The sequence below is a fragment of the Emys orbicularis genome, chromosome 4, assembly GCF_028017835.1.
Source record: "Emys orbicularis isolate rEmyOrb1 chromosome 4, rEmyOrb1.hap1, whole genome shotgun sequence".
Taxonomy (NCBI): Eukaryota; Metazoa; Chordata; order Testudines; family Emydidae; genus Emys; species Emys orbicularis.
The window spans coordinates 15412843-15484931 of NC_088686.1; the positions used below are offsets into that span (position 1 = coordinate 15412843).

At 44.1% G+C, this 72089-nt stretch overlaps 1 protein-coding gene across 1 annotated transcript; it reads left to right on the forward strand.

The window, feature by feature from the left end:
* The first annotated feature begins 5795 nt into the window (after positions 1–5795).
* On the forward strand, positions 5796–52123 carry SYT16 (synaptotagmin 16). The gene is made up of 6 exons (XM_065403898.1): positions 5796–6360; positions 23899–24111; positions 34088–34344; positions 39430–39873; positions 41746–41935; positions 51810–52123. Exons 1-6 carry the CDS (start codon positions 5796–5798, stop codon positions 52121–52123), a joined length of 1983 nt encoding a protein of 660 aa, XP_065259970.1.
* Positions 52124–72089: the final 19966 nt, after the last annotated feature.

Consider the following 72089-nt stretch of genomic DNA (forward strand, 5'->3'; position numbering starts at 1 on the left):
GAGAACAGCAAAGCTGTGGAACATGTTCCCAGTTCATGTTAAAGAAATAAGCCTGGCGCTGAAAACTGTTAGATCATTTTACCGTAGATATTAAATGTATGTGAATTTTGCTAGTTGAATTTCTCCCAGTATTCTTTCTTCCTCCTGGGTCTCCTAGGAATGGAATGATGGTACGTCTGACAGTTACTGTCATGACTGGGATGTTGGGGGGTCAGGCCTAGTAGTTGAAGCGGGAGTCAGGCCTAGTGGTCAGAGCAGGAGTTGGAACCCAAGAGTTGAGCCAGGGATCAGAGTCAGGAGGAAGCAGGTCTGGAGCAGAGTGGAACAGGACAGGAGCAAGTCAGGGAACAAGGCAGGCACAGGAGCACTCGCAAGCTGCGCGCATAAGAATCGAGCCACCAGGGACCTGCTGCTGAGCTTAAAACAGGCCTGGTCTGCGGGCTCCCTTCAGCCAATCAGGTGGGCAGGTCAATCAGGTGGTCCTGCTGCAACCCGTCTGAGCTCATTGATCGGCCTGGAGGCTGGGCTGGCTAGTCCTCAAGATCAGCTGAAGGAGCTCACTCCTTACAGTTACCATCGCTCATAATAAGAAAACAGTGTATTGATTGTAGAGATTCCATAGTGATGGTTGTGGCGCTTTCTCTTCTAGGCCTAACATTGACCCTTCTACCCCTCTGATTTTCTAAAATAAAAGAAACAATTAATAACTAAACAGGCTATTTAGCCTGAAATTTCTCAGGAGAGGGAGAAAAGGTTGGGGATGTTTGAAGTGAATCTGATAAGCTGTATTTTTTTTTTTTGAGATACACACATTAAAAATAAGTGGTACTCTCTCCGACCAACATTTCACCTATTGTTCTCATCAATTTTTCTCCCTCCATAACTCAATTTTTTAAAATGTGAGTTGAGACTGGTGAAGTTATTTAAAAGGAAAATTCTTAGCGTTGGAAGGGCCTTGCTGTGACGCACGTTGTAAACATCAATTAAAGCAGCACCGTTGTTAATTAGGGTTTGGGCTTCTGGGAAATAGCCAGTCTCTAACTGATATAAACTCCCTTGGCTTCTCCAAACAGTTTCTAGAAACTGTCACCCTCCAGTGCCAGTTCACAACCTGCTAGAAGCTGAACAGTTTAGTTGGGCTTTATGGACATGGAGGCTTTCCTAGATTCTGAATAGGTAACCTCAACTTTGGGGCAGCCTAGTAGTGGCTACCAAAACTGGGTGTCATCCATGGTCCTGCAGATGGTGGTATTTTTGTTTTTTGTTTTTAATCACTGCTTACAAGTGCTCCTTAATCTAGACTTTCATTTAAAAAAAATCTCTTTAGTATTCTGGTTGTGAAGACAACCTCCAGAATGTGAACTGAATATACTGCAATGCAGTGAAGTTTGCCGGAGTCCGCAGACAGCTTGAACCAATAGCTTTAGGAGTTGTGCACGGCTCCATTAATCTCAGAAGGGTGTTATATCTGAAACCTAATAATGGCATCTGGATGCTTCCTGGGGTACCCAGGATTGTGAGGTACCTTGCTGCTCCCTGTCGTTAGCATGAGAGAACCTTGTCTGTGCCTGCCAGGGGTCAGCTCCCTGATAACCCTGGCCAAAGACAGCACAGGTACTCCCCTCTCAGCTTCCCTGCCCCCCCCAGACTATGCTGTGTCTCTGCAGGCAAGCAATAGGCACACACTAACCTGTGAGCCCTCCGGGCATCCCTCTGGAATGCCCAGCCCCTGATCCACTGAACACTCACAGGTTCACTACTACCAGAGGAATAGTAGACACCAGCTTACCAGTATTCTCTCAGGATCTCTACTTAACACAGCTCGGGGCAAAGCTGGAGTACCTCTCCAGGGTGCAAGCCTGGGCAGATGATTTGGAGGCCCTGAGTTGCCTGTGCATCAGGGCCCCCCTCTCGGCATCACTGGTAAAATCCAGAGGACCGGAAGAACCAATACATCTGTACTCGATCCACTGCAGGAGTTGCCGGCAAGATACTAAGATGGTAGTACCTGACCGCCTTTGGCGCTTCAGTCCAGATTTTCTGTCTGAGTTACTCTCATAGCCTTACATTCTCCCAAATTCACCCCAAGGCATGGGGGCTTTTCTGTCAGGGGCTGCTCCTTTAGCCTTATGTCCTCCCGGGCTACCCACAAGGCAGTGGGCTTGATGAGCCGCCGGTAGTACCATCTACTCTCATTACGGTAGCAGGCATAGCCTTGTCATAGAAATTTCTGTCCGTTCCAGCTGAGGAATAAGGAGAGACGGACACAGCTAGCCAAGCAAGGAACCCCAGGAGGGGCGATCCGTTTATTTCAATTGCAATTGGGTTCGAGCTCATAAGTCAGCAAGAACAAAGAAAACACTTACACCAAAGCATTATATGCAGTTGCTTATGATAATCTATCGCTCTATGATTGGCCAAAATTTGCTATCATTACCATACATAATTAGCAAGCTACATGTATCTGCCCCTCTTATGACCCCTTATTGTTCATCTATTTGCCCCCTCCTCCTTGCTTATTTTGCAAACTAAGCGGTTAGCTATCTACAGGACGCAGACACAGAAAGATCCATTGTCTCCAGGTTTGGAGTTTGGCTACATTTCCTCTTGAAGGAACTTCCTGACTACCTATAGCTGACCCTGCATTTTGTCCTTCTTCTTTCTCCCATGTGTACGTGACAAATTTGCCCCCTGGCAGTTAAGTAGAATAATTTTATATCAGCCTGACCTGACATCTAACTCTACTTAACACATGGCACTTAAATTTATTCATGTTTTCACTATAAATATATCTGTTATCACAGAACAGAGATTCAAATGATAGTAAGTGAGAATATTGGAAACAAATAGTTACATATAACCCGAAATCATAACATCCTTGCTACAGCCTAAACTTAACTCACAGGACATTAGTGTGTCTCCTACAGGATCGCTTACCCCGAGTCCTTTTCCCAGCATTTTCAACCAGAATGGCTGAGACCTTCCTTTCATAAAATCAAGCCCGCCGGCAACTTGGCTTCAGATTAAAGGATGACACCTAGTCCCCTTTCCACTTCTTTTTTAGTTACACAATATGGACCTTTGCCCCAGGAGGTTCTATCTTCAGAGATTGATCTTGGAGTTCCTTTGTCTTTGTAAATCTTCAGGCCAGCACCTGACCCAGGCAACAAACACAGCCTCTGTCACCAAGTATGCCCATTGTTTTTATGCTGATTGGGTTGGCCCGGAGGCATACAATACACAATGGCCTGCCAGAAATATAAATATTTACTACCTCTGTTCCTGCCTAGAATCTGTTTATCACCTTTTGGCGACCTGTCTTAACTTAGCTATTTTAAGAACATAATTTTCAGGATACATACAGAACTCCTTACACATTATCTGCGCATACATCTCACAACAATGATGATGCCAGTGTGACACATGCTTTCAGTAGAAAACTTACGTGACCCCTCTTGGTGAATGTAGGGGATCTTTGTAACCCTATGTACCCCTGTGCCCTCTGCCAGTGGGCCTTGGGTCACGGACATGAACTAGTAACCCCTCACAAAAATGCAGAAAGGTTTTGTTCTCTTTATTTTTAAAGCGACTGTTCCATTTTAGAAGCAATGTTTAGCTACTGTGCTTAGCAATCATCGCTGGATGTAGCAAACCCAAATCACTTCCTACCTAAAAATCCCCGAAAGGCCTAACTCTCTCCTTCCCAGCCGTCAATACTGCCAGCGTCCCCTACCAACGTCTACAGTGCAGTGACTCATCACTAGTAAAAACTGCAGCACGCTGAAAACATATCATTTGGAGACAGTGTAAAATGAATTGAATTCAGAGTCAAAACAAATAGATCATACGAGGAAGAGTGGTTGGATGGGAGCTTGGAGGACAGTGAAGGGAATGGGCGTGATTGATTGCATGGGAAATATAACCTTGGTTTAATGGGCCACTGAAATCAATGGCAAGATTCCAGTTGACTCCAAGTGGCATTGGGTCAGTGTCTGCACATGTACGGGAAGGCTTTGTGATGGCCATTAACTTTTAAACATGTATTGTCAAAGATTTAGTCACCCACGCTTTTATCACCGGGATAATGATGATCATTTTAAGTACGTTCTAATGACGACACATGTCTTGGAGATTTCTACAAAATGAACCATAGCCAATTAAAAGAACATCATTTGGCAAAATAATCAGTCATGGAAAGTGCAGATTGAAAAGATCGATTGAGTCATCCACGTCTAATTCAATGGAGGACTATTCCCTAAAAAAAGACTGGACAAAAGACTCTCTCTAGTTTTATATATCCCAGGAAATGGGGCTCCTGTCAGTTTCCTTTGGATACTATTCTGCAGCCTTATATGTATAATTTTGGAGAGGTTTTCTTGATGGTCCCCCTCTATTTTCCCTTTCTTAATGTAGTTGTGCCTATCTATATTGCCCTGTGGCACGCTATATAATTTTTCTCTCTTTTCGGGTGAAACCCTGGCCCCCTCGAAGTCAATGATATCAGTGAGGCCCAGATTTCACTCCTGGTGTTGTAAAAAATCCCCCCCACCCCCGTAGTTGTCACTCACCTAAGCAGTACAGGTGGTTCAATCTTTCCTCCTAAACCCATTAGCCTTCTGGTAATTTTTGTTCCTCTTCTCTGAACTCCCCCTGATTTTACCGATATCTTTCTGGTAATGTGGGGAAAGATTTTTCAAAGGCACATGAAGAGCAGATGTGCCAGAGGCATGCAGAGAAGGGCCCATTGCCTTTCTGCAATCCTTATGAAGATGAAAAAATGACACACATTCCTGTTTTGAGATTTTTAAACCTCTCTCCACACTCTACTTCCAAAAAATCAGAAACTGTCTTAGGTTCTGGTTCTGCAAGGTATGTAAACACATGCCTAACTTTAAGGCTCTGACTAGTCCCACTTAATTCAATGGGACTGCTGACAATGCAGAAAGTTAGACATGCTTAACTGTGTGGCTGAATCAGGGCCTGAGTGTAGAAAATGGTTATATTTCATTTAAACATCAAAAGAACATTGTAATTATTCTCAGCTTCCCCTTCCTTTGCCAACAATTGATGTCAAAATGTTCCTTTTAAACGTTCTCATAGAAATGAATACAGCCTATGGACTTGTTCCCCCCTGGGAAAAAACATTTGTGTAGTAAATGGCTAGAGCATAGTATTGGGAGTGGGGATTTCTGCTTCTGTCTGCTGTTGATTGACTGTGTGACCTTTGGGCAAGTCAATTAAAAAAACAAAACAAAAAAAGACTTTCTGTGCCTCAGTTTCCCCATCTTTAAGGTGGATATGATATGATACTTAACTCAAGGGGGTGTTAAGGGAATCAAGGTTTGTAAATGCTTTGAGAACCTTGGCTGAAATTTGCTATATAAGCACAGAGTATTTTTATATAGATCGTTCTGGTGCTAACAGTGTAATGTATGAGCACCACGAGAAGTGCTAGCGTTCAAGTGGTCTGTATTTAAGTTTTTGTCATAATGGCTTTCATCTAGCTGCTGTAAGATTATCTGGAGCTCTTTGTGTCTGCTACAAAATGCATGCCTTGCTGTGGAATCTTGGATTTCTGGTGGTGGCTTAGTGGCTGTATCTTTAAGCTGGTGGAAGGGTTCTTGCCTTTCCTTCTCTCTAGGCTGGATAGTTTTGATAGATAACACATAGACGTTGATGGACAAGTGATTTACGGTAATCTCTTATAATGCTTATTCTATAGCTCACAGAATTGTAAGTGTGGCATGCTGGCAAAACTGAACAACTGATCATCAGATACAGGTCATGGTATAAGCATGGCTTTTCAGAATGCTCAAAGTTTCCTCCAGCCACTCTCCTCCTGGATGTCCCGGATGTATGAAGCTGTCCAACAAGCGGGAGACTCCTTATCTTCTTCATTGGTCAACTTGAGCAGAGTGGACCACAAATTGGAGGAAGATGGAAACCAGGACTTAGAAGACAGTGACGGCAGTTATAAGGACTACTCTGAAGATTCAGAAGATGAAGGAAGCTTTAGCCAGAACATGAAAGGTGCTGAGCATGTGCATTCTGAAGACAGTCACTTTCCATCAACAAGTCATGATCTTGATTCCGAGGCACCTGCCCGTGGCTCTAACATGGATCTGCAATTGCAGAAAAGAGTGAGAAGCGGCACCAGCTCCTCAGAGCAACGTCCAGACGACACCAGCTCTCTGTCATCCCAGGGATTTTACCAAGAATATGATGACCACCAGCTGCTAGGTATGCTTCCTGCCATACCCGAGGAGGAAGGCTACCTCAACAGGCAGATAAGGGATCTTCAGCGTGACCTTGATGTGGCTGGCTCATTAGAAAATATTAATGGAAAAGCATGTGTGGAAGGTAAGATGGTGGTAACCACCCGACAGTATTATGCAAGAGGGCCGATTTCTCTCCTTTGACTTTGATTGATTTAGTTATTAATCTGCTCATTTTATTTTACATCATCTCTTGTAGATTTCTCACAGCTTCAAAATCCCCAAACCAACCATGCTAATGGCCCTGATTCTCCTCTGTCTTTCAGAATTAATTGCATTAAAGTGAGTGGAGTTCAACGGGTGTAAAGACACGGTAGGTTAGAGGAAAATCAGGCCCTGTTATCGTATTAAGAAATGCAGTTCATGTCCCACATTTATTCAATTCAGGCTCATGAGCTTGACATGTTAGTGTGCTGTGGATTTCAGCCAAAATGCTTCAGGTATCAGAACCCTTCAAAGGGAGCCTTTCGCCTTAAGCCTTCACTTTGAGAAGCATCTGCTTGTACATCATTGCTTAAAAAAAGAAAATCAAACCTTGCCAGGAATCTCAAGATGTTTCTGTGTGGTTTGCTTTGAAATGGTGTACGGAAAGCTAGATGTGTTTTGAGAGTTACAGGTGAAGTACTCCCAGATCACTTTTTCTCCTCACAACTTTTCAAATAAGATCTAAGAGGACCATAGGTGCTGACTTCTACTGGCACCGGTGAGTGCTCGACCCCCCCTCTGCCCCTGGCCCCGCCCCGATTCCACCCCTGCCCTGGCCCCTCCTACCCCCATTCCAACCCCTTCCCCAAAGTCCCCGCCCCAACTCCGCCCCCTCCCTGCCCCTATTCCGACTCCTTCCCTAAATCCCCGCCTCGGCCCCGCCTCTTCCCCCCCTCCTCCCCTGAGCGCGCCACATTCCCGCTCCTCCCCCCGCCTCCCAGAGCTTGCTATAGCTGTTTGGCGGCGGCAAGTGCTGGGAGGTAGGCTGAGGAGCGGGGACGCGGCTCGCTCAGGGGAGGAGGCGGAGGCAGAGGAGGAGGTGAAGTGGGGCAGGGAGCTTGGCTCCCGGTGGGTGCAGAGCACCCACTAATTTTTCCCCATGGGTGCTCCAGCCCTGGAGCATCCACGGAGTCGGCGCCTATGAAGAGGACACTAAGCAGGAAATTACAGGAAATGGATCAGAATTTGATTTAAAAAAAATAAATAAGTTAAATGAATCATTTCAGGGGTCTGAATCTCAGCTACCCAAAGGATGCATAGCAGATATCCCCCTAATAATGGCTTCAAGGCTGGGCTTGCTAAGTTTATGAAGGGAATGGTATGATGAGACTGCCTTCAATGGCATGTAGCTGATCTGTGACTGCTAGCAGCAAATATCTCCAACAGGTGGTGATTGGACACTAGGTCGGGAGGGCTCTTAGTTACTACAGAGAACTCTTTCCCAGGTATCTGGCTGGTGGGTCTTGCCCACATGCTCAGGGTCTCACTGATCGCCATATTTGGGGTCGGGAAGGAATTCGCCCCCAGGTCAGATTGGCAGAGGCCCTGCATTTTTTTTGTCTTCCTCTGCAACATGGGGCACAGGTCACTTGCAGGTTTAAACTAGTGTAAATGGTGGATTCTCTGTAACTTGAAGTCTTTAAACCATGATTTAAGGACTTCAGTAACTCAGCCAGAGGTTAGGGGTCTATTACTGGAGTGGGTGGGTGAGGTTCTGTGGCCTGTAATGTGCAGGAGGTCAGACTAGATGATTATGATGGTACCTTCTGGCCTTTGAGTCTATGAGTCTATAAGTTAAATGTATAGTTTCAAGGATCTGTATGTCAGCTACCCAAAGGATGCAGACTAGTTTTCCCCCGAATAATGGAGAGAGAGAGGGCTGCAGTAATCTTAAAACTTTGGCTGATGAGCAACTTTAAACACAGCACCCTTCGAGGTGGGTGGTGGTGGTCTGGAATTTCTGTGCTTCTGCACAATGTTGCATGTGACCTCATTGTGTGTATGTTCATGTGGAATTTCCTCTATCAATCCACTTTCCATGTGCGATCAGGGAGAGCTGGCAGAGGTGTAAAGCCTATGTGGACACTGCACGAAAACTAGCATCCCGACTACGTTGTATAGAGGTAATGATGTATTAAAGCCATTGTTTCAGGGAATTTATATTTTCTCTTGGCCTAGGGTAAAATTTTCAAAAGTGATTAAGACTTCCAAGTGCTTAACTCTTTTGAAAATGGCATTTAGACACTTCTGAAAATTTGAACCTGCTGTTGCAAAAGCTCTCTCCTGAGAGAGGCTAAACACCTTCGACTCCCACTGTTACCAGTGCGAGCTGTGGGTGCTCAGCCCCTCCGGTATGGTGCTTGATACTGCACAGGATCTGGCCCTTTGTTTCGATACTTGGTGGGGAGATCAGACATGGATGGTGTAAATCTTGGCAGTGGCCCTTCAAGAAAAATTTTAATCTGTCCTTTACTTTCTTCCCCCTGCACCATCATCCCCATTAAATAAGTAAATAATTAGAAAGGAAGGAATAACCAGCCAATGCTACTCTTTCACACCATCACCCCCTTCCCCCAAACTGCCCTGCCTGATGCCTTTGATATTGTATTTTAGAGCTGGATCAATGTGAATTCTCAGGTTAGAAATCCATGCCTCAGTAGTGGTGTCTGCTAGAAGGTGAAATTCACAAATGCTGCATGAAGCCAGAGTAATCAGGCATTTTTTATGTGGCTGTGCAATGGGATGAAATCCAGCCCTCCTTCCCCTTCCCCAAACTGAGGGCAGGATTTGACATTAAAGGACTGGAATAGTGACCACGTTCTCTCAGCGCCTGTTCTATGGGAGTTCCTGGCCACCGGATCCATGTTAGTTCTTATGGCCTGATTCCTACCACCCTCTCGCCACATTAGTCTATATGGAACCATCATGGGGCCCTGCTCTGCAGAGATCCCCAGCCCACTCAGCTGCTTTGCCCGAAGCCCCTTCCTTTTCACCTGTAAGCCCCAGCTTTCCACACTCCTAGTGCTTTTTCCTCCACTCTGCACTGCACTACGGACCATATTGTGCCCTCATGACTTGATGGCAGTGAAGTTGCAGGCATGGATCAAGGGCACGATATGGCATGAAGCCCTGACTTCTTTCATCTCAGATCTATCTAAAAAATATACATTGCAGCAGCTCGCTGTAAAGTGCGAAAGCACCAAACCGTGATTGAAAGTGTCTTGCTTGAGATTTTTTAAATTTCCCCTGTCTTGGATGTGATTGAACGTGTTCTGCTACCCAAAGTGTGGCATACCCCTTCCTAAACATACGTGCCCCTCCTTCATCTTTCCCATCGCTCTTTGGATCCGTTGATTGACACTGAGCATGTGAAATGATCTGATGATAATTGAGATGTGAGAAGATGGGATACCCTGACAACTTTAAATTTCAGGATTTACAACTGGATTGAAATGATCAAGGGAAATGTAAGAGGTATCCTTGTTTCTGTTAGCTTTCTTCCTAACCCTAAATGACAACATAAGTGAGCATATGGGCTGGCTGGCATTCAGTAAAGGAGAGTCATTCACTAGCATAAATATTAAACTTTTGAAAAATTTTCATCTTGCATTTGGCATTATTTGCCTTGGTCCTGTAAAATACATGTTTCCTGTTTATCCTTGGACTCTTTTCAGAACATTGCATCTTGATTTTATTTTACTTTAATGTACCATATTCCCCTCTACAACAGAAGATTTTTAAGCTAAATTGGCACAAAACAAGAGCGATGCTTGAATGCTTTTTGTTGCCATGGAAATATTTCTGGGCACTTACTGAAGACCTGGTTGCCAATAGTAATGTAACAGAGAAAATAGATACACTTCATTTAGCAGCCACAGATGATTAATAGACCCATTACAGGGTCATCCCAATATAGGCTTTGCTGGTTTTAAAAAAACAGCAGCAAAAGAAAAGCCTTTTGGTGGAAAAACATCACCTTTGCTAGACGAAGTAAAGATGACATTATTGCAGTTAAAAAATTGGGCAGAAAAGACCGATTTTACCAAATAAGTTTTTTAACAGATGGTTTTCAGCCACACTTTTTTTTTTTTTTTGCTTTTAAGAAACATGCTCCCTATTTTCTAAATTAGCCCTTCTGCTGGCCTCAGTGCATTCCAAGCGTAGATTATTGAAAGGCATCTCTAGGCTAAGGGGTCTAAGTGCTTGAGCATTGAAATCTTTGCGTTCTCAAATCACACTGCTGATAGTTAATGTGGCACATGCTGATTTGCTGTGGCATAGGTTCGGCTGCCACTGAATCCCTGCGTTGAGCCCCCAGTCTATAACTAAGAGATGCAAATGCTGTTGTGCCACAAATGCATTGAGAAGTTCTAGCACTGTTTCACTTGGGTCACTTTTGGTCCATTGTCAGAAAACTAGGTACATATGAGATCTGTATAAGGCGCACTGGAGACTGGATACCCCATCAGTATTTAACTGAAGCTCAGTTGCCTTACTCCATATTCTTCTGTCACACCAGTTTAGCATCAATGCGGAGGAAACCTTCTTCTTCTTCGGCTATCCCTCGATGTGAGGATAATGTCTGCCAAGGGGGTTCATTGATGACTTTTTAAGTGGCTGAGGAGCCCAATTCTTGCCCTGCAAATTTTCCCACAGAAGTGACAGTTGTAATCTTGGAGGAGATATAGTTGTTGGCTGGAATGCTGTGCCCTTTCTTTCCTCCTTTGTCACTTCTCTGTCTCATGAGCACCTCTGTTCTCCTCAAAGTGAGCTGTGGCTTGGTGTATGATGTGGCACCACCGTGTTCTGTTCTGCGCCAAGTCCTCCCAGGTTGTTGGGATGATGCCTCCCTTTTTAAGCTGTACTTTCAGTATGTCTTTGAAATGCTTTCGCTGCCCTCCGCGAGCCCTTCTTCCCTGACTTAACTGAGAGAAGAGTACTTGCTTCAGGAGGCAAGTGTCAGGCATACATACACAGTGGCCAGCCCAGCGGAGTTGGTGTTTCATGACCTGCGCTTCCATACTGCTGATGTTGGCTGCAGAGAGAACGCTGATGTCAGTGTGTAAGTCTTCCCAGCTGATCCTGAGAATCCTCCTGAGGCAGCGCTGCTGGAACCACTCCAGCCGGTTGAGATGTCGTCTGTAGGTTACCCAGGTCTCACACCCATAGAGAAGGGTGGGGATGACAACTGCCTTGTAAACCAAGATCTTGGTACCTGTTTGTAGGTCCCTATCATTGAAGACTCTAGTGGAAATAGCATAAGAACCAAGTCAGTCCTTATAAATCCCTCACAGAAAACAAGTGATGGGATGGTTTACTAGTGACTAAAAAGAGGGGGCCTGTTGGCTTAGGGAATTGGCAATGGGACTATGGGCCAGCGTCACAGGCTTGAATCTAGTTCAAATAAGTAATACCCCAAAATGCTATGATGGCTGTTAGGCACCTGTGTGAAATGAATATGGTGGTCAGAGCCTACTTTCCAATGGACTAATGTCCCACACAAACAGAAAACCACACTCTACTGAAACTGCCAACTAATATTCACGACAAGAGGCTGAATTTGGAATAGACATGGGGACTGAAATACCACTTGAGTTGAATCCTCTAGATCAGAACTGAAGCGCATTGGGGAAGCGTGTACTTCTAGTACCAGTTCTGCGAATGAAGAGTCTCCAGGGCTGTCAGTCTGACACTGTGCTCACAATGTTACAATATAAGTGAGCGAGCACTAAATTAGGAAATTCTCAGGAGGCAACCGTAACATTGCAAAATCAAGATTTTCATTTTTTTTCTGTAATAAGGCAAGATCCATGCCAGCTAAAGACTACATTCAGATCACACTGAAATGAGTTTATTAGACCTTAGTAAACTAGGAAATCTGAAGGTTTATCATTACCCAAGGAATCTGGTTTGGCATTAGGAATCAGGAAGACGAGCCAGATTATCCTTGGCAGTTGGCATTGTTTAGACTTGGTTTTTATCCAAGGACCTGGAGCTGAGCCAGATGTCATTCATCTGTAGGCAGGCTGTGGGCTGGGCCCTCTGTATGATCTGTGAATAACATTTAGAATTTAGAAATTGAAGATTACTTTTCCGTGTATGATCACACATGCACAAAAGGGCTTGTCCTCACTAGGAAAATACACTCAGGTTAGCGACCTCAATGTGCGTCATCCTAGATGTAGTCTTGAGCCTAACACAAGTTATTAGGCTCAATATGGGAGTAACTGGATGGAATTCTATGGTCTGTGTTTTGATAATATGATAGTCATATGATGATGTATGACTATATGAACCTCACCCAGCTATATTGAGGTAGAAGGAGTAGATTTGTATCTACACTAGGGAAAATGTTGAGGTGTACATCTAGAAGCGACATCATGATAGCTAGCTTTCATGTATTTTCTTAGGGTAGGCAGATACTTTAATTTCTGTGAGCCTTTTAGTATCATAGATTTTAAGGCTAGATGGGACCATTATGATTATCTAGTTTAACCTCCCGCATAACAAAGGCCATAGAATTTCAACTAATAATTATTTTTATGGAGGGAATTATTCTTCCCTTCAGAGTGAGCCCAATTTATTCATATTTGTAGAGGCGCAAGAGGCCCCAAACAGGGACTGGGTTCCCGTTGTGCACTTTACACATATAATGAGAAGAAGATCCCTGCCCCAGGTGCTTGCAGTCTACATCAAACTTGGTTTGAACTAAAGAATATCTTTTAGAAAGACAGCCAGTCTCAATGTAAAGATTCCAAGGGAGGTAGCAGCTTCATTGGTAAGAACTTGGTAAGAACTCTGGTTGGAATATGCACTCTGGAGCCTTTATCAGTCAGGAATGCCTTGCATTCAAAAAAGGAAGTGCTAAAAGGCCACACTGAATCAATAGGAACACTAGGAGTGAGTGAAGAGAATTAAAGGCAATGTACAGAAAATTTTTGCTACCAGAGTGGAGGAGAGCACAAGTAGAAGCTGGGATATATATCTGGTATCTCAGGAAGATTTTGCGGGAGTCTGAAGATTTCTGAAATGATGCAATAGAAATGAGCTGTGTCCACTGATTTTTTGAGCTAGGTGTTGAGTTTTTAAACGTATAGCAGCCACTCAGAATTAACGTGCGCGCACACATCTTTGTGTGTGTGGTAGCGGGATTCAGTTTTTTCATACGCTAAAGTTTTCCCTTTTACATAATTTCAATCTCTTCTGTTGGTTGAAAGTGTTAAGATTTGCAGAATAATAACGAACAACCCTTTGCAGTTATAAAGTACCCTCCAACCAGGATGTCAAAGCACTGTGCAAAGAGGAATGAAGCTCACAATAGGCCTGTGGGGAAGGTCAGTCGTGAGCCCATTTTACAGATGGGAAGACTGAGACACAGAGAGGCTGAAGACACAGTTTTCAAAGGTGACAAGTAATTTTGGGCACCTCCATTTTTGGGTGCCCACCTATGATTCTATGATTCAATGCCTTAGGCTTGATTTTCAGTGGTGCTAGCAGAATCAGTGACCATTGGGGGATGCACCTCACCTTTCGTAAACCAGGCCCAAAGTGACTCAGATTGGACACCAGAAGTGGAGGTGGCACTTCAGACCCTGTTGATGTCAGAGTTCCCTGAAGTCATAGTTCAGAAAATGGGTATTTGTGTGTTGCAGAATGAGAAGAAGAAAGAGGTAGAAATGGAAAAGCTGCCTATTCAGAGCACCTATCAGCAGGGGACTGGGTAGCTGTTGGTCATTGCTATCTAGCAGTAGCAGTGTTTCATGATTTTGCTGTGGGTCTCTTGCTTGGGATTTAAAGTGCATATTAAGGACCTTAACTTGTGAAATATGGAAAAAAGCTACAGATGGCCAATAGCACTCTGCAGCCAGTCACACAAGAACAGTTATCATAGGCTGATGGAATAAATCCCTTTGAGAGAAAAAGTTTCTGATTAATCAATAACAAGACTTATTCTTTGTATTATGATGGCACCTAGAGGGCCAACCAAAATGGGAGCCCATTGAAGTAGGCCCTGGAGTCTGTCCTTTCGAAGGCCAGGGGTCCTGGGCCAGCCAGCCCTGTTTGATTATTAGACCCATCTGGGAAGAGCTCAGGTGTTCCCTATAAAAGGGATGAGACGGCTTAGTTGAAGGTAGGGATGTAAATGTCATTTAAAAAGTTAACCGTTTAAACTATTAAAATTCTATCATTTAAACGATTAACTGATTAAAGGGAGAGGAGCTGGGGTTGCTCTGGCCGTCGAGGCTGGGGCCAGCCAGCCGGCCGTGGGGCTGGGGTTCGCTGGCCAGCCAGCGGGGCACAGCCTGGGCTGGGGTCCAGTGCTGCACGGCCGGGGGCCGGCTGGCGTGCATGGGGCTGGCGTGGCATGGGCAGGGTTGGGGGCCAGCACAGGCAGGGATCTGGCTGGCACGGCGCAGCCGGGGGTTAACAGTTAATGTCGGTTAACCGGTAAGCCTAATGCTTACCGGTTAACCAGTTAACATATTCATCCCTAGTTGAAGGGGATTGTGGGAGGAGTTTGGTTACTGTGAGTAGCCCTGGAGCAGAGAGGGGTGCAGACTGAAAGGCTTTGAGTCATGACAGCTTGCTTTGGTTGTGAATTTTTTGCCACTTTGTGGGGTCTTGTTTGAATTAATAAAACTGTGCCTTGCAGGAAGGGCTTGAAAGACCTGGGGTGTGGTGTAAGCCCTTTCTGGATTGGGGCACAGGCCAGCACACTTCCATGTGGTGGAGAATGTGGGTAGGTAACTGGTCTGTGGAACTGAGGGGAAACTGAGGCAGAAGCTAGCCCAAAGCCAGGCCAGATAGGTGGCTCTGGAACACACTGTACAAACACATAGTGAGAGTTCCTTCTCCAAAGAGTTTACAAAGGGGTGTGTATTGTAGGGTGTGTATTACAGAGGCATATGAAGTTGAAGTGACATTGCCCAAGGTCACACCAGGTCAATGACAGAGTCAAGGATAGAATCCAAATATCCTGAGTCCCAGTTCATGGCCCTTTATAGTAGACACACTGCCTCCTATCTACCTAAGAGGCATGAGAACAGAAGGTAACCAAGGTATACTTTGCAAGACGTCTGTCTTCTACGTTCACCGGTGAGTAGGTTGTATAAAGTTACACAAGCTAATCTATTATTGATAATCTATTCTAATTATTTATTAGCTAAGAGGAATTTATTGAAAAGGAAAACATGGGCGTTATGATTCACAACAGTTACAGAGCAAATTGTGTGTGTGTGTGTGTGTGTGTGTGTATTTGTGCATGTGTTTTCTGAGCCATTTTGCCAAGCAGCATCCTCTTCCCACTCCCCATATGGCAGCTGTGCCTCTCTCTTCCTTTGGGAAATTGTTTAGGACTTGAGACTTCATTTACCAATGAACAGCATCTTGGCAGCATCTGAGAAGTGTTGCATCTCTCATTGAAAAGCTGCCTCTTCACCTCTCATCTCCTTCTACTACTGCTCTATACAAGGTGGGAATCATCTCGCTGCGTTATGTGTCAAGTAACAAGCAGACTTGTACAATACTAACAATGTTGTCTGCAGAACTAGAACATTGTATTTTTCTGCAACGACTGAAACGTTTTTTTCCATTTGTAGTTTCAATACTTATTAATTTGGCCCCGTTTGTAGAAGGTCACTCCCATAAATTGTTGATTGCAAGCAAATGTTACAAAACAGAACATTCTCTGGGACTACTGGAAACTTGGGCCTTGATCCTCAGTGGCATTCGGGCCGTTTTGCACCATTCCAGTGGCATAAGCAGCTCTAAAGCCAGGCTATCCAGTCTCTGGAGGATCATCCCAGTGCATGGAGATCTGTTATACCACACAGCTGATATAACAGCCCCTACATCTCTCTAGTGTGGGGGTATGATTAATGCTATCTTGCACCCCATCAATTCCTGGCTGTTGTAATTGACCATTGGCAGCTGACATAATTTAGAATTGCCTTTAGATGTTGTTAGGGTGGTATGGGACTCTTGAGTCATTGTTGGAGATAAACTATGGGAAGAGATGGATGTTGAGAGGGATCTGAAGGAGGGGAGTAAGGTTGTATGATGTGCATGGACTTTTGGATGCTTATCCAAACCCTAAGTCACAACACTTAAACTGGTTCATTCAGCCACTTGATTCAAGGAGTCAGTTTTCATAGCATCTAGATTAGAACACAGACTGCAGGTTGTCTCAGCGTCTTATCTCTAATTCTGGTACCTCTGATTCTTAACTTTCCAAGATGTCCAGCTTGTTAGGGGAATGTATGAATATATGATACATGAGACAATATTCTGGCTCTGAGAACTCAACTGTGAAAATATTAAGACCTGTTCTAGTCAAAATCTGAACAACTGTTAGGATCATGCTATGAATCTCTGAGGACAACTAGGGACCAATGAGATCCGCAGATGAAGATTTGGTAACTCACTCCTCTGCTTTGATTAGTTGGGATTATATGTGGAAAAATGTGCAGTTGATGGTTGTAGGATGCCTACTAGCAAGTTGGTGTGATTGGGCTGTTTTACTGGAGGTGTTGTTCGTGTGATTCTGAGATGGTTCCCCCAGATTGAGCTAAGGAGATGATTACTAGCGTTTGTGTGTAGTTCAGTGGTGGACAAGTCTCAAGAGATTTGGGAGTTTTAGAAGTTCAGACCATGGTCCAATCTTACCCAAGGCCAGTGAGCACCTCTTCCTACTGTCTCGCAACAGGGCGATGGGACTCTCCTTCCCATTTCTATCCAGATCCATGGGACTATCTACCTTCTTCTCCTCTCCAGACATTGGGGGGTTAAGGAGAATTTGTGTTGGGTCCCTGTGCCTCTCATTTCTGGCTTACATGCAGTCTAGATCATATCAAGCCAAAAGTTCATGTGAATGGTGTGCAGAAGAGCAGGGCTCAGCAGAGACCACAGCTGTACTGTACAGAACTGTACATGTTTAAGGTACGGGCAGAGGGATGTGTGGCAGGGCAGTCCACTGACTTCAGTGAGCTTTGGATCAGGGCCCTGCTGAGAAGCCAGAGGCCAGCTGGTCAGATACAGGAAGCTGTGAGTATGGTGAAGGGAAGGTCTGATTGAAATGGGGTCGCCTTAAACAACCCAATCTCCAACCTGTAAAAACACCTACGGACTTAGTTCAGTTTGGCGAAAGGTCTGAGGTTTGTCCAAGCCCTGCATCCCAGCTAGTTTTGTGGTCTCAAGTTAGGGGCCTGCTCATATTACTAAAATACAGTAGTGTAGTTATATAAACACTGCTCACCACTGCCTTATTTGAATGTTTTTTTCCTTGGGAGTGCATCTCCATTGAAATCAATGGAGTTATGCTTGTATAGAACTTGGGTTAGGCTGTGATGAATCAGCTCCACTGTAACTAATCCAAAGCTTATATCGTTAAAAAAAATTATATTAAGTGGAAAAATAAATATCTGCTTTGTTGCAGTGCAATAGTAATCCTTAGCAGCCCTAAACAAATATCTTAGCTAGGGAATTTGTTCCCGCCCTGTTAATCAGCAAACAAAGAATGGTGGGTGTGCACCTGATGGTTAAGAGACTCCAAGTGTAATGAATTGTATTTAATCAGCACCAATACACAGGAGCCAGCTGATAATGAACTATGGTATAGTGAAGCGCTGTTTATGGTGAAGCAGAGTGAAAGTTCTGAGTTGTTTCAATGCATTTCAGTGTACCAGCTGGAGTTCTGCAAATAGTGAAAGAGTTCTGGGAAAAAACACATGACTCCATTTTAAGAAAGCTCCCTTCTACTTAATGGAAAAATCTGAGGTAAAGTCTGATCTTGTTGCTGGGTGATCTTTTGAAAAGCGAGTTTGCAAAATGATGCTTTTACATTAGAAGAGTAAACAGCATCTTTAAAAAAAAAAAAGGAGTGGGGGTGGTATATTCAAACCATTGTGCCATATAGCCCGCTAGAGAAAATATATGAGAAAGTTACATATATGAAGTATAAACAATTTTCTTTTCTATTATGAGGGAAGGATGTGTCATGAAAACTGGCCTTCCTACATATAGGCCCCATCTGTAGTGTTTTAATTGCTACTAATTCATGCTTAATGAAAACCATAACACACAGTAGAGATGGGCGAAATCAGGGGCAGTTTTGCTTTTGCAAAAACTTCTTGCTTGCCTTTTCATTTAGCTGATACAGAAGCCCAGGCAGGGGTTGGTTTGGATCTGAGCACAGTTGCCAACTTTCATGTGGTAAATAAGCACCCCAACTTTCACAATAAGCCAAAAATCAAGCTAATCCCATTTCAAAACAAGGCCAAAACAACCCAGTCCCTAAGAGCCCCAACACTCTATGTGACTAAACCCCTCTGGCATGCAGTCTGGGACTGTGGTGGGCCCGCTGTGCACCCCTGACTCTCTCCCCCCCTTACCCCTGCTTGCCGGGAGCCGATCAAAAAAGAGAAGCAACAAGCTACAAGCCAAAAACTAGCCCACAAGCAACTCACAAGCCAATTAAGCCAAAAACAAGTCCAATTTCTGCGTTTTTTTCGTGGGTTTGGCATGTCTGGATCTGAGTCCCATTTTTTTTTTTTTTAAATTTACATCCAGATGTGGGAATTGGAAGAAGGATACAGTTAAAATGGCCCAATACTCCAAATTATAGTAGGTGCTTCACGTTGTATATAGCTTGTACAAGGTCCCTGACTGGAAGAAACCTGACTCTTGACTAGAGCTGGCAAAAAATGTTCAGTATATAGTAAATTCACCAAAAAATACAGTTTTGGGGGCCACTGAAACTATTTGTGAATTTGGATCAAATTCTAGGAATAGTTTCAGCTAAATAAAAATGAGGGAAATGTTTCCGGATAGCTCAGTGGTTTGAGCATTGGCCTGCTAAACCCAGCATTGTGAGTTCAATCCTTGAGGGGGGCATTTAGGGATCTGGGGCAAAAATCTGTCTGGGGATTGGTCCTGCTTTGAGCAGGGGGTTGGACTAGATGACCTCCTGAGGTCCCTTCCAACCCTGGTATTCTAAAACAGTGAAATTTGTTTAAATGAACCATTTCAACGTTTTGTTTAAAAATGAACCGTTTCATTTTGGAAATGTTGTTTTGTTCAAACTGAACAAAATTTATTTGGTGGTTGTTTTGGCAAGAAAAAAAATCAGTTTGGTTCAGAATGAACCACTTCTTTTGTTTTGTTTAGGATTTTTCAGTTCGGCCACTAACCCAGAAAATCAGTTATTTGCTTAGCTCTACTCAGTCAAGGTAGTGGGCCGAGTGCAGCAATAAGATGTTACAGTCACTCACCTATCGGGTGCATGTAGCATGACTGAACAGTTGGCACTAATTTGCACTTTTGTTGACAGACTCACTAGAGAGCATACAAAATGAATGAGCTTGGACATGTCCAAGTCCTTCTAAGGGCTGAGTTACAGTGGTAGGGATGGAAGCTTCTATTGCCACTGCAGGTACATTACCTGAATCAGGCACTCTTCACAGTATTTAAATTCACAAAAAACACCATCCTGAAACGGTACAGCTTTAATATATTACAAAGAGGCCCAGTTTCTATATATTTGAAATACATTTTAGGCCTGACTTTTTTTAAACCAGGTCTCCTTTTTGACAGTCATTTTGGGTCCACAAGTAATTGTTAGCACAAACGAAGGCACATGGACACTTAACTACCTGATTGTAGCTATAGGTCAGGTAGTCAAATGTCTACATTCCCTCATTTGCACTCCCAATTAGTTGTACTAGCAGTTGGTTGAAGGTGTAAAAAGAGAGTCTGAGGCTTCCCTGGCGACAAAATAAGATCACCTCCAACGAGGGGTGGTAGCTTCGTCGCCTGGAGCGTGGCTCCGAATGATGAAGCTCTGTCCACACCAGTGCTTTTCATTGTTAAAATTTTTGTCGTTCAGGGGCGTGTTTTTTTACACCCCTGAGCGACAAAAGTTTTAACGACAAAAGTGCAAGTGTAGACAAAGTTGAGGCCCTTTGAAGATCAGGCCTATAATTATAGAGGGAACTGGTAGTGACATCTATGTTTAGGTTGCCTTACGTTTCCATTAGAAAACATTCCTTTAACCTTTGTTTTGACAAACTATAACACCTGCATTGTTTGCAGCTAGACTTTGAAATTTGGCAGGGGTAAAGCCCTTGAACTATCGCCCTATTGTCCTATGGAATTCAGATCAGTTTTTGCTGAGTTATAAACTATTGAAAATCACCATTTCTCTTCTGTCACTAGTGTTCCATTGGGGAATTGTGGCAACACAGGAAAATAATAATTGAGCATGAACATTCTACGGTCCGGCCCAGGTCTCTGCCACTGCTGCAGCAGACACTGTACTAAGAACATTTGTGATCTGCCAGGCGTCTGCATTATGCATATACATTACAACACAATCTTTAATTTCTTGGTCGCTTACTGTTTTTGCCACTGGACCCCTTGTTCATTCAGAGCATCATCCTGCTCCCATTGAAGTCAATAATGAAACTCCCATTGACTTCAGTGGAGCAGGATCAGTCTCTCAAAGCACAGGATGGGTACACACAAGAAAGAATTAAGGTTACCTGGGAAGGATATATGTGGCATTACCTATGTTCTAAGTGCTTGACCTCACAGCTTAAACAACCATCATTTAATAACATGCAAGTGGAGGGCGGTATGCAAAATACATACATTTTACACCATTCACAATATATTTTATCAGATATGTGAAATACATTCTTTTCTTTATAGGCTTTGAATAAAAAATATTTGATTCTTTATACTTGGTAACTATAAAGAAGTCTTGGACCATTTCTCTTGGGTGTTTTTAGCTGTGTAGTATTTGAATGTCTGTAACCTAGATATCATATTGAGCATGTATTTGAAATTCCTTGCAAAAAGTGTCTGTGGTAATTTGAAATGTACTGCCAACTCCCCTTTAGAAATGATCAGAGGTTTGATTTGTAAAATAGGCTGTGTGTATGAGTAAATGAGTTAAAATGAATGTACTGCGCAACATCTGCAAATCACAAGATGCGTTCATCATCTTTCACGAGTTTAGATGGTAATCATGGGCCCTTTATTTAAGTTTCCATGGTGATTCTGAAAATGCTTTCCCCCCTTTCTAATCAGAGCATTTGTAAATCTGAATGTTGAGTTTTTTCTTTCCCATGAGTAAACTTGGTTGTATTAATATAAAGATATTAGCATGACAACTTACGGAGCTGTCTCCTTCCAGGACAAAGATTCAGCAGCAGAAGTCATATCAGGCATTTGCTCTTGATCCTCTAGTTCTAGCATTTAATTAGCATATGTTTTTAAAAATGCGGCTAAGAAACAGCACCCCACATCATAACAAGTGCTGCAGTTAGACTTTGACTTCTGCTTGACAAATCCCCAAATTATATTGTGCGGTAGCACGGTCCACACAGAGACTTATATTGTTGACTCGCATTCAATTTGCGATCCACTGTAACCCCCATACTCTTTTCAGTGGTGGTACCAGCTAGCCAGTCGTTCTTTTCTAAGTGTAGTACTTTACACTTGTCTTTATTGAATTTTTGTTGATTTCAGAACAATTCTCTAATTGTCAAGGTCGTTTTGAATTCTAATCCTGTCCTGCAAAGTGCTTGCAAATCCTCCCAGTTTGGTGTCATCTGCAAATTTTATAAGCATATTCTTGACTCCATTTTCCAAGTTATTAATGAAAATACCGATGAAAACACTTTCTTGCTTTTTCATCTCAGCTTTAAATGCACAAGTCTGAATGAAGCAAATGTTCTCTCTGCACCTGCTAGCTAAACTGAAACCAAAAGTAATTAAGGCAAAAGCTTTCTGTGCAACAGAAACTGAGAGTACTTGACTTTTGGGGGGGAAAACGTAACTACTTGCATTCACCCCATTGGAAAAACTGGAAATAATACAGATACTTATTTAATGCAGTACATGATATTGTGGGAGATTTATAAAGCTTGAGTTGACCTCAACAGTTAGATGTCCTGTCCCTGCCCAATTCTGTAAAAAAATAAGAAAGCCCTTTTAACTTATTAAAATTTCTGGAGGGCTCATTGATACAGCATTGGTAACTGAGTGCCATTTACAAAACAACTATTACACAATTAAAATAGTGTATTTTCTCAAAGTAGGGGACATTTATTTCTCCCCACAGTAGTGAGATTTCCCCTGAGGCATAGGCAAATACCACTTACCTAACAGGAGACCAATTTCTGAGAGCAATACTGGTCTTATTGGCAATATTACTCAAAGCCAGACAACAGAGGCAAATCTGATAACAAAACCTCAACGTAATAAGATTCCGTTTCTGATAGATTCCTGGTGGAAGCAAATTTCACAGCCCCTGAGAGCTACCTTGTCCTGGTCCCCTAGGGACCAGGGATAGACGGCAGGCCTACTGCAACTGTCATGAAAGGAGGTAGGTTTGAGAAGCAGTGGGGGTAGTTCTAATTGGATTAGTATTGGACACACTTAATGGAGTCTGGATGTGTGGAAGCAGGGTCCTATTTCCCTAATCGTAGCCCTGTAGCTGTGTATGAGTGGGATATAGATGAAGCTAGATTTCACCTCAAAAATCAGCCATTGGCATGGAGAAATGGCCCCACCTTTTTGCACTTGCATGCATTGTTCGTTTGTTCAGTGGCTTGGATATGCAATGGGGATTATTGAAACAAGTCTTGGCAGCCACTGTTGTGTTCTTTATCCTCAAGAGTAAGTAACAAAATAGTAACACACTTGACAGCTGGTGTGTTCACATGCACACACAAACACACACACACTCCAGCTGTCCATTACACCCACAACTCCCTTGGCCCCACAAGTTCACAAATGAAAACTTCCTCCTATGCTGTCTCCCCTGATACAGATGGCTGGGGAACCTGCAATGTGGCATTGTACTTTCATCTCCATTTTCATTTGAAAAAGCAGGCCAAGTATGGGACATCAGATCCCTTCCCCCCCCCCCCCCCCCGGCCTCCCACAAAGGATATTCAAACACTAATGAGAACGCAGTGATCCCATATTCAAAGCCAGCATTGTCAGTAGGAGGGGGAAGGGTAGCTACAGCAAAATGTTCAGATGTGTATCTTCATCTTTAAAGGTTAGAATTTACATTGTTCTCAAAAGGTTTCTCTGCTGACTCTGACATGCAGAATTGGCGATGCCTATTAGCTAGATGCTGTAATTTCGTTTTTGTGGTGTAACCCAAGAGTAGATTAACCGTCTGTTTTCTTTCTTCTGCACTCGGTAGTATGTGTTTCAGAGGGCTGTGGAGGTATTATTGGAATGCTGAGAAGGTTTTAGAGCCCCGTGTTTACTACTTTGGCTCCGCACATGCTAATGGTTATATATGGATAATGGTTTTCCTTTTTTTGGTTTTGGGTGTGGGAGGAACAATCACATTTTTAAAAAGTTGGGGGATCTGCAGGATGGGAAGCCAGGAGTGACAATGTGTGATTCCTGCAGACACAGCGAGGCACCAGAAAGATTTCAAAAAGTCTGAGGGAACGTGCCCTCCTCATCAGCTCCCCCATGGTAGTTATATGTCTTATTGCTCTCCTTTTCCTTCCCCCCCAAAGTAAATATCTGAACTGAAAATGTCCCATGTTTGCCTACTTCTGTGTCAAGTCCTGTGAAATTGTCAAAAGCCTGTGTTGTGTTTTTCTCCCAGTGAACAGTTATGGGGAGGATGAAGAGCTAACCACATCTTCAGATAGCGACGACGAGGTGATTAAACAGTTTGCGATCTCTGTGTCGCGCTCGCAGAGTTTTCGGTCGGGGGTGTCTGAAAAGGCAACACAAGCAGGTTCAGAACGTAAACCTAAATTCAACCGCTTGCTGTCCAACCATGAGGAGTACAGTACCGAGGCATCTGAATGCGAAGGTATTGTCTGTCTCAAATGAGCATTAAAACACTTGCTTTGAATCCACAGCCACCTAACATGGAGAGAATTCTTTTATTTTGGGGAAGAGGCAGCCTTGGTTCTGATCTGCTCAGGCTAAAATCCATCTGCAGCTTATTCCTAAAGTACTGACTTAAAGCTGGATCCAAATCCTACTGAAGTCAATGGGAATCTTTCTATTAACTTTACATGGATTTTAGATTAGGCTCCTTAATCATTAGACAAAATTCCCATGGATTTCAGTGGGAGTTTTGTCTGAGTAAGGACTGCAGGACTTGGCCTGATGAAATCTGTTGAACTGCATTTCTTATCAATACGGTGTGTTTTAGCAAGTCTTTGAATAGAAATTGCATGTTTCTTTAATAGTAGCTTTGCAAATACCAGGTAAATAGCAAATGAATTATGTAGCATCATTCACCAGTGCATACACTACATGTCAGGCAATGACAGAAGGTAAACATTTAGAGTACCAAAGGGAACATTTTTTTGACCAATCATTGTCTATTATTGTAAGTGGCTTTTGTATATTCCAAACAAAGATGTATGGTTTTAGAACATTTACCCAAGCGCGAAATTGATCAGCACAATGACATTCTATAATTCAGGACATGTCTGGGAGAACCTTTCCTGGGAAAGTTTCAGGAAACTGCCAGTGTGGTTTTAGTTGCACAAAACAATTGTGATTCTGAAATATTTAGTTACCTGTTCATTATTATGCTCATTTTGATTTAGGCCCCTCTGTAGAACTGGTGTTGGATCATAATGTGGACTACAGTTACTTCCTGTGTTGTCTTTATAAACCAAAATTATTAGGATTAGTACTATTTTAATAATTATTATAAGTGTTAAAAAAACCTGTTAGGGCTCAGTCCCGCTTTCACTGAAGTTACTGGGAGTTCTGCTGTCTACTTTAATGGAAGCAGGATCAGGCCCTTTATTCCAAATCACACCCCCTTATTTATGTTTTAGATATTCTCAGATCCGCAGTCAAGTGTACTGATAGCCTGACTGCATGATGGAGGATTCCCTCAGCCTGGGGAATCCATGGCTGAGGTAGAGTCACCATTGCAGGTATATGCCACCCAACCCCCTAACTCCCGATGGGGAAGGGGGTGTGGCCATAGTCTCTACATTCTTGTTATTCCCAGTTGGTGAAATGGCCTCTTGAGGCCAAAGGGAGGTAGGTATAAATTAGAGAAGCCCTGAGGCTGCTATTGCTTATGCCAGTATCCAGCTTGGCCCCTGGCTGGCTCCAGGATGAGAGGAGTGTAGAGATGGTGGAAAGTCACCTTTGTCCCTCTCCCTCTTGAGCTGCACAGAATATATGGCACCCAGCTTCCCTGGATCAGATCCTCAGAAGCCTTCCAGTGAGTTATGCTTTGTTCCCTATCACGAGTATTAACACAATTGGGTGAGGAACTGCACAATCTCCTGTTGGAACATTCAGTAACCCAGGAAAGTGCCTTTTGTTAAATACTCTGTTGCCTTCATTCCTTTTGCTCCTTTTCTCTCTCTCTCATAGGGTGACCAGATGCTAAGTTGAAAATATCAGGCCCGCCAGAGGGGATGCGCCTTTTTAAGTGTTACACTCACCTGTCCGGGTCTTCGGTGGGATTTCGGTGGAGGGTCCTTCAATCGCTGACGGTCTTCGGTGGGATTTCAGCGGCGGGTAATGAACCTTCCCACCAAAGAGAGAAGCACCTGCCGAAGACCGTCAGCGACTGAAGGACCCTCCGCCAAATTGCCTCCAAAGACTCCGGACGGGTTCGTGTATAAAAAAAGCCAAAAACCCCGAAACAAAATATCGGGACAAATGGCATCCCGACCGTGCTTCGGTCGGGACGTAGGACAAACTCCTCAAAATCGGGACAGTCCCGATTTTATCGGGCCGTCTCGTTACCCTGCTCTCTCATCTTCTCTTTCAATGGAGATAGTTATATGGGGTTTATCTTTCCCGTCTCTCTAGCTACAGTTTACCCATGTCCTGATCCTCCAGTCCAGCCATGCAGCAAAAGTAGCTGCTGTCTAACTGTTTGCAGTGGTCCCAAAATGCTGGTGCATGGTGTATTCTGTCCACACTCCCTTCTTCCTGGTATGCCTCCTCCCTTGTGGGCTATAAAGAGTGTGCTGTAACTTACAAGACAGGGGAGTGGCCTGCTAGCCACAAAGCAGCAGCCTCGTAAGAGCTTAGCATCTGGCTCTCATCATTCGCAAGGCGCTGGATCCTCCGCAGTGTGTTAAGCCTCAGCAGGCAGCAGCGCTGGTTCCTCTCTTGGCCTCTCTGGCACATTTCCTGGGCACTGACTCAGTTACTTACCCCTTCTCAGAAATGGGGCTACTCAGCTCACCTGCCGTAGGCCCCAGGATCAGGGCTGAAACCCCCCCGCCCCCGCCCAAGATGCCCCAGTTACTTAAACCCACCCTCTCCCAGCACCCCACCCCAAAGATGCAAAGCTTCTGGTTTGCAGTTTAACTCTTTCAGGGGCACACGGCAGTTGTGAAGCTATCAACGCACATGTGTGCGCACACTTTGCCCAGTCTAACACTTTTATGCTCTTTTACACTTAATCACGTACGACACTGGAAAGGACAGATCATTCAAAACAATAAACATTGGAAACTGCAATGCCCCTCGCTTTTCCTTGTGAGTCCTGGGGGAACTATCTGGGTCCAGGCAGACAGTGTGTCCCCTGTCTCATGCAGACTGTTACATGGTAAGTGGTCTCTCTCTTATGGATTGAAGAAAATGGGCTCCAAGCCGATCAGCCTCCGCCGTTTTAAAATTTTCAGCCCCTCCCCTGCCCCCATGTCAGGTGACTGCCTTGCCAGCTTCACCATATGAGCACAAATCTGTTAGGTGACTTTGTTGCCAAGGTGACTTCCTCCTTGCTAAACCAGTTCTTCTGGGCAGGGATCAGTCTTGTGTCTAGAGTGAGCAGATATCCAACAATTGGGAGCATAGGAGTCAATTACCTTCTACTGTCCGTCATTTGCTGCCAGCCTTTGGAATTTTCAACTCAGCATGGAGGCAAACAGACCATAGAGAAGACAAAAGGCCGCACATTCAAAATGGAGTTTGCAACCTGACACAGACATGCAGGGTTCATAATGTCACACACATTCATAAATTGTATAGATATATTCCCAATTCATCACAGTTTCAAATGCTGGAGCATCCATCATTAACCTGGAGGGATTATTCCACGTTCTTATACATCTTGTTGGTAAGAAGATTTCCCTGATATTCAGCTGAAACTTTCTGCTGATTTAAATTCATCCTTGTATCACCCTAAAAAATGAATAGATTTTAAGACCAGAAGGGACAATTGTGATCATCTAGTCTGACATCTTACATGATACAAGCCTCAGAATTTCACCCAGTGATGACTCCATCCAGCCCAACAACTTGTAGTCACATTACAGTATGTCTTTTAGAAAGATATCCAGTCTTAAAGGTGCCAAGCGATGGAGAATTTTCCCACATCCCTTGGTAATTGGTTCCATTATCCGATGATCCCCAATGTTTCTCTTGCCCATTAGTTGTGTTGTGATGAGAGTAGTAGACTTTTGTGGTTATAATGGCCAGGATCAGGCCATTTGCTTTTTTGAGAACTGGAACCTCAGTACTTCCTTTCTCCATCCCTTCAATACCTCTTCATTTGTCCGTGATTTTTTTTTTCTCCCCAGAAATAATTGTCCATGGTACAGTGAGTTCATTCTTCGTAAGTTCTTCTCTGATCTGGCACAGATGTTTTTGCTAAACTTCTTACAATGTCAAAGTATGCCCTCCCATATACACGAGCAGTTATCACTGACAGGACTACCGTAAATTTAAAGAAATAACAAGACTGTTCCATAAAGTAGTCAATGGTGAATCACACTTTTCTTTTATTTCCCTTGAAACTTGCCTTGTATAACACATTTGCTTTCATAACACTTAGAGAAAGTTGTTTGTTATATTAATATATTTCTGGAATATTCCAATTATGAATAGTCTTTCAAGGCTTTCAAAATTTCTCTACTATTGATCTAGATATTATCCTGGCAGGAGTCAAAAACCACAAGACAATTGCCTGGGGATAATTTATGACTACAGTTATGTTTTATCTGAAAGTCTGCTGCGTGGTGTATGCTTTGATGGATGACCACCTGTTTAAAATGTGTCTAAGACACTGGCTTGCTAATTAAACACCTTAAGGAGAATCCATATTTGTACAGTCTCAGTAAATTTGTATACAGACATTTCTTTTATTTCTTCCTTGTTCTGCCTTCTCGCTTTTGCTTTTAATTTCTGTTTCTATATTTGCAGAAGAAATTGAGTAAAAATATAACAGTAAAAATCATGTTGCTTTCCACACAAATGGTGCAGTTCTTGGAAGGAACTAGAAAACAAATCCCTAAGATTAAAAAAAAAAAAAAAAAAAAAAAAGCTTTGGCGTACTGGTTATGTAAATACAGTGAACCTCATTCTGATTTCATCACTTTTACCAGCATTACGGTGGTGTAACTCATTTTATTCCAAGGAAGGAAAATGAGTTATACCACTGTAAAGCTTATTTATGTCTGGAACAAACCCTGCCTTTCGTTTCACAAGTATAAAATCAGAAGAGACCTGTTTTTCTGATTAAGCCACAAATGATTCTGATTAAACTATAAATGGAATCTGCCTAACCGAAGAGAGGATTTTCCTCCGGGTTCCACACTGTATCCTGCAGAACTCGTGCAGTTGCCAGTGCAGATTCTGTGTGGGGAGAGGAACAAGTGCTGTTTATAAAGAGATCTTCACTTTGGAGATAAGAAATTCACTGTTCGGACAAAGGAAGATAATTTTACCCTCAATAATTAACCTTCTTCTTCGAGTAGTATCCCTGTGGGTGCTCCACTTCAGGTGTGCATGTGCCTCTTGAGCCTGTGATCGAAGATTTCTAGCTAGGAGTGCCCGTTCGGCCTGCACATGAGCCTTATGCCACCTTGTGGCAGATATCGAGGCTATCTGGGGTGCACGGGTGAACCACCCTCAGTTCTTTCTCTATCACCTTGGCCTGAGACAGAAACCTAGCATGTCCACCTAGAGCATACTCAGCCCTCTGTTTTTTCTTGCAGTTAGGTAGTTTATGGTTGTAAGTTTGTGTTTAGTGTTTAATATAGTTAGTTTTAGGTGAGAGGATTGTTTTCCCTCTCTCTTCTCTCTGGGACACTTGTCTTCTCTGGGTGGGGAATGCCTGGCTCGCCAGGCTTCAAACACTGCCTCTCTTGCCCAAAGGCTATATCGGTAAGCGACGGGCACTCCAAGTATGTCTGTTGCCTAGGGGAGTGTTCCTTCTGTTTGGCCCTTAAGGCGCGGGTGAGGAAGAACAGAGAGATAAAGCTCAGACTGTTAGCCATGGAATGCTCCCTGTAACTTCCCTCTGGGACAGGTCAGGAGACTTCCCCTCCCCGCAATACATCTGTCTTCAGACTGTTCCAGTGGCAACCTTGAGGCATACTTCCCCTAAGAAAGGGAAGTCTTTGCAGCCTGCTGGGAAGACTCCCAGAAAGGGGACCATGGACTCTTACTCTAAGAAGTCAGCTGAAGAAAAGACCAGGTCCCTGTTGAGGTCCTCAGTCTCAGAGGGTACCGTTGGGGCCAAGAACTCTTCCTCCAGTACCAGCAGGCCTGTGAAGTCCCGGAGCTCCAAATACAAGAAGATAGAGCACCAGAACCCTCCACCAGTTAGGAGGGTGAGGACTGGGTACCATCGAGTTCACCCCTGTCATCAACTGCGAAGCATTTCACTCAGCCGTTGGTTCCATCATGTGCCTTAACCCAGCCACCAGTACTGATGCAAGCAGCTCAGCCAGGGCAAGTGGTATCATCTGTACCAAGCAAGTAATGGTGCCTGACATCTACAATGCCTGTTGAATGCCCATCATTGTTGATGCTGTCGGCTTCAGCTACAGCAACGACGACTACGGTGTCAGTACCAGGGTCGTTTCCGGTATCACAGGAATTCCAATACTCAAGGTACCTCTCGGGGTCAGATGAACCAGAGTCCTTGTTGACGGGTACTGAACGTTTCTTGGTACTGAGACCTTGGTCTCCAAGCGGCCATCTTGTGGTACAAGACTCTCCTGCATCCTCAATGGCTGCCCCATGGGAGGATGTGGAGGAAGACGACGAGGACTCCCAAGTGGTCTCCTCAATCTCAGTGAAGGGTTGTCCTACATACCCCTTTGGGAATCTGCCCTCACACAGGGAGGCCCTTGCAGGTCACCAAAGATGATGGAACCAGCTTTGCATGCCGCCCCCGCTTCCTTATGGACCCCTGCCGCGACCACATTGGGACCCATGGGCTGCCTATTGGCAGCAATTTAACAGATCACTGATACCGTCCTCCAGGGAGACCAGGGTTTCACATCCTTCCCCTCCCCATCTGCCACGACAAGAAGAGACGTTAGAAGAGCAGGAGGCTAGAGCAGATGAAGTTACCCCTGAGACTCCCATTTCATCATCGTTGCCGGATGAGTCAGTTATGCCTCCACCACTTTCCATGGCTGATGGCAGTTTCAGGATCTCATGAGAACGGTGGCAAACACTCTGTAGATCCCTCTGGAGGTGGTCAAGGATCTGTAAGACAAGCTGCTGGATATCTTGCAGTTGGCAACACCCGCCAGAGTGGCGCTACCTATTAATGAGGCTCTCCTGGTCCCCGCTAAGTGGCTAACACCTGACACTATTCTACCAGCGTGCAAAAGAGCAGATAACAAGTACTATATGTGCCCCTAAGGATTCTGACTTTTTATTTTCCCATCCACCACCAAACTCCCTCATGATGGATGAGGGGCATGAATGGGGTAGGCAGCACTTTTTGGGATCTACTCCCTATGATAAGGACCAAAAGCAGCTGGATCTCTTTGGACAAAAGTCTTACTTGTCCGCAGTTCCAGATCACAAACTACCAGGTGGTCATGGCCAAATACAACTTTACTAATTACAACAAGCTCACGGCTTTTATTGAGCAGCTGTCACATGACTGCAGGGAACAACTGTAGTTCACAGTTGCAAGGGGTCAGTCGTTGGCCAGAACAGCTCTCCAAATGTCTCTAGATGCTGCAGACACTGCTGCCAGATTAATCTCTACAGCGGCAGTTATGCTCAGGGCATCCTGGCGCCAAGTTTGGGGGTTTCCAAGAGAGGTTCATAACACAGTAGAGAAACCCCATCTTTGACCACACAATAAGGAACTGTCTTCAATTCTTGGGCCATATGATAGCTTGCACTTTTGTGACCAGTCACACAAGGCTTCACCTCCATTGCTTTAAAAGTTGGCTCAGAACAATCTACTCTCCAAGGAAGGACTCCTTAGACAGGCAGGTGACAGTCCCTTTGCAAATAAAGCAACTCTGTGTCTGTGTGGACATCCCTTTCTGTCGCCCAACTCCATCATTGACTCTAATAACTGACTCATCCCTGTTAGGATGAGGAGCCAACTTCGGCGCACTCATGGTTCAGAACAGATGGACCTTGGCTATATAGCAGGTGTTATTAAACAGTAGGAAAACACCAACCTGCATTGCTTACCTGCAAAAATCAAAGAGCTTCATCTATTGGTGCAGTTGTCGCTACCTCCAGCCTGAATTAGTTCCCTTTTCCATCATCCTAGATTTCAGATCCAGCAGGTAGACATCTGGGTTATCCATTAGCTTGGTCAAAGTACACCTGGCTGCCATATCAGCCTTTCATCCCCCGGTCAAGGGATTCTCCATATTTGGTCACCCGGTATTGTCTAGATTTATTAAGGACCTATGGAATCTCTTCCCTCACATTAGACACCCCACCCCATCTAGGGACCTTAACCTGGTTCTAAACAGCCTTACGAGACTTCCATTCAGAGGCAACCTGCTGCTTACTTCATTTATCTGTGAAGATGGCCTTCTAAGTTTCCATAACGTCGGCCCGTAGGGTCAGGGAGATTGGAACCCTTTACAATGTTCCTTACGTCCACATCCTCAGTTCCTACCAAAGGTTAGGTAGGAAAATCCTACCATCGGATTTTCATCTTACCCAGTCTATCCATCTTCCGGTATTATTTCCAAAACCCGATAGCTCTTAGCAGAAATTCTATTTCTATACCCTGGAAGTTAGAAAGGCCTTGGCCTTCTACCTGGATGGGAATAAGCAGGTTAGGAGATGACCTTGACCAGGGGTCAGCAACCTTTCAGAAGTGGTGTGCTGAGTCTTCATTTATTCACTCTAATTTAAGGTTTCGCGTGCCAGTAATACATTTTAACGTTTTTAGAAGGTCTCTTTCTATAAGTCTATAATATATAACTAAACTATTGTTGTATGTAAAGTAAATAAGGTTTTTTAAAATATTTAAGAAGCTTCATTTAAAATTAAATTAAAATGCAGAGCCCCCGGACCGGTGGCCAGGACCCGGGCAGGGTGAGTGCCACTGAAAATCAGCTCGCATGCCGCAGGTTGCCTACCTCTGACCTAGACTCTTCGTCTCCTGCGCAGATAGTTCTAAGGGGGCTCCTATCTCTGCTCAAACACTTTTCGAAATGGATATCGAGTTGTGTCTTTGCCTGTTATGAGTCTGCTGGTGTTCAGCCCTCTCAGGGGGTGAGAGCAAATTCAACCAGATCAAAAGCAACATCTACTGTATTTTTGAAGAATGTTCCAATATCTGAGATATGTAGAGCCACTACTTGGACTTCGGCATGTTTCTGAAGCATTACTGCCTGCTCCATGCCATCAGATCCGATGTGGTACTTGGGTCTGTAGCACCATCTTCAGTTCTGGACTCTGTTCTGAAGCTCCCTTCTCCTCCTGGGATACTGCTCAGAAGTCACCTGAAGTGGAGCACCCATTGGGACACTACTCGAAGAAGGAAAGATTACTCACTCGGTGCAGTAATTGGAGTTCTTCGAGATGTGTCCCATTGGGTGCTCCACTACCCATCCTCCTTCCCCTCTGCTTCAGTTGTTCCCTCGGGGACACCTGGATAGAGAAGGAACTGAGGGCGGTTTTCCTGCACCCCTGTAAATAGCCTTGGTGTTTGCTGAGGCATAGGGCGCATATGCAGGCCAAACGGACACTGCTAGAAATCTCCAGCCAAGGACCTGAGAGGCACATGCACACCTGAAGTAGAGCACCCAAAGGGACACACATGTCGAAGAGCTACAGTTACTGGTCAGGGTGAGTAACATTTCCATCTTCTAACATGTGGGATAGACATGTTGGGTCAGATGCATAAAAGCTGTTCTGGGGAGGCAGGAGAGTTGTAAGGTGCATCTCCCTGCACCAATGAGCATCCCTGTGTCCCAGGGAGGGTTTGACCCAAGCTCAGACTGGTCGAGTTAATGTTACCACCTTCCTCAGAGTTTCCATTTGGTTGGAGAGCAGCTTTAACCAAAGCTCTGCAGGTGAGAGATGCAGTGAGAGGGGAGGATTCTATCAAGCATCCCAAGCCATGCCCCTGTCCCTATCGGTACTGTCCTCCTATTGGGCTGTGCTGACCTCTGTGCTGCTTCCCACCACCTGAGAAGAGGAAATTGTGATGGTTTCCCTCCACCACACCCTTCTCTCAGGATCAGTCCCGTGCATTATGCTTTTCCATTTCATGCCTGATCTGTCTCTTGACTGGTGATGCCTTCATACGGTAGGCGTCCTGAGCACCGTATTCCCAAACGTCCCTCTGATTATCCTGTGTGACCGATGTCTTTCTTTGTGTGAGGCAGGTTGATTCCCTGCTCAAGATGCAGAGGGAGAGCAGCCGTTTTTATTCCTTGCAATGCTGATTTATGCGGGTTGTTGATTTTTGTGGGTTCAATGCCGGGGATCTCACTGTGTCGTAAGCAGAGCTGTTCCTGCCAGGCTCCTACTGTAGTGGAAGGAAAAAAAGGATAAATTAGGGGGGGGAAAGAACGTTATTTTAATCACTCTGAAATGATTTTCTTGCTGAATATTGTTAGAACTGGATGGGCTAAGCCAACTGAGTTTCCAAGACAACCTATCCTATCATGAAGATGACCACATATCTGTTGATTCAAGAACTACCTCTGAGAGTAGGGGTACCATGCAAGCCAAAGGCCCTGGAATGGAGGCTAGCATTGCCCATAGCCTTAGCCAACAAGCCACAGAAGGGAGCTTGCAAATGGAGACAGCGTTCAGCAACCAGGGATTTGAAGGAAATGACGCAACTGACAGCTCATCCGCTTGGAGCCCTGAGGTATGGTGAATTATTCTGTAATACACATAGTGTTTCTGTTCCCTGGAGATGTCTGGGCTTCTTGTCCGAAATGTTACGGAAGAAATGAAGTGAAAAATCAATTGGCACAACCCAGGATAGTAATCCCTAAGTGCATGCATGCACACACCTCGGTGTGTGTTTTCCCTTTTCCTGATACTTTGCCTGCTGGAATTTTGAATAGACTTCACTAGTATTCCTTCAGAGAGGCTGTTTTCTTGTCTGATTTCACACACGAATCGTATCACAACCATTTCCCGCATGACAGAAGTTACTACGAATTAGCTAACAATGTCTTGTCATGCTTTGAAGGAGGTAAGTGGATTTGTTACTGCCCGTGTATATGGTGTGTGTCTGTAGGGATACAGTATGTGATTACTGGGTCAGACCCTTGGTTCCCCTTCTGGCTGCTTTCCATTGCTCAGGCAGCATGAAGCACCTGGAAAGTTGCCTTAAAGGGACAGCTGGGGGCTTCCCTAGCTGTTTCTCACACTGCCCTCCATAGACACAGAGCACATTTCTACAGCAGGCTGGGGAGGTTTACAGCCCCCTTTCCTCTCCTGCACCCAGCCTATTCACCAAGCAGGTCTTGGCCAGACCTAAGGATTTGGCCCTTATTTCAAAGCTAATACCTGCCAGCAAATATTCCAGATTCTAAGAGAGCCCTTATTGGGTTAGCTCACTGCTTACCCTTCTCCTCTTTCTATGATTAAATATGGGTTGTTCCTTTATTATTAAAAAAAAATCAGGGGATTATTATTGACCAGCTGATTAATTTCTGCAAGAGTATTGAATAGCATCTGATATTAAAAAAAAAAAAAAAAAAAAAGCACAGAAGGTCACATCTCTGAGTCAAAAAAGAACATCCCTTAGCTGCACAAGGTAATCTCTTTGCCCTAGGAAAAACAGGGCTTGGCAGAAAATATTCCCGTCCTGTGAGCAAGCTGCTTCCACCCAAGTGAAGAGAGTGCATCTATGCCCTGATACACCAGAACCTCCTGCAATAAGAGTCTGGACCCTTTTTTCTACATTACTGTGAGCCATGATGTTTATCTGTCTGTGGATCCTGTGCCCATTTCTCTGTCTATTCCATGCTCATCACCATGGTGCACAAGTGCTGCGGAATCTCGAGTGTCCTCTTTTCATTTATATTTTGAATGTGCCTATCATTCTGCCCCAGGTGCATGTATATTAACAACATGAACAGCACATAGAGAATTACAGAGTTCAGATACACCTGGATCCTGATTTGTTTGCTGTGAGTAGCTTCTCGTCTGACCTCATTATGTGGCTTAATGGAAGATTTTTCTCTTTTGAGTGAACTAAATGTTCTGACATTCCAGAAATACCCAAACATTGCTGTGCTACTTTCAAACGGGCCTCTGTTTGGAGACAAAATCTGTAATGTTGTGCTTCTGCGGTGGATATTCAAAGGGCATTTCAAGGCTGCACCCATAATTACCTGCTTTGTGAGATTGATTTATTTTTCTGGCAGGAATGTGTATTTTACATATATACACACTCTGTCCGATATTGATGATCTGTTCAAAAAGACACACTATACTGAGAGGGGTATTTGTCTTAAACCTGTGTAGATTCGTACAGTTTAAGGAGTGAAGGGACCATGCGGTTATCTAGTCTGACCTGTCTATCAGGTCCTATAATTTCCCCCACTTACTCCTGTATTGATTCCAATACATCAGAACACCTTACTGGAAAAGAAAAACATTTATTTCATCTGTAAATACTTAACTCCACACAGCACTTGGATTTCAGTGCAATTACTCGTATTTACAGAATATTTATGGCCCACCCGTAACCCATGAAAGTTAATGGGAATTTTACCAGTGACTTCATTAGGAGTAGGAGTAAGCTTCTGCAAGCAACCTCTGCCATATAGGAAACTTGAACATGAGCAGGTTCCAGACATCAGAGAGTTCTTTGAAAGTGCCAGCTGCACCGCCAGCACAAATCATCACTGAAGGTAGTATAGCCAGCCATGGAAGGGTAACACCACTGGAGAAACATTTTCTGGTGCCAGAGGGTTGATGTAGCTTTTGCCACTTCTCCCACCTCCTTAGGGTCAGTGTGAGGGACATAGCCAAAACTAAGAGAGGTTGGTCGAGACATCCTGATATCCAACTCTTCAATGGCTACTGTATTAGTATTTGGTGGGGGGACTGGTAGTTGGCATGATTTAGAGCAGCCTGAAGGCTGCTCTAAGTTATGCCAAGAGGTTAGATTGGCACAGCCAGCCAGGGATGGCAGAAGTACAAAGGCCATCTTTGCATACTTTATCTTCCAGGGCCGTGCATCATCTACAAAACTGCTGCTTTCCAGCTCAAGTACAAGTGGAGGCAATGAGTAGGTGCACGTAAAGTTACATACTAAATGTAGTCCCCCGCACTGAATGTTAGCAAGCCACAAACCCATTGTGATCCGACTTCCTGAATGGCAAATGCACATGGTAAAAAATGGGAATGAACATGTTTGGGGAGAAACAGGCTTAAGTGCGATCTTTCTCATGCTTGCTCCTTAAGCCTTACTCCAGCAACCCGGTGGAAGCAGCTTGACAGCCACGCAGCATCATTCACATGATCAGGTTCTCCGGAACAACCTGTCCTGCATTGCACTTACGCATGCAAAGTCCTGTCTCTGTGGTGTGCTGGAACAAGCCATTTGTATGTGCTCATTGGGGGTCATTCTTCTTTGGCTAGCATTAGCAACAATTCTGCATGGACAGAGGGGGCCAGTTTTTTACTGCATTCCTCTCTCTCTGTAACTTGTATTTGCATGCACCAGTCAAGTAACTGCAAACTACCGTAACCAGCGTATATGAAAGTGGAAATGTGGGATTTTGCACTTATACATTTAAGAGCCTAAATGTTCGTCAGCTAGATCGATGGGAGGTAGTTGAAAATTTGGCTTTGTTTGATAAATAGACCCCATTAGTGCTTCTTAAGGGGATCACTATTACTGCTCCTAATCTATGCTGTAATTAGATCCACATGTTGAAAAGAAATGTTAGTTTAAAAACGAAAGATAAAGGCTCGAGTTGCCCTCCTCCTTAGACTGCCAGCAATGGGCCTTGATTCGCCTTCTGGGTATTAACTGGAAATCTTTCCCTAGTCCAGTGTATACACATGTTTAAATACAAATGATGGATTGTTATAGCAATGCCTTTATCACATGAAACACATTCTATCGCTGAGATAAAAAGCACCCTTAAACAGAAACTCGCGCACCCCCATCAACAGGTGAAGTGAGCAACGGTGGGGTTTTTCATCTTGTTTAATCAAATAAATGTTTTAAAGAAGCTGAAAGAAAGGGTAATTTGAGAATTGTTTTACACACGTGTTGCTTGTATGTTTTGAGTTCTCATCATGAAAATATGAGGGCTCAAAGTGAAAAGAAGATTCGAGGCACTTTGGAGGGAGGCGCACACAGTGGAAGATGAGCCAAGGAGTGTTTGATTCAAAGATTGCAAGGCAAGAAGGGACCATTGTGATCATCTAATCTGATCTCCTGTACAACTCAGGCCAAAAAAACCTTCCCCCAAATAATTCCTAGAGCAGATCTTTTAGAAAAACATCCAATCTTGATTTAAAATTGGCCAGTGATGGAGAATCCACCATGACCCTTGGTAAATTGTTCCAATGGTTAATTACCCTTATTTCCAGTCTGAATTTGTCTAGCTTAAACTTTCAGCCGTTGGCTCGTGTTATACCTTCCTCTGCTGAATGGAAGTTCCCCATGTCGATACTTGCAGACTGTAACCACATCGCCCCATAATCTTCTCTTTGTTAAGCTAAATAGATTGAGCTCTTTGAGTCTGTCACCATCTGTCACCATGTTTTCTAATCCTGTAATCATTCTCGTCACTCTTTTCTGAACCCTTTCTAATTTATCAACATCCTTCTTGAATTGTGAGCACCAGAACTGGACACAGTATTCCAGCAGTGCCAAATACAGAGGTAAAATAACCTCTCTACTCATTCTTGAGATTCCCCTGTTTATGCATCCCAGGACTGCATTCAGTTTTTTGGCCACCGTGTCACCCTGGGAGCTCATGTTCAACTGGTTATCCACCATGACCCCCAAATCTTTTTCAGAGACACTGGTTCCCAGAATATGGTCCCCCAGTCTCTAAATATGGCCTACGTTCTGTGTTCCTAGATGTATACCTATTTACATTTAGCCATATCAAAAGGCATATTGTTTGCTTGCACCCGGTTTACCAAGCAATCTAGCTCACTGTCAATGACCTGTCCTGTGCATTATTTACCACTCCCCCAATCTGATCTGACTATTTTTCTGTATCACCATTTCTACTGCTCTTGCTGCAAGCAATTTCAGAACAACAGCCCACCGCTCGGTTGTGAATGAGATGCAGTACAGAATCCAACAGTTAACCAGCATTGGCCCCTCAAGAAAAAAAAAGGGGCATTTAGATGCTTTGTTTTGCTAAATGACTGCCTGCTCTCCAAATATGAGGGTGAGCAGAATAAAAACACCACAAAGTGTATGTTCACATGACCATATAACATTCCCAAGGTGGGTACTGTATTCACACTTGAGGTATGTCTACACTGCATCTGGGAGGGAGCCCTCCCATCCTGGGTCGACAGAATAGTAACCATGTACACAGCTGTTTTTAGCACACTAGCACAAGCCCATCAACCCGGGCTGGAAGGTTCAGAATCAGATGCAGTGTAGATGTAGGCAGTTGGGGGGGGGGGGGGTAGCTGATTTGGAAGATGCACATGAGGATGAGGTGGTCTGTGTTCTTATTGCAAATGGTCCTTTGCTCAGGATATTTCTTCACTATTAGAGAGACCCACAGTCCATCTACAGATTGAGTTGATGAGGCTATAGTAATAATAATAGTAATACCTACTTCTTATATAGCACTTTTCATCGGTAGATGCCAACATGCCTTATATTTGGTCTCTGTCATGTTTGCTGGTTATCCTATCTCAAATGATCTTTGAGGTGTTTGATTTAATAGGGCCTGTATAAGAAAATGCTTTTTTATATATACACCTTTATTTATTCTCTCCATGGCAGGAACATGATGGAGGGAATAGTCTTCCAGCTCATCACAGTGCCCATGAACCCATTTCTAAATGCGGTGACCTAGACGTCATCCTCGATTATAAGGCCTCGAGCCAAAAGCTGCTGGTAACTATCCTGGAAGCTAAGGATATCCCAGACAAAGACCGCAGTGGTATGAACACCTGGCAAGTTCACACAGTCCTGATGCCCAGCAAGAAACAGAGGGGAAAGTCGAGCATTCAGAAAGGACCCATCCCAGTGTTCAAAGACAAAATGACCTTTAATAAGCTGGAGCCAGAGAAGCTGAGTAGCTACGCACTCAGGTTCCGTCTTTATGCAGTGCGCAAAATGATCCGGGAACAGATGATGGGCGAGCAACTGTTTTATCTGAGGAGCCTAAACCAGGAGGGGGAAGTGAAGGTGACACTGGTTTTGGAGCCCAGGAGCGATATGAGCGTAAGTCTATTAAACAATTCATTGCATCATTGGCGGAGGTGGAGGGGTACAGCTTACTCGGCTAATGCACCGACTTCTTCATTAAGGATTCTTAAACATGCTGCTGGCCCATTTCCTAGCACCACTGTTCAGATCTCAATTTTCATCCTGGTCTCAAGTGATGAATGTCAGCACTAGTTAGAGAAAGCTCAGTGCTCAGCGTCCATGGTACCCGACGCATTCACTAATGCTCCCTTTTAGACGTTTCAGTAGGATTGAAAGGGAGCAGGGGTGCATGGTTTTTAAAGTGGTTGTTTGCCAGAAGCTGGGAATGGGCGACAGGAGATGGATCACTTGGTGATTTTCTGTTCATTCCCTCTGGGGCACCTGGTATTGGCCACTGTCGGAAGACGGGATACTGGGCTAGATGGACCTTTGGTCTGACCCAGTATGGCCATTCTTATATTCTTATGTTCTTTCATAAGACAGAATTTCCACCTTGTATGCATTTAGGGACCAGATCTTTCTATGTAATCTATCGTGTTCTGAGGTTAGAGGGCCAAGTTTTCAAAATTAGGCACACAAGTTCCATCCACAAAAGAGGAGTTCATGGTCTCAGACTAGTAACTGCTCATAAAATGTGCAGTAGAACCCACAAAAAGGTCCATTGCCCACACAACCAACCTTCCATTTTGCATCCATCATTACCCATTTGCTTCCACGCATGCATGTTTTCTACCAGTTGGACGCTTTCTTTGGCCTGAACATTTTAAGCAGCCTCTTGTACATTCCAGAGAACTGCCCGGTTTTCAGAGTCCTATGTATAGACAGTGAATATCACCACAAAAGCATTGTAGCTGGGGTTTTCCAAGGAGTCTGAGGAAGTTTGGTGCCTTGCTTCTGTAGGATTTGGTCACTTTGCTCCTTTAGTCTCCTTGGAAAATCCCAATTTCCAATCCCAGATTAGATCATGTATGATATCAGAGTAGCAGGATAATTGCTGTGCCATCAGGTTGATTTTGAAACTATAGCCATTAAACTTCTTCCTCATTTTTGTTGTTGGGAAAAATTACATTTTCAAACACACTGTTTTGTTTTGTTTTTTCTTTTTAAAGCAGGCATGTCTTGTACTAATATTCAATCCTTTGGTAAAAAGAAAAATACTAACAGGTATTAAACCAGGCCACTCTTTCCTCTAAGGCCTTGTCTACAAGGAGACAGGGAAAAGGAGGGAATTGAGCAGAATAATTATTCCAGAAAAAAGTCAATCATATTCCAGAATAGTGTCCATATAGGGAGCTATTCCAGAATAGCTGTTGCAAAAAAGCTTATTTTGCAATAGCTATGCCGGACAATTTCCCTGTGTACACGAGGCCTAAGACTTTTCACCATATAAAAGAAACTCCATATGAGATTGTGCACACAAAATGAATAATAAACCATGCATTTGCAGGGGGAGGGGGAGGACAGAATTGAACATGATGGTAACTAGGAAGAAAGCAAGAAAATATACTGCAAGTGACATAAAAGATAGAAGATTGTGCTAGACACATTCCATCAGAAAGTCATTTTCAGGGAAATTTACTCTCCTTTTGATGTACTGGAGCATATGTTTATCTCAAAGACTTTGATTTACACTGGTAATAACACATTAGACAGGGCTTCTGGCCTCTCGAGAGAGAATATTGAAAGATGGGTTTCTGCAAAGTGATGCTGGAGACTTGTTCCTGCAGTTCTATCTTCTGCCCCATTGTTATTCATGCAGATGATTCTTAGTCATTGGCAACTCCTAGAAGAACATCACAACCCTACCCAATTAAACCACAAGGCATACGTTAAAGGGGGAGCGGTGTTGAGCATTCCAGAGGGACTCTCTTTGCTCTTTCCCTGCAGAGCGGAGACTCTCAGATCAGTCTGTCGGCAATCTCGCACAGCGATAGCGCTTCTTCAACACAGTCCCTGTCGCACGGAGGCGTACCGGAGCTGCTGGTGGGACTGTCATACAATGCTACTACTGGACGGTTGTCAGTAGAGATGATCAAAGGCAGCCATTTCCGCAACCTTGCTATTAACAGGCCGCCCGGTAAGTGAAGTCTCTCATAATGGCACACCTATTCGTTAGAGCCACAACCTGGTTTTATTTTCTTGATACAGTTTTTGCCACATCAAGCAATCCAATTAAAGCATTTCCCAATTGAGTCTCTGCACATTTGAATTTTACATTTAATAGTGAAATAAAAAATATTATTCCAAATGCATGTGCTGGTAAATTTGCCTGTGCATTTCGAATAAAGTATCTATCTGTGGTACTGATGTGGCTGCCATTACCATAGTATCAGAGCGCCTCACAATATTTAACGTATTTATCCCAGCGAGGCAAAGAAGTAGTATTAGCCCCATTTTATAGAGGGGAACTGAGGCACGGAACCACTAAGTGATCTGCCCACAGGAAGCCTGCGGGAAAGCAGGGCCTTGAACCCAGGTCTTTGGACCAGCCATCCTCTCTAATATAAAAAATAAAAATCGGAGCCAAGAGAACATATTTAATGCTTTAATTGTGTCTAGTGCTCGTGAAGCATGACAGATTGACAGCGATGCTGACCAAAGTCTGCGCTTTATTCACTGTGCTTTGCTGCCATAGAGCCTCATTCAAAGCTAGAAGGTACCTCCTCTAGGGGCGAGTTCAAACTTCATGGCCCTTCAGTCTTCTGTCATCTCATCCGAGAACTAGCGTGAATTGAGGAGGTATTTTTGGTGATGTGGTTACTTGCCCATTGAGAACTGGATGCGGACCATTTCACATAAGCCTCCAGACATCTACCTGATGGCAACAACATTTGGTCACTATGAACCTGGGCTCGATTTGAACTGGGGATCTATAAATGAAGACTCTTTGGGCTTGAACCTGCAGAAGGCTGTGCACCTTTGGCTCTGATCCACCAAAGCATTTTAGCACACACTTAAATCCAAGCATGTGGGTAGTTCCATTGAAGTACTTAATTGCTTTGCTAGATTGTGGCCAGAGTGCTCAGAACCTTGCAGGATGAAGCCCCATATCCCATTACCTAATACCCACAGCTAGCCAGACCCTGAAGAAATAAGATTTTCTTAGAATTTTAATGAAAGTCTTCAAATGTGTTGTGGTCACAGGTCTAGCTGCCCCTTTCTGGTCTCTCAGAGTGCCCCCAACTCAGGTCTTGGGCCTCAGGCTAGAATCATGCAGTTCTTCAACTCTTAGACCAGGACCTGGTATGAAACAGTCTTGTCCTGCAGGTCCAGCTGGCTTCAGGCACCTGTGGTTTTTCCCTTCAAGAGCCAATGACCAGTGGTATATAGGAACCAAACAGCCTTCTTAAAACCATTATTTATTTGGTAGTGGGAACAAAGTGTAAGAGAAAAAGGATTTTAAAACAACAGAGGCTGCACACATGTCTATCTTGCCTTGAGTCCTGTCCTCCCACAAAAGTGACCTCAGCAAGCCTAGCTTCCCTCTACACACACCCAGCGGGCCCTGTGTCTGTCTGGTTTCCTTGTCGCCCTCTATCCCGCTGAAGGTATTGCAGAGTTTACTTGGTTGACTGGCACCCAGATTAGCCTCGTCCGGGTGTGAGTTGTCGCACTGCAAGGCCATCCCCAAGTTACTGCGTCCTCACTGGTGCGGCACTCACCCTGTGTGTGTGTGTGACTAGCACTTGCAGGGCCATATCCCATGGTTCTTTGTGCTGCAATAAGCTGAGCCATTTTGTGGTTCGTTCCCAGTGCATTGTGGCAGAACGTGTCTGTCCTTCTGGATGCATGGGGGGAATTGTGGGAAGGCACTGGAGGACTGTCATCATTCGCATGGTTTAGCCTGCATCTTCACTGCAAACTGGACAGCTTCCAGCCCAGGTTCTAACCCCACTCCCAGCCAGGCCAGGTATCCAAAGCTTACAACATCTCCAAACCTGGGATCAGAGGTTTTTCTGTGTGGATGGTAGTGGGGTTGGCCTAAAACTCGGGTGAGAGCCTAGGTTAACTGTGCAATGAAGACATACCTGACAAGATGTTGTTTTGTTGCCTGCCCAAGTTCTTTGTTTTCATGTTTGCAGGGCCCTGGTTATTGCTGATTAAACCAGTTTTGTAGGCTGATTGGAGACTCTGACAGTGTCAGCAAAGCAAATAAGTCTGGCAGTGTCCCTTAGCACTTAAGTATTTGCTAATAAGTGGCTATCTTGAGTTCTTCTCCCACTTCCTGCCTGTATCCAGACAGCTCACTATTGAATTAAATCAATATATTCATACAATAAACACCATCCCCGTAACCAATACAATATTCATAATTTGCTGCAGGGAAGTTCCATATCTGTCACAATATGCTTCCCCATCCAAAGTCACATCATTATTTTCTGTAATATACTGTACTTGCATGCCTGGAAAATTACTGGTAATGTGATGTCAGGGAAAAAACTATCAAAAAGAGAGCTCCAAACCCCAGGCTAGAAACTGCAGTCGTCACCACTGTTGGCACTCCAGTGAAGTAGTCTGAGATGCAAGTTGCTGCTCTGATTAGGGTGCTGTTCTTTGGGTGAGATATTAAACCAAGCCTCTTTTCCAGGTAGAAACTAAGAATCCCATCTTGTTTTTGAGGAGCAGGGAGATAGCCGTAGAGTCCTGGCCAATATTTCTTCTCTCAGTTAAACGTGTTCTGGGGTCCAATGCTGAGAGAGCTATTTTTGAAAGACATAACAGGAACTTTAAGCATAATGGGGCTTTGTGAAGGGCTTTGGGACAGCTAATGTAAAAGGCAGTGGAAAACCAAACCACTATGCAATGCGCACTGTACATGCGAGAAGACATTGAGAGAGAGAGCATGGAGTACAGGAGTGAGGTACTTGCTGCACGTAACCTCCCATGTCATAGCCCCCGCCAGCTTAGTAGCTGTTGAAATAAGTGTAATGTTTACTCTCCAGATGGCGTTGGGAAGATGCTCAGGGGAGGCAGCATGAGGGAAAGAATCTTTCCCACCCCCCTACGTGCACACAGACTGCAGAGTAGCTGCAGAGCCATTCCATGGATATTACTGCAGTTCAGTGCTTCATGTGTAATGAAAGAAGTGCTGGGGCTCAAGCAATTTTTTTACTTTCATAACTGACGCGGCGAGTCCAGAGGTGCTGGGGCTACGAACTGCCAAGCCCAGAGGTGCTGGGGCTACGAACTGCCAAGCCCAGAGGTGCCAGGACTCAGCACTGGCACAAATTAAGCATTGCTGTAGTCCAATGGCTTTAGTATCCTCTGCTGCCTATTGGTCGATCCACACCCACCCACCGCCCTCACCAGAGTGTAGGGGAAACAGCAGGAGGAGCTACACAGCAGTGAATCGTCCAGTTCAACCCTACCATGCTCTGTCCTCACTCCAACCTGGCTCTCTGCCCCACTGAGGGCCCTCCATAACTGAGCTCCATGCCTCATGTGGCATGCATGCCTGCTACACGGCTCCCTGAATCCACAGTGGTTCTGGTGCCTGGGGAGGCCCCCACACCTGCAGAGGCAGGAGCTACATTTGGACCTCAGTGATTTAGAGGGCAGCATCTTGGAGTCTGCAAAAGCTGTAAGAAAGAGTTTTTTGGGCAAGGAAAGAGTGTTCCCCCCCCCGGATTTTATCTTGTGCATCACGAAACCTTCAAAACAAACTGTTGTTGAGAGCTGAACTGAGTGAGTTAAATATTGCAGCCTCCCTTATTTATCCTGCAAAAATGACAGTGATCCATCAATGTTAATTTTTTAAAAATCTCAAGATTATGATGCACGTGAGCAGTTTTTATGCTGCTTGAATTTCTGACGCAGCATCTCCTGAGAAGGACTCAGAAATGGCATTTGAAGGTAGTTTGGTCCAGGATAGAACTTCAGGAATTGTTCACCTGGACCTGCCAGGCTGTAGGCCTGAGTCTGCAGTTGTTACTCATGTTAGTAGTTCTATTAACTTCACTGGGCACCCTGGAAATACAAACAAAAGTAAGGGCTGCAGCATCAGGCCCTAAGTGATCCCTGTATATTTACCTATTGTTACCGGCAAAGCAAAGAAAGGGCTGGCAGAGCCCTGAGGAGTTTGTTTGGCTGGCTAACAGGCTGGTGGTGTCAGGGAGCTGACATCTCACTGAGCACGTCTCTCTCTCGCTGAAGCAGGGGTTTAACAAGGTGATGCTCAGTCCCAGGCACCCTGAGAAAGTGTCACATGAGTGTTTTTTCTGTAGTATGTGCCTTTTTCCATGACGACCCTCTCCGTATTTTAACGCTAGCCATGTATGTATAATATGTATCTTGTTTTATTTAGTCCTCCTTAAACTCATCAGCTTGTGCTCATGTTTCCATCCATTACAGAAGAGAAGAACTTAGGCTACGTCTACACTATGGGGGGGGGGTGTCGACCTAAGATATGCAAGTCTGCTACGCGAATAGCGTAGCTGAAGTCGGCATATCTTAGGTCCATTTACCTGGCCGTGAGGACGGCGGTGAGTCGACCGCTGCCACTCCCCCGTCGACTCTGCCTCCACCTCTTGTTGTGGTGGAGTTCCGGAGTCGACGGCAGAGCGATCGGGGATCCATCGATCTACCGGGGATCTACACTAGACGCGATAAATTGATCCCCGGTAGATCGATCACTACCCGCTGATCCGGGTGCCCTTATCCTCCTTTCCTTCCATGTTCTATTCACACTATTTTACTGGGCCCCTAGAATGGTTCTGGGGGTTATATTTTAGTCTCCTGGGTGTTTTCCTCCAAAACCCGGTATTCTCACTTAAGTGGGGGTATTTTACAGTGAGTGACAGCTGGGACCTGCAGCCTTGATAAATGCCTTTGTCTTATTTATTATTAATTGTTATTATTTATACTGGGGTAGCGTCTAGGACCCTCAGTCATGAACCAGCACCCCATTGTGCCAGGTACTGTACAAACAGAACAAAAGGACAGCTCCTGCCCCAAAGAGCTTGTAACCCTCTGCCAGACATTTCCTTCTGTTCTGTTTGACTTCTCTCCTTCCAAGCACAATCTTAATTCTTTCCCTCTGTGCATTTCTTGTGGGGTTCATGTTAATGTATAATGCCCCTTGTCAAACACTATTGTTCCGACTTCCCCTCTGGTAAGAATAACCCTCACAGCCTTTCAGCAAGTGCAGAATTAATCACACATGATAATTACAACCGTACATGATCATTATCATACCAGCAGCATATTAACCCCATTAAACAAACACAATAGCATTAATGTTAGAAAAGAGAGGGCGGGGGAGAGAAAGAGAATGAACAAATCAAAATCGGAAAGGGAAAAGCTCCTCAAATCGAGATTTAATGGCTGATGAACAAAAACCAATCTGTGTTATGAGTAGTGGGGGCAAGAAGTGCAGAGGATACTGCAGATTATCTAGCTAAGAACTTCTATGATCCTCATCACCATGGTATCAAAGTGCCTCATGCTCATTAACAGATTTTATCCTTTCGACACCCTGGTGAGGCAAGGAAGTCCTGTTATTCCTACCTCGGGAACTGAACTACAGGGTAGATTAATTGACTCACCTGAGGTCACACAGAAAGTCCATGGCTGAGCCAAGAACTGAACCGAGGTTTCGAGAGTCCCGGTTGAGTGCCCCACCACTAAAAGATCCTTCCTATCTTGTACGGTATTTGATTGGGGTGAGGTGACCAAGACAAGGAGGACTAGGAGATAGCTCCAAGTGTGACCTTGGAACTTGAAACCTTGACTTGTCTTAAATTTTATCTGATGCCTGTTATATTTACGCCTTCATTAATTATTTCCCGTGTGAATTAAGAGCTCTCTTTAATAGGAATTTGAACAGGGAGAGGTGTGAATCTAGAAAAGCCTGGGACCAAATTTGGGTTAAATTATGAGAATGCATAATTCGTTAGCACAAAACCTTCCCCTGGGCATATTTTACCACTCAAACAAGTGACACAGCTCCCCATGCTCACCACTGTCAATTAGGATTTGGGCACCACCACATAATCATTTGAAACCAATCAAAACTTCTCCAGCCCCTTTTAGGGGTTACCTAGCAGATTTTGTAGCCCTCTCTGGATGGCTAGTCATGCCATGATCCCTCAGGAGAATCATATGGTCCAGTAAATGAGCTAAAATGGCAGCTGACTATAATTCATATTACTTTTAGGTGTCAGGGTTTTTATGGAATCCTTCAAGAAATATCACCAGTTTCAGGTGAGAAGTAAAGTAGAGTTCTTGCCTTGCCTTCTGTCTTTAAAAAAAACCACAATGTTCTGTAGTGCCTGGGATAATCTGTAGAACATAAGTAGACCATAAGATGATAGGCAGTAAAAGTCCACACAGCTCCAAAGATGATCATCTATGGATGTACACCAACATACCGGTCACTGAACTGGGAACCTCCAGAGCGAAAAGCTAGAACTGCTACAGGTTCAGCCAAGCTGTGTAGGTCGGGTGCTATCCAGACTCATATCATCTGCAGATCAGGCAACATGCACTCACCAGTGAATTACAGACATACTGTAGTTACAACTAGTTGCTTTGCCAGGAAAAAAAAAAGAGAGAATGCTTTAATTAACCCTTCAGCATCCCTTTATTCTCCACCCCTGAATTTGCCCCAAAATAACCCTTAGAATCTGATGATGAGTGATCAGCATAGCTGAAAATCAAGCAGTAAATTCATTAACTTTTGGCAAGTGCATAGAGATTTTGCGTGGGAAGTGCAGTGGAAGTTCAAATGATTATTATATGCCCAGCAGTCAATGGTGCCCAGTAACTTTGCTTAACTTAATTATTTTAAATGTGTAAGAAGTATAAAAAAGCAGAATCCGTACTACAGACTCACATCTTGGAAAATAAAAAGCAAAGCTATTTTTGAGTTAAGGGAATGCATTTGCAGCTGGATATATATTGATTCCAGCACCAGCTTCATTCCGATGTCTTTAAAACAAGCCAAAAGATTTTTTCCAAACATGTGTACAAGAATATAAACTGGTTCCCAGCGTAAAATCTTATTAAGCCCAAGTTTCAGGTGGAGGTGAACGTTTGCAGCAAATCTGCAACAAACCTGAAGAACAGGATTTACAAGGGATGTGCTAATAGGTCATAAAATAAAGCAGCACTAATGGGTGCTAACCCAATAAGCAAAGAAACGAAAGCTTTAAGTGCTGTTTTCATTGGGCCACAGCTGAGTTACTGTCTGTGTTGCTGAGAATAATACCCCCCACAAGCTGTATAGTAATGTTTATTTGATACACTCATTGCCATCTGTTAATGTAACACAATGGGCATGCTAAACTCTAGATCTAGGAGCGGAGACATTAGGGATTTCCTCTGACACTTCACTCACAGTTAAAGTCCCTCCCCTCCCACTCTCTGGGGTTGACAGGTGAGCAAAAAAACCTGCTTCTCGTTGCCTGAAGCATTGATAGTGAAGTTTCCCGTCTCTTGAAAGGACGGACACTTAGTACATACAGAGAGGTATCTATATTATGCTTTAGTTGCATGAGCTCTTTCCCAGAGCGAATGTTAGTGCTGCTTCTCCTAGGGACTGGGTGGTTCAGCGAGCGAAGCATGCTGCAGCCAGCTGGCTTCAAATCCTCTCTGACTTCACAGGGTGAAATTATATGAGTGTTCTCATGCTAGAACCCGCTGGTCATTGGTGCACCTTAGTTGTGGGGGAGCCTCCAAAAAAAAAAAAAAAAACGCCGCGATCGCGATCTGCGGCGGCAATTCACGGGAGGTCCTTCGCTCCGAGCGGGAGTGAGGGACCGTCCGCCGAATTGCCGCCGAATAGCTGGACCTGCCGCCCCTCTCTGGAGCGGCCGCCCCAAGCACCTGCTTGACAAGCTGGTGCCTGGAGCCGGCCCTGCCTCCAAAGCTCTAGACTCTGAGGTTGTCCAGAACCTACCTTAAGTATCCCAGTGAAGATTTCAGTCATTTCCTTTTGGGCTCTGTTGGGTTCAGTTGAATGTAGTCCCAGGAACTAGTAGACCAAGAATAGAGCCCTTGTACCTAGTTCCTAACTGGAACCCATTTTAAAATTTCCATCTGGCATTTCAACCAGGGAAGCTGCCCCTGCCCTAAAACCAAACTTTCTGCAGCAAGGGCAGGTTCGTGTAAGGGCAGAACTTCTCCCCAGAATTTCCTGAAGCCTTCCCCCCCAACCAGTTCTAATATCAAGAAGCCCCCATAGTACCCTGAGCAGTGGCCAGAGCCGCTGGCTTCATCATGACACATTTCTACAGTGCAGCGATGCTTTGTCAGTACAGACACCCACAAGGTAAAATGAACTAAAATCCCCATGTATAACACCAGGAACCCTGTGCCGATTGTTTGGTTTGGTTTCATATGCTGTCCCGCTAAAAAAAAACCCCAAAACTCTGTTTTGTTTTTAATGTATCTGAAGCTTCTGCAAGATTCAGTTTGTGTGCCACCAAAATCACAAGCCATCCCGCAGAAAGTAGAGTTCAGCTTTCAGTAAAGTACATGGGACCTGTAGTCTGCTTTGGGCCACATGGATTATTCACGTTTCTTGTATTAAGTGGGTTTTTTTCCTTCCCAGCCACAATCAGCAGACTATTTCATGACAGAATAAATTGCTCTCCTTTTCTTTCTACAGAGAAGATCTTTGTTGGCAAGCTTTACTTTGTCTCTAGTGTGATGCTGGCAGCCAAATTGCCATAGCTAGCTGGTGATAGGGCTGAACTTTTCCTGCAATAACCTGATAGCTGTACAGCTGTGCAGACTCACAATTTACTCCTCAATTGTCAGTTTCCTGACAGCTTTTTTCAGTGGAACAGTTTGAGGAATGGAGAGCCCTGCTTTTGAGCTACAGAAGTGTTTTCACACCTGAAGTGTAATTTCACACCTTGTGTTTCTCAGCAGATAAGTGCGTAACATAGCACATCAAACAGGAATAGAAAAGGATAGACGTGCTGTAGGAAGGAGACAGTGGGTTGTAATTTATTTCCTATCTTCAGTGCACTCTGAGGTGATATTAAATTGCAGGACCTTGGTCTTTGATGTTTAAAAAGGTTAGAGCTGGGGTGACCTGGCAAAGTGACCCGCAAACAGGAATAGGCTGTAAATTTGCACCGAGCAGGATTTGTGGGATGATGAGATTGGGGATTTTGACTGTAGAAAGCACATGATGTTAGTGGTGGTATTATAGAATCATGGAAACGTAGACTGTAAGGGACCTCAAGAAGTCAAGTCCAGCCCCCTGCACCACAGTAATGTAGTTAATACAGATGTCTGTACACTAAAGAATTTGAACGGTGAATGAAATTGACCTTGATTCTGCTGCACTCAGGATGAAAAGCAAAAAGAGGATTTTATTGCAAGCTTGGGACAAATCCTGAAGTCCTTACTTAAGGCCAGATCATGCCACTGCATGCAGATGTCACCTCTCCCATAAGAAAGAGGAGAGTGGTCAGCAGCCTCCATGGAACCTGCCTCCCCCTTTCAGGAACCTATGAAGGGCTGTCTATGGGGTCATGATCTGTCCAGGATAGTAGGTAGTAGTTGCCTTCTTTTAATGGGGAGTCGTGAGAGGCAAGTGTAGCCAGGGGAGGCCCTGGTGGAGCAATTCCAGTGGAGCCATGCTGCCAGGAAATGGAGGAAGGGGTGCTGGGACCTCAGCTGGAGCAAAGATTCCATGGAGATGGTCATGGCCTCCCAGTGGGACCTGTGGGGTTTAGGGGCCAGACTTGCAGTTTATTACATGAGGCCAAGGGGCAAACCCTGCCTGCCCACCAAGACTTAATGATGAGGAAATCCTCAGAGTTTTCCTCCCTTCTTATGCCCCTCCCATGGGTTTTATGATGGAAAGGGGTGATCTGACCTTCAGCTTTTACTCAGTGCTTACTCAGACAAAGCTCCCATTTGCTTCATTTGGCCCCTTGATATTCCTTCGCTAGTAGCAAAAAACTAAACGGTTTCTCTTCTCTCTTTTGTCCCAGACACCTACGGAAAACTCTGCCTCCTCAACTCCATGGGCCAGGAGATGTCTCGTTGCAAGACATCCATCCGTCGAGGCCAACCAAACCCCATCTACAAGGAGGCGTTCGTCTTCCAAGTTGCCCTGTTCCAGCTTTCTGACGTCACGCTGATGATCTCCATATACAACCGGCGCAGCATGAAGCGCAAGGAGATGATTGGCTGGATTTCTATGGGTCAGAACAGCAGCGGAGAAGAAGAGCAAAACCACTGGCAAGAAATGAAAGAAACGAAAGGGCAGCAGGTCTGCAGGTGGCATACCTTACTGGAATCCTAATGGTCCCTGAGCTCCTAGGACTGCCCACTGGACCCTCCCATAATCACCCCACTGAAAGCAGCCATCCCATAGCAAACATTATGAACCAGCCGAGTCTATTTTAACTGAATTTTTAAAACTCAGCGCACTCAGTGAATGTAGGTGCTGGGGCCCGGTGAGCAAATTTACCTGTTGCCTTTGGGGGGTTTCATATATTTTCTCACCCAAACGATAACCAGAAGGGAAGTGGTTATGAAAAACACAAAGCTACTTTTACCCTCTTGCTGTCAATGCCTCATTGATCTAAATTGCTTTTGATGCTATTTTCTTCTGGTGTCATGTCTTTCTCCCACCTCCATTCCTGTTATTGATGTATGCAAATGTTCTTGATACACAGATGACGTCATTAGTCTAGCACTGCATGCCACTCGCTCTTCCTTTTACTACAGTGTTTCTAAATCCTAAAGATAAACATTTGATACCACTTAAGACTGATTAATATATTTTCAGGTAGCATGGGAAAGCACTAAAGATTTCTCTGTAAACTGTTAAGTGCCTAGAGATTGCCATTACTTTCTTGTATTAGCGATGATCTTATTTACTAGTATTTGAAGTAAGCATGTTTCCTTTCTTGTGCAACCTATATCCCCAGATGTTTGTATGAGGTGATGGGTGTCAATTTAACATAGTTGTTATATAATGCATGTTTAGATGCTTCCCTGTTTTCTTAGCTCATGGCTTCTATTGTTGTGAAAACAAAACAACAACAAAAGAGAGAGAGACCAAAACAAGCTGCACATCTGCCTTTGTGCCTAAACCACAATTCTTCTAGATCAGCGTTCACTCTTCTTAGTTTTTTCTTAATGTGAGGTTCGCTCGGAAGAGTGGTTCTGTGCATAGTGGGGTTTCGTGTTTATTATCTTTCAATGACTGTGTCAAATTGGCTCCAAGTCAAAAGTGCTTTTTCAAGCGTCCTGTAAAATATTCCAGGGACCTGAAAGTCAAGGTGAATTCTTTCCTTCTCTGACATCACGAGGAGGGATCTGCAGGCCCCATGGTGCTATCACTTCCCCTTGTGCGAACCCACCTCAAGCAGTGATGTCGATGCACAAGAAGGAATAGAATCCCACTTGCTCTCTTAGAGGTGTTGGCCCTGGAGGGCTAACAGAAGTGAAAAGTATGAGAGTTCACGCCTGTATCTGCATACCCACAAAGGGCAGATGTGCTGACTAAGGGGAGGTGATTTTTAAGTAGTCGCGCTTCAGAGCGTAGTGACACTTTCAGTTTTAATAGTCATCTTTTTCCTGCCTCCAAAGTGGGTTAGACCCAGTGCAGGCAGTAGATAGGGGAAGAAGGCTAATTTTGTTACTTGATTATTGATAGATCCAGTGCTAGCTACTGCTGAGTAATAGGACCCTAGTGCCCAGAGCCATACAATGATTGTATTGGTCTTACCGGATGAAGATAGGTGCCAGATCCCTAAATAATTTCAAACAACACCTATTGCCAAGTCTCTAACTTAAGCCCTTCAGCTGGCGTCTCTCCATTCCTACTGACCATAGTGAAGCACAAAAATACTCGGCTGCAAAAGGCTTTCAAATTTGATTCACAGTTTCTCTGTTTCCCCCACTTAGAGAGAATTAGGGCCAAATTCTGCTCTGTGGCACCACTACGAGTCTCACTGACTTCACGGGGGCTATGCAGGACCGAACATAAGCCCTGAGCCTTGGGCTGCATCTGAGCTACGGTCATTGCATCTCTTGCATCTACTAGCTCTTTTGCACCTGGAGATTCTCCCTTGGAGGAGGAATCTCCTCCACTCCCTAGTTAAGCTGGCATTACAGCTGCTGTGCACCACTGGAGCAGCACAAAGCAGCCAGAGCTGGATCTGGCCCATGTAATCTAGCAAACAAATTCCTTTTTGGCTGCAATGCTAATGCTATTGAATCACTGACTGAAAGGAAAAAGGAGTTCAGTTGAGCAGTTAAGTGGTAAATCCTGCAGTCTGGGGTTTATTACATGTTTCTAATGTACTTCCCTTCAGGATAAAAGCACAGTAAATTGCCCTGCTTAATGGCAGTCGTCACGGTGTTTAGTCATGTTTTGTAAATTTTGCATCATTTTTCTCTGACCTGCACAAAATGTACATACTAGTGTTTTTGTAAAGAACTGTTCTATGTGCGATGTGTGTATAATACTGAACTTACAGCATTTTGCTTATTAACCTACTGCCCATGCAAAATGTGATATGTGATTATATCATTCTAAAGGGGAATTACATATTGATACAAAGTTTCAGCCACTACTGGAGATACACGTGATTCTATATCTGTGGTGTTTTTAAACTCCATCCTCACTCAGCCTTGGAAAAGATGATTTTTCAGAGGAATGAAGATAACGGGTTTGGGACTTCGGCAACATTTCACACCAAGATCCATTTTGAAGTTACGTTATAAAGGGACATTGATTTTAAAATATATCTACACTATAGAAAATAGTTGGCCACAGTACAGCAAAATATGTAATTTAATCAAAACTATTAATTTTTCATACTTGGCTAAGATATTTGGGATTAGGCATAGGTTTTTTGTAACAATTGTTATGGCAGTGATTTTTTCGTGGTACCTTCCAAGGAAAATTACTCAATGGGTAAATGGGTGCTCAGAATTATTTAAACCATGTTAATCAATAGAATGGTTCAGTCCAGAGCATCACATGTTTGTGGTTCATCTAGTTTCTACTGAAATGTGTAGAAATTTAGTAGCATTGGAGCAGACTTCCCTTTCAGTGCTTCCTCTGACAGGTTTATGTTCTTTTTTGTTGCACTACTATTAATGACTTGCTTCTCTAATTTTTCTGTTGAGATTAAGCTGATTATTCAGCAGCAGCATGTTCCCACCTGAGCCAATGTCCCCTGTCCTACATGGCTCTTCGCAGAGATGTCTTGGATTCGGTTATTACTCGTATTGGTGAAGTTGGACTTGTGCTCACATTCTGTATTGTGCAACGCTGACTGCAGTTTGTCATTTCTCTAACCTCTTTCCCCCCACAAAAGTGGCCGAGGAGGTTGGTAGATGAGTCTTTGGCAATGCTTCCATTTCTTGACACCACCTTTTGCTGCATTTTATTCAGATTTCTGCTCAGCACTTAGCTCAGAAATGGCAATGAGCTGTAGGCCTGTGTTTCTGTGCTCTCCATCCCTGGGGGTATAGAGGATCCTGTGATGCAGAGAGAGGAAGAGAGACGACCAATCCCTGATCCCACAAGACCCCAGGGTAGGGCTTGGCTGCGGCCGCAGAACACTCAGTGAAGTGCAGCAAATGGTGGGCCAAGGTTGAGTTGCTGTAGTGTCAATTCACAGTGACTTCCCCTTATGCTCATGTTTTTGGATAATCTATCCCCCATTTAGCCCTGTTGACCAGACTCTTTGTATCCTACTTGGATTTTTCTTTCCTTTTTAAAAATTCATCATATTCTTAAAGGGAGGAACTAATTGCACCACTCGAGCCAAGCATGCTGTGGAGAGGTTCTCTGAAAACATCACTTGATCTCTACCAGTCCACCTCTCCCAGTTGTGACCTCTTCCTTTCTGGGGTCTCTCCTCAGCAGAAACGGCCAATCATGGTAGAATCTCTGCTTTTTTTTAATGTGCACCAATGACAAATAGGGTGAGCCACCACATTTATTTTCTCTTATAGTAATGCTGAATTTTAATTGAGATCCCCAGAGATGAGTCTGAGGGCTTGTCTTCATATGAAAGCTAATCTGGAATAAGGTAGTGTGTGAATATAAAGAGAATTAACTACTCTGATAAACTCCATGTGTGGATACCCTTATTCTAGAATAACAGTGCCTTATTCTGAACTATAGCGTAATCCAGTGGGTTAAAATAATACAGAATAAAGCACTCTTATTCTAGAATAAACTCCATGTGCAGACATTCTTATCCAGAATAACTCTCCTTTAGACAGGTTTCAGAGTGGTAGCCGTGTTGGTCTGTATCAACAAAAACAACGAGAAGTCCTAATAAATTTGTTAGTCTCTAAAGTGCCACAAGGACTCCTTGTTGTTTCTACTTATAGAGAAGCCCTAATCTGTTAATGAACTGGACCCCAGAGCTGCCTGTTTGCAAAGGTTTGATCTGGACTGTCTCACACTCTCTTAGATTGTTATAGATTTTTTCCATCAATGTCTTAATTACTTTCGGCAGTTAGAGAAATCACTTGGCCTGTGTTACCCCGGGATTCTGCCGTGCTACAGCTTTGTTACTGTAATGCTCTGAGTTTCCTGTGTTTTCCTTGGGGGCTAATGTTTCAGTGGTTACAGTCTCTTGGATCTGCAGACAATATGCGGGTGTATTTTTAGCTCCTGCAGATCCTACGAAGCAGCTTGAGGCTTTTACATAATTGACTGATATTCAGTCATGAATGTCTTCAGATGGTCTTGAACTCAAAGAACTAAACACTGCCAGCTGCTATTGATTTTTTTTCTTCAGCGCAGAGTCTCAGGTGACAGCTTGCAGAGGGAGAGGGTTTCCTTTGGTGGCAGGCCTCTATTCTTCAGATACAGCTGGTGATGACCTTGGAGCCGGCATATGTGCTGAAGCTTGCTTTGTTGTTGCTGTTGTTTTTTTTTGTCAGTCCCACAGTTGTTATCAACTTTAATAGGATAACTGGTGAGCAAAAAGATGAAGTGAAGCAATCTGTTACCCTTCAACAAGAGTAGCTAACATATAGCTGGAGAGTGGGATATGGCCTTCCACATTCTGTTACCCTGACACTATAGTTTTGTTGGCTCCTAGGAAAGGAGTGGGTTAATCTGAAGATTATGGTAGTAATTTACAAGCTTCTGTCTGACCCAGGCTTGGTCTGCACATAGATTTTTGTATTGGTATCACTATGTTGGTAGGAGAGGTGGCTTTTTTCTTTTTTTTCTTTTTCTTTTTTTAAATAAAAATAATTACAGCATACACTTATACTGGTGTGAAGGGCCCTTATAGCAGTACATCTTATTCCCTTTTATAAAGCACATTTATGCCAATATAATTGTGTCTACCCTAGGGGGAGTTGTACCACCTCAAATATAGTAGTATAGGTAAAGCAGTATAACTTTCTAATGTGGACAAGGCCTTTGTAATTTTTACAAGTTATTGCTTAACTTTATGATTCCTTAAGCCTGTGTACCAGGTACATATGGTCAGATCCTCAGCCGCCTGGCTTAAATCAGCCTAGATCAGCATAACTCTACTGGCTTCAATGCCGCTATGCCAATTGCTGAGGATCTGGCTCATAGACTTCCTTAGTTAATGCATGATACCATACAATGACACTGTATACGTCTCAGCTATAGAAATAATTTAATAATAATGGTTTCTGTTATATGTACCAGACCAATGGGGGATGGAGTCCTTCCTGAGCTAACCTGAGAGGGACTCCGTTACACATTGCCCTCCACTTGGGTCAGCAGTTACATGCCACAATTCATCCCTCCCTTCCTAGTGCAAACTCATGCATTGAAAAGAGAGCACAACCGGAGAGCTCTAGAATGCCAGGGCTGGCAGCCTCCAGATCCCCCTAAATATGGGCTCTGTGCTAAAACTATCATCTAGCCCATAGTGAAGAGTAATGCTTGTTACTGTCAAATTTGGCCCCAAAGTCAGATTTTACTAACAAGGTTTTTTTTGTAGGGGCTTGAGGAATGGGCCCCAGCTTTGCACATCCTGAATGATAAAGCTCCCTCCCTAGCCACATTTTTACACACACACCATGGGAAGCCCAATTTTCAGAATTGGCGGCCTAAGTGAGGGCACCCACTTCCATGACGGAGTGCTCCAATTGGCATGTAAGCAGCTAAAATGAGTATTAGGTGCCTCATTACCAATTTAGCATCCACTGGGGATGGACACCCTAACTTGCATAGTCTTTTAGGAAAAGTGGGCCCCACCCTGGTTGCCTTTATAGCTAGCCAGCGAGGAGTGACAGAGAGAAGTGTTTGCACAAATTCACTGTGACACAAGCAGGCTACACTGCTGGATAGGCGGCAGGATCTTACAATGGGAAGAATTATATGATCGCCATACTGGATCCAGTGAGTAATCAAATGTCTGAGCTGTGAACAAGAAGAAACTGTTTTAAGATCGGAGTCGGAGCATCAGCAGAGAGCTGGATGCCACAATGAACCAACAAAGGCTTGTTAATGTCTATCTTCAGGAAGTTTGGAGACACCAAGGCTTGTGTATCATTTCACAAATGCATACTTTTGAGAGCACTGCATAGGAGCCTGCAGGAGATGAGTGAATATGGAGATACCAGCTAACCTGTGGTACTGAAGCATACTGCCTGGCCAAATTACTGCAATTTGTAGTCCACAAATACCAAACAAAATGGATACCCAACCAGAATCCCTTGGAACATCACACCCAACGTGGGCCATGCTTAAAATAATGTACCCATGTCAACCTATTTTCAGTAATGAGAAGATAAACAATTCCAGGGGCCTAAATGTTCTAGCCCTAGGTTTTGCCTGGTCCTATTCAAAGACAGAAAAGCTGCCTTCCTATCTTGTTCTGTAGCTGTTGAGTCAGAGGTCTGCAAGTGGGGTACGCTGGGGGCTTTGGGATCATGTGCAGTCCTATAGGTGGCACATGCCCAATGATATCAGCTTATGCAATCAGACTTAAGCCAAAGCAGATCTGGTGATGGATGACAAATTTAGGCACAACTCCATTGTCATCATTGGAGTTTTACCTTCTAGCACCAAGGATGAACTTATCCCTAGGAACTCTCAGCCATCAGTAGGTTTTCAACCATCCTATTAGTAATATCCGTAGTAGCCAACAATCTTGAGTAATATATTGGACTGTACTGCCCTTGGGTTCTCCTGATAATTAGACACATGTGTTCTCCAGACCTCACTGTTGAGTTGCTCCCTATTTTGACTTAATGGTTTAATTGTTGGAAGGTACAGGGCCATAACCAAAGGACAACAATAGATGGAAGGAAACTCTCATGTCCTCAGAAGAGCTTGTGAAGTACATTGCACACAGGTTAGAGTGAATATGGTATACTCATTTTCACCAATGCAAACACATTCTTCTTGCAGATTCATCTTCCATCTGATTCCATGTAAAGCTGAATTCCTCTGTGCATCCCAGCTAACTCCAGTAAGAATGAGCCTTGAACTCAAACAAAGATACCTCTGTTGGACAAATGTTTTTCCCCCATCAGTTCTGAGACTTCTCATATTATAAAATTCCACCACTCATAATTAGTAGGGGCAAAAAAATCTCATGCATACAGGTCCAACTCCAATCTCATGTTTCACTAGCCCTACCCATAAGTTGGTCCAGGCCTATCGCTATGTCCGGACATCTGCACCTCATCCATCTCCACTTGCTCATAACTGCATTAATCTGCTCCAAGTCAGGATGTTCAATATTTTCATGTTCAGTGTACAATATTTTACGTGCATGGTGCTCAGGATAAAACCTGTTCTCCAATCTTTTGCTGTCATGTGGCCTATCAAGCACAAGCTTTCCAAACGGACATGCACCACATACTTCCCATGACCCTGTGCAGTCAGAGGGCTTTAGATTTACTGGGCCAAAGTCTCTACTGGTGTAACTGCATTGACGCCAGCAGAGAATTTAGCTTGCTCTTTAAAAGTAAAAGAAGTAATTATTTGATTTAGCATTTAAAATATTTTATTGAATTTATATCTTATGTAAACTTTTTACAGTAGAGTGTCCAAGGGCATTTGCATGAAGCACACTGAAATATATATCTGACTTGTTGATTTGAATATACTGTACATAAGCTATCTCTAGTGTGTACTGAACTCTTTCTATATCCGATCAGTATAATGTTTCTGGCAAGTAAAGGTTTTATTGTCTCACTGTTGCATTTACAGCTGGGCACTGGAGATGCACTGGCTTTACATATATTCCAAACTTTCTCCTGTACAATATTTAGCTCATTCTATGTTCTTTCGAAACACATACCACAATGCTCCATCTCCACCTGGCTTGTGGGTGGACATGAATAGATAGTGCTGGGTATTTTCATAGAACAGCGTTTTAGGCCTAATTGATGGTGTTTAGCATCACATGGTCTCTAGAAGAGAAATCTGGATGGTTTTAACCCATTTCCTTCCCCCCCCCCCTTCATTGCTATTGTATAAGTAACACACGTCACAAGCAGATAGCAATGTGAGCAGCGTTCTAAATAATTTGCAGACCAACATTTGGGTGAGTATGCACTAAAAGTAACACAGAGATTGGTACGTCTTACAGCACTTGAGACGCATAAGCACGTGCTGTATCTATGAACTGGTTACTTAAGGCAGTGGTGACAGAAGCAGAACATGTCAGATTTCTAACTTCTCTGTGAATAAAGCAAGTCTTCTAGAGCATGAATTCTTGGGTGATCTCCACCACTAAAGGTGGTACAGTAACAGGAGGAGAGTCATTATTGTGTGTGAGAGAAGTGTCAAACTCAGACTCCTTTTTCACTTTTGTAACATTCAAAGATTAAACCTGAAATTGTACCATCTGCCTAGTTAATAAATAACTAGTATTGACTGGAATGTCAGGACCATAATTTTACCTCTTTGACGTGTGCTTTGAAAGAGAGAGCTAAAGTGCAAAACTGTGGTGAAAAATGTGACTAAAGAATGAGTGATACGGGTTTACACTTTGCTTTTCACCTATTTGAAGATAAAACTTTTTTTAATCAACTTATGTACTAGCATGCATGATCATGTAGTATGTTGCCTCTTGCTAATTATATGCTACATTAGGAATATTAATGTCTAGATGAGCTCTCACTGGAAAAAACATTAAGCCCAACTTCTGCAAAATGTCTAACTGAAATTATATGTGCCCATATAACCATTCAAGGCTCAGAAATAATCTTATTTTGTTATGCTGAACATGGTTGCTATTGGATTTTAGCAATAAAGTCTAAGCAGATGGCTCATATAGACATGCAAAAACAGTGTGTCATCATTTTTTTGCATGTTGTAACAGACTTAATCCAAAGGATCTATGTGCATCTTGAAGTGATGGATTTTTTAAGTATGCTTCTGTTTTGTTCCGAACGAAGATGCAGTACTTCCAGCGCCTGGGACAGACTGATGAGCATAGGAAATATCGAGCCTCATTATCTTCCTGTCACACTCAGAGGAGTACTTTGGGCATGTGGATAGAGAGGGCTGGGGGGAAATGTCATTATTATTATTATTATTTACTTCCTTTCTCTCCACCTCCTAAATTTCAAAATTTGAAACACTGGATCAGCCATCTTGTTCCCACCACCCCCAGATCCCTCCAGAACCCCTCAGCAGGTACAGCCCTGGCATCAAGAGGGGGGGGCTGGGGCAGGAGCTGCGCTTCACAGCATCCTTGCCTTGTGTAAGCAGTATTTCCGTACAAGGTATCACCTTTGCTCAGTGAACCCCTTCTCCCTTCAGGGCAGATCTGGGGTCCGGCATTGGTGGCAGTCTCAGTAGAGCACCACTCCTCTTTTATTCCCCCTGCGTTGTTGTAACCCTACTAGCTGCAGGAGAAGATCTGACTCATCATTAACCTCCAAAATAATATTAACATGCATACTTACTCACGTGCACATGCTGTCCTGGTGTGTTGGCATACATACAAATTTGTTAATATATCAAATATTAGAACCTTACGTTTTATACTAAGAAATACCCATATAGACACTAGTACAGGATATACGTGTGTTATAGTTAGGTCATGCAAACGGCAATACCAATACATAAATTAAAGGAAGCAAACACAAAAGCTAAGAAATACAAAATTGCAATGACTATTGGTAATTCATTCTGTTGGGCTCAGAATAGCACCATAATACATCTGAGAAATCTGCAGTTTCTATACACAATAGGCCGAGATGTTTTGGATCTAGCTTGTATTTGCTGGGCAATTTTCAAGATCAGACCTGAAATGGAGTTTCTTTTTCAATAACTCTTGGAAGTCTCAATCTTTGGAAGCATCAGCCATGCAGATTAGTATGAGCACAAGATGAATATAAAGGCAGTCCTGGCTCTCAGCACTTTCAGTCTAAAAGACAGACCCCCCACACAAACCCACCTCTGGGGCCTTCTACACACTTCATAAGATACACAAACAAGGGGAGAAAGGCAGATCCATCATATCTGGTCATGGCACTCTTACTGAAGGAATATGAGGACTCCAAGGAACCATCATAAGGACATAAGAACGGCCATACTAGGTCAGACCATCTAGCCCAGTATCCTGTCTTCCAACAGTGGCTGGTGCCAGATGTTTCAGAGAGAATGAACAGAAAAGGGTAACAATCAGACATGCCAAACCCGCGAAAAAAACACAGAAATTGGCTTTTTTTGGGCTTAATTGGCCTGTGAGTTGCTTGTTTGGCTTGTGGCTTGTTGTAGTTTGTTGCTTCTTTTTTTTTTTTTTTTTTTTTTTTTGATCGGCTCCCGGCAAGCAGGGGTAAGGGCGGGAGAGAGTCGGAGTGCACAGTGGACCCACCACAGTCCCAGACTGCACACTGGGAGGATCTAGTCACACAGAGTGTTGGGCTTCTTAAGGATTGGCTTGTTTTGGCTTTGTTTTGAAATGGGATTAGCTTGATTTTTGGCTTATTGTGAAAGTTGGGGGGCTTATTTACCACATGAAAGTTGGCAACTGTGGTAACGATCCACCCCCTGTCATCCAATCACAGCTTCTGGCAGTCAGAGGCAAAGGGACACCCAGAGCATGGGGTTGCATCCCTGACCATCTTGGTTAATAGCCATTGATGGACCTATCCTCCATGAACTTTTCTAATTCTTTTTTGAACCCACTTATACTCTTGGCCTTCACAACGTCCCCCAGGCAATGAGTGCCACAGGTTGACTGCTGTGCGTGAAGAAGTACTTCCTTATGGTTGTTTTAAAGCTGCTGCCTATTAATTTCATAGAGTGACCCCCTGGTTCTTTTATTATGTGAAGGGGTAAATAACCTAGTCACTTTTTGCACACCATTCATGATTTTATAGATCTCTGTCAGACCCCCTTTAGTCATCTCTTTTCTAGTCTGAAGAGGCCCAGTCTTTTTAATCTCTCCTCATATGGAAACCATTCCATACCCATAATCATTTTGTGGTTGCCCTTCTGTGTATTTTTTCCAATTCTAATACATAATTTTTAAGACGAGGTGACCCAAACTGCATGCAGTATTCAAGGTGTGCGCAGACTGTGGCTTTATATAGTGGCAATATGATATTTTCTATTTTATTATCTTTCCCTTTCCTAATGGGTCCTAACATTGTTAGCTTTTTTTGATTGCCATTGCACATTGAGCAGCTGTTTTCAGAGAACAAACTGTGATGACTTTCTTGAGTGGCAATAGCTAACTTACACCGCATTATTTTGTAACTATCATCGGGATTATGTTTCCCAGTGTGCATCACTTTGCATTTATTAACTCTGAATTTCACCTGCCATTTTGTGGCCCAGTCACCCAGTTTAGTGAGCCCCCTGTCTAACTCTTTGCAGTCAGCTTTGGACCTAACTATCTAGTGTAATTTTGTATCATCTTCAAACTTTGCCACTTCCCCATTTACCCCCTTTTCCAGCTCATTTATGAATACGTTGAACAGCACTGGTCCAGTACAGATCCTTGGAGGAACCTGCTATTTACCTCTCTCTCTCTCCACTGTGAAAACCATTTATCCCCACTCTTTATCCTCTATCTTTTAACCAGTTACTGATCCATGAGAGGAGCTTCCCTCTTATCCCATGACTGCTTACTTAGCTTAAAAGCCTTTGGTAAAGGACTTTGTCAAAGACTTTCTGATAGTCCAAGCACACTATATCCAGTATATCACTCTTGTCTACATGGTTTTTGACCCCCTCAAAGAATTCTAAGAGATTTGTGAGACATGATTTCCCTTCACAAAAGCTGTGTTGACTCTTCACCAGCATATCCTGTTCATCTATGCATCTGATCATTCTGTTCTTTACTATAGTTTCAACCAATTTGCCTGGTGCTGTACTTAGACTTACCTTCTGTAAGTGCCAGGATTGTCTCTGGAGCCTTTTTAAAAAATCAGCATTATATTAGCTATCCTCTAGTCATCTGATTTAAATGATAGCTTACCTACTATAGTTAATAGTTCTACAATTTCATAGTTGAGTTCCTCCCTCACATCTTCTGCAGTGAAGACCAATGCAAAGAATTCATTTAGATTCTCCTCAACAGCCTTGTCTTCTCTGAGTGTTCCTTTAGCACCTCAATCATCCAGTGACCCCACTGATTGTTTGGTAGACTTCCTGCTACTGATGTACTTTAAAAAAATTTACTGTTAGTTTTTTTTTTTTCTTTTGCTAGTTCCTCTTCAAATTCTTTTTTGGCCCGCCTAATTTTACTTTTACACTTGATTTTCCAGAGTTTATGCTCCTATGTACAAACATTGACTCTATCTCCCCATGTAAGTATTCTCACACTTCTTATCAAACTGTCTGTACTGGGCTATTTTGATTATCACTTCCAAAGTTTTTTTTCTCTTACTTAATTGGCCTCTCAGAGTTGGTAAGACAACTCCCACTTCTCTGTATGTGTATATATATCTCCTCAATATATGTTCCATTCTATGCATCTGAAGAAGTGGGCTGTAGCCCACGAAAGCTTATGCTCAAATAAATTTGTTAGTCTCTAAGGGGCCACAAGTACTCCTGTTCTTTTTGCGGATACAGACTAACACGGCTGCTACTCTGAAACCTCTCCTATGTATGTTCCTCAGTAGGAGTCGACTTCCAATTTTTAAAGGATGTCTTTTTATCTCTAACTGCTGTTTTACTCTGTTGTTTAGCCACGGTGGCATTTTTTTTTTTTTTGGTTCTCTTATTTTATTTTTATTTGGGGTATACATGTAGTTTAAGCTTCTTTTATGGTGTTTTTTAAAAGTTTCCATACAGTTTGTAGGCATTTCACTTTTGTGACTGTTCCTTTTACTTTCTGTTTAACTAGCTTCCTCATTTTTGTGTAGTTCTGCTTTTCAAAGTTAAATGCTACTGTGGTGGGTTTGTTTGGTATTTCTCTCCCTCCCCCTTTCCATTCTGAAGGATGTTAAATGTAATTACATTATGGTTGAGTGGTTTATCTATATTCACCTCTTGGACCAGATCCTGTGCTCCACTTAGGACTAAATCAAGAATTGCCTCTCCTCTTGTGGGTTCCAGGACTAGCTCCTCCAAGAAACAGTCATTAATGGTATCTAGAAATTTTATCTCTGCATCCCATCCTGACATGACATGTTCCCCAGTCAATATGGGGATAGTTGAAATCTCCCATTATTATTGGGCTTTTCTGTTTTTGTAGCCTTTCTAATCAACCTGAGCATTTCACAGTCACTGTCACCATCCTAGTCAGCTAGTTGGTAGTATAGTCCTACTGCTATACTTATTATTCAAGCATAGAATTTCTATCCATAGACCTTCTATGGTATAGTTTGTAAATCAAATGATGGGGGATAATAGTAGTTACACTACTAGAATTGGGTATTGGGGGGTACAGCTGACTTGCCTGACTTTGTTGTTCAGAAGCCCTTCAAGATTCTTGCAAGGATCTTCTCATTATTCAAACTCACTGTGTTGCTGCAATACCACAAGGAGGGGTTGCATTTTCCAAGACTGCTAGGTGTGTCTTCACCACCACTAAATACATAAGTGCTTGCTTTTGGCATGCAACACAGGCTTATATTCTTGAAAGTGTATCCCTGAATGTCGCTGTGACTGTGGAAAGAAATCTTCGGCTTTGCTTTCTGTTGTCATTTACACTGGTAGAAATCAGGAAGAATACCCCTGAAGTCAATGGGAGCTGCCGGAGCTCAGCAAATCTAACTAAGCAATTGGATTCAGCAGAGTATATGTGGTTTCACCGAGGCTACCCTACATGAAAATCTTGATCTCCCAAGATCCCCAGTGAGAGTTTTGTTGTATTTTACTATTTTTACAGGTGGTTGAAATTTTCAGTATTTTAATTTTTTGCTCAAATTTTCCATCAAAATGTAGAATTTCAACAAAAACGGGATAATTTTTTTTGATGGACATTTTAAAAAAATGTTCCTAAAATAATCTGCAGTGTGGTTTTGAAAGATTAGTTTTCATACACATAAAAGTAAATAAAAACTGCAGAAATATTCCAGAAATCACTGTCAAAAGTGAAATATATATAACTACAGCATAAAAATAACCCAGCTCCTCTACTTTAAAAATGTTAAAAAGACAGAAGACTGAAGTTTTAAGATGTGAAAGAGGAAACTACATATTGTACATGGAGAAATATAGGGGCTAGTTTTTCAATGAAGGCAAGGTAAACCTCCAAAACAATTCAGGCCAATTCTTCAACTGGAGCACATAGTAGCAGTTCCATTGAGGTTACTAGCATGGCACTGATTCACCCAGCTGAGGATGTAGCCCTGAGTATGCACAGGTATACCATGTATGCATCTCTATGGAAGCAATCTTAACTGTCCGTTTTTACAAATATTGCAAATGCCTAGGTTTGGTTTGCATGGATGCATCAATGCTTCTATACATGCAATCAGTGTGCATCCAATTTTCTAAAATTGGATGCTATATATATTAGCTTAATTCTGTGTCCCTAAGCAATAGATCTGGGTAGAAAAGACTGGCTGCAAATTTGGGAATTGGCATTTTCAAAGTCGGAAGCTGTTATAATAAAATATAAAATAATCACCTGATTTTGTATAATCACAGTCACTCTAAACAATTAATTGTTTGTATTATCCCAGTCACCCTAGGCTAGTTTTCCAAAGAGTCACCAAACGAGTGGTGTACAGAAACAGCTAGGCATCTACCATTGGTCTGTCTAGGTGTTTTATTCTGTGCAGTACAAGCTTTTAGATTTTATATTTTTCAAATATTAGTGTCAGCAGAGATGTCGGTCCAGATTCTCTCTTCTAGTAAAGGCACTTTGTGCTGCTAAGTATTACTATGTGGCCTTAAACTGGCCAGAAATCACCAGCAGAGAATTCTCCTGTAAAGGGGAATCTCCACTGGTATATTGCTTGTGAAGGGACAGAGCTCCCTCCTACCCCCTGACTTCCCATTCCTGACATTCCAGAGGTGGAGCTCTGCCATGCCTGAGCCTTCACTGGTGAAAGTGGCCTTGCACCAGCTTCGAAAATTAGAGCAGGAGGTGTCCAGGTACTAAGGTCAGGCAACCCTGAATTAGATAACAGCAGTGAGCTTCCTGCAGCTGTCTCTTCCCTCCATGTCTGATCACAGCCCAGATGTCATGGAGAATCAGAGCCTCCCATACTTTCTAGTCCAGAATCAGGTCTGCTTCAAATGAGGGGCCAGATCCTCAGCTGGTGTAAATCCCTTTCCTTCAATGGAGCTATGCTGATTTATGCCAGCTAAGGATCTGGCCCCTCCCACCCTGAAAGTCTTCAGAAAAAAAGGGCAAGAAAAGCAATGAAAATACTAGATTTATGTTTAACAACACCTTGTTACTTGCTGATCAGGGGATTAAAATGGCTCTTGGGGCCAGACAAAGGAAGAATGGCTGGCCCTTTCAGCTGGAAATTACAGCTAGCCAGTGATTCCTGGCTGTATGCTGAACATTATGAAGCTGTAGAGGGGAAGATGTGTCTGTGGCAGAAATTGTATCAAATGTTAAAAAAAAAAAAAAAAAAAATTGCAATCAATTTCCAGAACAGTGGCAGTCACTGACTAGCTCTGCAGTTCATTCAGTTCTTAAACAGATGTAAAGATGGGGTTCCTGTGCCTTCTCTTGCCATCTCCCTTATACAGACACTATATTATTGAATTAATTATCACGTCTCTGTAAAGTGCTCAAGAATTATTGTATTTTGCTGATGGATTCCTCTATTCAGTAGCATATAGAGTAGGTGGGGGGGAAATGTCATAGCTGTGTCACGTGGTACATTTTAAAATTATACCGACCTGAACTATAGCATTGCTACCGGCAGCACTATAAAAAGAAAGGTAATTTAAATCAATTAAATTCCAGCTCTTTCATATTGTCATAGAATATTCAGATTCAAAATTAGTGTGAATTCAGTAAAGGGACTGGCACTTTTGGAAGTCATTTGAAATAAGTATATGGTCATGTCTGATTTTATTAAAGCCAAATATGCAAGAAAAATGTGTGTTTTTGTGCATAGAAACAAACGGAGCCAGATCTTCAGTGAGCTTAAATCTGCATAGCTCTATGGACTTGGAAAAAACTGATTTACAGCAGCTGAAATTTAGCTTGTTAACCCTCAATTTATGGAACTCAGGCTGTGATTCTCCTCTCGTTAGCTTCATTGTAAAGCAGGTGTAACTCTACTGAAGTGAACGCTTACACCTGCGTGAGTGAGTGGAGAACCCTTCCTACAATCTGTCTGATGATGGCAGGGAGAGGGCTCCAAAGACAGGGGCCCTTTGTAGAGCCCATCTTGCTGCCAGCTATGCAGCAACTACATCCCGGAGCCAAAATCTGGGGGGACCCATAACCGTGGAAAGGGAGGGAAAAAGAGAGTGCTGATCTGCTCAAGCAACCAGATTGCAGACCATATTGGGCATTATAGATCCCCGGTTTCTAGAATTGCTAAAGGGAAGGTGCAGGCAGGCAGTGTGTAGGGTGCAGCTGGAGCTGTACTCCCACAGTGGCTCGCTGCATTGAAAAGACAGGCTTCTGCGCTCTGGACTGGCTGAAACGTCTGAGTTATTTTCAGGGATCGTATCAAGTAGAGAACAATTTTGGATCAAAGCTAAATTATTGCCCAGGCATGAATCGCGGTGGCATGGGCCGCACCACTGAGGAATAGCGGCCTTAGGGTAATTGTGTGTACGTGGACAGGTGGACACAGATATAACTGGGGCACACAAGGGAAAAAATCAGGGTTATCTACTACAGGGAAGCAAGGAAGAGAGACACTGAGTAGGTCAGCACAGTTCCGTTAACATCAATGGAGCTTTGCTGATTAACACCAGGTGAGGCTCTGGCACTTGAGCATTTATCCTTGTACTGCCTCTTTGTAACCATTTGGAAGATACCCAGTTACTTTAGCAATGCTAAGAGCCAGACAGATACTCTCATTGCTTCCTTGGGCCCCACCTGCCTGCATCTACCTGTTGTTTTATACTGGGATGATAAACTCCTGGGGCAGGGACTGGCTTTTTGTTCTGGGTTTGTACAGCACCTAGCACAACAGGGCCCTGACTGATGGCTGTGGCTAGTGGATGCTACAAATAATAACACTACTCATGAGAGCTCAGTTGATAGCTATTAACTCTTCTCTAGATTTCACAGTCATTTTCACAGTACATTTTTTCAATAAGTGCTCCCATGGCACCGTGAGGATGCACACTGCTCTCTGGGTGCTAAGCAAGATTTTACCTGCTGTTATTTCTTTTCCACGTCTTGGCCATTGCCTTCTCTTTAACCATCAATGAACTAAAAGATGGGCTGTCTTGTCCATTGCTAAGCCAGCAGGGGTTGTGGTGGGGCTGACTTTGTTCACCGGGTTTGTCAGTGAGGGCTGACTTCTCACACCTCTGTTCTAGGCAACTGGTATGGTTGAGAGGAGGCCCCTTGAGGTTCCATTTTGCAGTATGGCATGGGGCTCTGGACAATTGCAGTGTATTGAGATCTGGGTTTCTGTAGTGCTCTTCATCTCTGCCTCCTCCTGGGGTGCCAAGTCCTGGCTTTCTGTGACCATCCACCTTAAAGGGACTTGGGCCCTGCTGCTTCTATGCCTGCTGGTCTGATTGAATAGCGCAGGCATGTGCTAAGATATGAGGTCTGATGGTACAAAACTGGGGTGCTCTAGGAGTTGATCTGGCCCCTGCAATGTGTGAAATAGCACATACTGTACAATGTGTTTTGGGTGCTGGCAGGCAGCTGGTGCAGGGGGGTGTTAGAAGTTGTGGAAAGGGCAGGGAGAAGACAGGTGACTTGAGAGGCCAGGAGGAGAGGGGTGTGTGGGAGGGAAAGACATGTTGTTACCCCCTTGACACCTGCTCTCTGAGGCCAATACCTGCTGCAATCCTTAATGCAAACATTCCCAAATCCACCACTGCAGCTCCCAAAGACTCTCCCATACACCTAAGACACTGCACTAGGTAAAGCACTTTCCATGTCCCATCACCCCACTGTGAAAGCCCCATCCCCTCGTGTGCAGCTGCCATCCTGTTCTTTCCACCAGCAATGGGCAGGATCTTAAAGTGCTCATTCCACCCCCTCCTTGTTCTACCCCCCTATCCTACTGTGACCATCCTCCCCTTCCCTAAGGCTCATCTCAGCACCCTCCCTCCCAGCTCGAAGGCTTCCCCTTGCCTTGCGTGATGCGCAGGACGCTCCCTCTCCACCCAGTGCGCTCGCTCCCCAGCCAAACCACCAGGCTCAATGCACTCCTCACCGGACCCCTTCCTAGCTCACCCCTAAAACTCAGTGTATGGTCTGCAGGCTCAGTGCACCACCAAATTCAGTGACCCCTTACCCATCTGACATCCAGGCCTAAGTACATCCTCCCTCTTATCCTTGATGCTCAATGCACCCCATAACCGGGGAATTACTTCATTCCCCTCCTCTCCATGCCCCAGAAGCAGTGCATCCCTAACCCTGGGGTTAAATGTCCCCCTCCCCCTCCATGCCCCAGGCTCATTAAACCCCCTAACTCCAGGGCTCAAGTCACCCTCCATGCCCTAAGTTCAGTGCACCCCTTTCAATGCTCCCGGCTCAGGGCACCCCTAACCCTGGGTCTCGGTGAACCCCCTCCCCCTGAGGCTCAGGACACCCCTAACCCTGGGTCTCAGGGCACCCCCTCCCCCTGGGGCTCAGGACACCCCTAACCCTGGGTCTCAGGGCACCCCCTCCCCCTGAGGCTCAGGACACCCCTAACCCTGGGTCTCAGGGCACCCCCTCCCCCTGAGGCTCAGGACACCCCTAACCCTGGGTCTCAGGGCACCCCCTCCCCCTGGGGCTCAGGACACCCCTAACCCTGGGTCTCAGGGCACCCCCTTCCCCTGGGGCTCAGGACACCCCTAACCCTGGGTCTCGGTGCACCTCCCCCTGGGGCTCAGGGCACCCCTAACCCTGGGTCTCGGTGCACCCCCTGCCCCCGGGGCTCAGGACACCCCAAGCCCTGAGTCTCGGTGCACTGCCTGCCCCTGGGGCTCAGGGCACCCCTAACCCTGGGTCTCGGTGCACCCCCCCCCCCCCCCGGGGCTCAGGACACCCTCCACTACACTCTCCCAGCAAGAAATTCAAAGCGCCACTGAAGTTGCTCCTGAGATGCCGAGAGCGTCATCGCCTCCTAGCAACTCTCTTAGCAACGGGCCAACATCTGCTCCCTCTGGACCAATCCGGGAGAGGAACATCTGGGCTGCCCGCCTCCTGCTCTGAAGCGAGCCGGGGATGCGTTCGGCAGTGACTGGAGGGACCTGCCGGAGCTGGGGCTGCCGCCGCGGGCAGGCTGAGGAGCAGGAGCCGAGCAGGGAGGCTGCGTTTCAAGCCAGGGGCGAGCGCCAGAGCCAGCCCCTCCCTGTGGCCCCGCTTGCCCGGTAAGTGCCTTTTTCTTGCACAGCCCAGCGGTCCCTTAGTGCGGCTCGGGGGAGCCCCTCCCTGACCGGGGAGGTGACCTCCCTCCCTCCAGGGCTCGCTCTGCCCGCTGCTGGCAGGGGAGGGGGTGTGCTAGGGAGAACTTCCCCTGTCTCTTCTCCGGCTTTGCTAGCTCTCCGGGGGGGCGGGGGGGGGTTGCAGTTAATCCTCTAATACTAGGCGGGAGCCACTCGCCCTTTGGCCAGCCGTGTGGCTAGTGCAGGCTGAGGGCGTGCTCTGGCAAAGGGCAGCTGAATCACAGCATCTCCTGCCTTTCAGTCCCAAACTCTGAAAAGTAACCATAGCAACTCTTTCCATCAGTTCCTCCTTCTCTTCCTCTCCGATGAGACAACTATCTATATATAGGCATTG

What these genes read in the sequence shown, in the direction of transcription:
- SYT16 (XM_065403898.1), top strand. Translation starts at nt 5,796, where the DNA reads ATGGCTTTTCAGAATGCTCAAAGTTTCCTCCAGCCACTCTCCTCCTGG. An exon ending in TGGAAAAGCATGTGTGGAAG is followed by an intron (nt 6,361 to 23,898) that starts GTAAGATGGTGG and finishes TTTTTCTCCCAG; the next exon opens with TGAACAGTTATGGGGAGGAT. An exon ending in AGCCCAGGAGCGATATGAGC is followed by an intron (nt 39,874 to 41,745) that starts GTAAGTCTATTA and finishes CTTTCCCTGCAG; the next exon opens with AGCGGAGACTCTCAGATCAG.